Here is a 72089-nt window from a genome sequence, read left to right as displayed (position 1 = left end):
GATTACTGTCAAACAAACAAAAAGAAACATATTCTGTCATTAACTCTATAAAATTAGTACTGCAATCAACACATAAGTAAAAAAACTCCACAATACCGAAGCGAGCTAGCACTGTATATGTTCTGTGGTCACCGGAGATGTGAAATAATCGTGAAGTTTATCATGCATAACAAAAACTCTTGTATACCAGTTACAGCAAATTCTGGTAGTTATAGTTCCCTGGTATCGTGCCAATTTCGTGAGAGCAAAATTACTGAAAGACACGTGAATCACATAAAGAGAACCTTGAGCTAGACAGTGTGGAGTTTGTCAGCACAGCAAGCGTACGAAGATCCATGCAGCTTATCCAAGAGAAGATATCCACACTTCCAACGTGGTGCGGCACATCCTGCATTGGAAGGAAATAGAGCTTCGACAGACAGCGAGACAGGCACGAGGAAACGCGGCAGCAGGGAGCAGACAGTCTACCGCGGGGTGGCGCGAGGTGTTCAAGGGGATCCAGTTGCGGCCGGGGCCGGCGGGGTGGCAGAAGTGGGTGGCCGGCAGGAACTTGAGGCCCCAGAGCACGAGGATGGTGGCAAGAGCCAGCATATGCAGCCCCGAGCAGGCCCGCGGCGCCGGCTCGACGTCGCAGGGGATGACGCGCTGCCCGCCCGGAGGCTTCTGCGGTCCCTCGCCCATGTCGCTGGCGGCTGGCGGCTGGCGGCTGGCGGCGTTGGAGGGTACAGAGGAGGGAGGCGGGCGAGATGGTGGGAATGGTTTTGGAACTCCGAAGTTGTCGTCGTCGTGCATTCTCTTGGCGCAAGGCCGGCCTGGATGTTTTTCTTTTTTCCTCCATGTTTTGGATTTTGTGGTGATCGGGCGGTTCGATTTATGTGGTTGTGCACTTGTGCTATTTAGTACTCCATCCGTTCTAAAAAAAAGGCTTCTCAACATTTTTTTAATACGAATGTATCTTTAACTAAAATATACTATCTATATACATCCAAAACTAGATAAAGTTGAGAAGTTTTTTTTGTAACAGGAGGAGTACAAAGGAAAAAAAAAGGCTGGCTTTTCACCCTGAGAATGCACGCCCCGTGTTGGGAACAAGGTGGGTCTCCCACTAGCCACTTTTGACCAAGTAGTTTGAACTGTGTTTTTCCTAGATCACATTTTACCTTGCTTTTCACCCTCCTCCGGTTCCTCCTCTCTAGTGGTCTGAGGTGGAGCTCGCTAGGTTTTGATATGGCCATATGGGTGGAGAAACAACACGGAAAATAGAAGATGGTGTTGGTCGCGTGGTTGGAAAATGTGCTACCACGACAAGTGAATTAAGGGAATCTTGAGCGGCCCAAATGTCGTTTTGGTCCGTTTAGAGCGGGCCACGGAAACGGAAATGCCTGCCCAGCCTATTTTATCCATTTGGGTAGAGGTAGCCTAGCGGCCTGACAAATATTTATTCTAATAATATTTTTACTAGCAGAATGCACGCACGTTGTTGCGTCCCTCTCGGGCATTTTCATTCTGCAGATGTGTAGTATACATAATACATTAATACACATGAAAATTCAGTCAAATAAGCAACACAATATTTGGAAAATTAAGTGTTATCCATTTGCTCTACCAGCTTCAGATGGGTTTGTAAATCAGAAATGCATATGTCACATACACGAGACATCCAATGCATGTTTGTGTCATTAGATTCGTGTTGTTTCATGCTTTTAGATCCATGCTCTATGTTTTATTACGTTTCATCAACTTTTGAAAATCTAAAATATAATGATATGCAACAAAAACTATTGATTTTTCTATGCATGGAACAAACATCACTCTCGTTTGTAAAACTACAAAATAGGAAACATATATAGTACAATTGTGAAGCATGACACAATCTATATCAGCAGTCCGGGAATCAGCAGTACTACATATACTTGCATGTCAAAAAAAAAGGCAGTATATGACTTGTCTACATGTTTAGTCCAGCCATTGTAGTTTCTCAGGCAACGCACTGGTTCCTAAAGTTAAATTGTAGAGTAAAAAACCACCTGTTTTCTAACCATGTATTCAACGGCTGGTTCAGCAGCTGCAAGGAAAGAACACGAATAGTATCAGATTGGGCTAAGGCTGGCTATAGTGCTAGTATCATAGCTAGTATCATACACATTGGTCCCACAAAAATGCTGATGTGGCAGCTAATTAAGAAGGAGAGAGGAGATTAGAGTAACATAGACGAATACTGTATCATAACGCATGTCATGAGAAAAGTTATTACCAAATAAATCTTATGCACACATTTGCATTGAGATTCTAAAAAGTAATAAATATACCATAACTATGATACTAGTTCATGATACTAACCACTATAGAGATAGTACCATACACAAATATATATGCATGATACTTACCACTATGACCAGCCTAAGAACCCAGCCACCAGTCGCTTGGCGGCTTTTCTGATTGTGACGGCTTACTGATTTACTCCACCAATGTTCTTGCATTAGCAGTGAACCGAAGTCTGCCAGTATCTGATAACATAATGATGATAGTAAAATAATGTGTCACTCAGTCCCCGTCCACCTCCTAGGCTTTGTTTGGTACTAGAGTTTTAGTGGGGATAATCCGCTCCAAACTTTAAATCCCCACTTATCCCCAATGCATGTTTGGTGCTAGAGTATGAGAGAGTTTAATCCCCACTTATTCCCACTTATTCCCACGTATCCCCACTTTTCCCCCAAATTTTAGTGTAATTTTTTCAATCTCCAATACTCTACCCCTACCTAGTGGATTGGGATGGGGTTTTGTGGGGATTGGATGACAACAGTGATTCACCAAATACTCTAGAATATTATCCCCACTAATTTTCACTGAAACACTAGTACCAAATAAGGGCTGAGAAAGCAGTTCTGGCTGTCTCTGTCCCGCCGTCCTTCTCAAGAATAAGCACCAGCCGATCTTCCCCGGCCTCGTCCTCCAGTACATGCTCCGGCTCCCTATGCGCTGATGCCTACGCACGTGGAGAGCCAGGCCATGGGCTACTCCGGGAGACTCACCATCGATGGATCCGCCATGGAAATCGGGCCAAGAGCGATTTGCCCCTTCCGTCGGTAGTAAATAGGGGAGAGGAAACAAGGGATCAATTTCCGGAAACCGATGGAGGAAACCTTTTGCTTCGAGTGAAAAGAACCTCGGGTCGACTGTGCAATAGCTAACTAGCTAATTTAGAGTCTGGCTACGAGTTAGGTTTAGGGCTCCTGGCGACTAGCGGGCGATTGCGCGCCGCCACCCCTATCCAACTCGGGAGTACTATGAGTCTTCGAGGTCTACGAGTCTCTGAGGTTAGGGAGCAGTCCCGATCGGTCGAGGGCAGGAGTCCGGGTGGAATACGGCCTGATCTGCTCGTGGACGGCTTTGGAAAGGAAGAGGACAAGGGTATAAGGGGCAACCGGGAGGTCCCTGGGAGTCACGCCATCCCAAATTCAAGTAAGATCTTCGATAACCCAATCTTCGCGTACGACCCTGGTTTAGATCGCTCTTCTGCGCGCGATCGTTCGATGGATCTTGCCGGCAATGGGGGTGATCAAGGGGGAGCCGGTGAGGCACCTACCCACCCGAAGTTGCTAACAAGAACTGCGTTCGCATCTGCGCCAGGCCAGGGGAGTATTCCGTCGATGGGGGTTGATCCGCCAGAGCTTGGTAACTGGCAATCTGCGGCGGCTGAAGGTTTAGATGATCTTGATGGGATTCTGGAGGGTGAAGTGAACATGGAGGATGATGAGGTTCTGGAATTGGAGGAGGATGATGAAGAACTACCGCCGGAGGTACAACAGCGGTGGAGATTGTTGGGTAGGTATGTCAGCCAGAGGCGACCGGATATTGACGACATGACTACCCACTTCAACATAAGAGTTTGGCGTCTGCGCACGGGTGTAAACTTTGCACCTTTAGGGAAGAACTGGTTCAAGATTACTTTCTACTCGGAAGGAGATTATGATTTCGTTGCTCGTGGGGGTCCATGGATTTACAGAGGATACCCATTATTGGTGACCAAGATCCAAGGGGACTTGAGACCGTCGGAGACAGTGTTGAACACAGTACCACTCTGGGTGCAGGTTTATGACCTGCCATGGAGACGTCAAAAGAAGAGCACGGCTATGCTAATAGGGAATAAGCTTGGGAAATATCTAGACGTGGACTTGGATGCAGAGGGTAATAGTCCACATGATTTCCTGCGTGTGCGAGCTGAGATCCCTGTGGACCGTCGGCTCCGCCCAAGTATTCCTATCCAGGTTAAAGGACAAGGTGAAGTAGCAACTTATCTGCTTAGGTATGAGAGAGTGCCCTACTTCTGCTTCTGGTGCGGTCACATAGGGCATGATGACACGGAATGTGAGAAGAAGCGGATAGGAGTGCCGTCCTTGGAGTATGATTCGCGCCTGCGTTGCTCGCCGGTCCGCAAATTTGAGAAGCGTCAGGCTTATGGACCTCCACAACAGCACAACTCTGTTAGGAAGAACCTCAACTTAAACTTTTCAGCAAGTGATGAAAATTCTGCTACCCTGGGAATGCCGACGGATAGAAGGAGGAACGATGAGAGTAGTACGCCACATGGGTGATCATATACCGGCAGCAGTAGATGTGTGGGATGGCTTTGAGGAAGGGGAAAAGGAGGGATCTGAGGAGGTTGACAAGGAATTGGCTGGGAAGATAAACCATATGACACTCCCGTTAGTCTGTGTGGGTGAAGCTTCGAGCAGGCAGAAAATTCAGAAAAAGCCTGCAAGCAAACCGGGGCGTGGCCGTGGCAGTTCGCTAGGACTGAAGCATCAACCTGTGATACGGAGCGTAATGCCTCTAGCTATGTACCCATCATTTCCTAGTGCTAGTTATCTTGCAGGTCTGGGCAGTGAAGAGATGATACCGCCACTGAGAGGGTTAAACTCCTTCACCTTTTCAGCAGAAGACACAGCCATGTCAGACGCTGACTCTATCCTGGGAAAACGTGGGCCGGACCAGCAGAACACCGTGGATGATGAGCAAGCTAAAAATGTTGGTTCAGAAAGAGAAATTACAGTGGAAGGAAAGCAGAAAAAGGGGAAACATGAATCAATGGAGAGTAGGAATGTAGCATTGGAGGCAACCAGCCTTGGGGCCGCTGGTCAACTGACGGGCACGCATGGCGCGGCCCGTCAGGGACAATGAATTGCTTCAGTTTGAACTGTCGGGGAGCGGGGAACAAACCGACAGTTCGTGACATTGTTGGCCTGTGTAGGTCAGCAGATGCAAAAATTGTTTTCCTCAGTGAGACGCGGCAGAAAGCAGAGAAAATGAAAAGATTAAGAGGGCGATTAGGTCTTAAGGGTTTCGTGGGTTGTGACAGCATTGGCAGGAGTGGCGGTTTAGCTCTCTTTTGGCATGAGCAGATGGTGGTAGATATCCAGGAGGTTACGGACAGATATATAGATGCATACGTCCAGTTTTCTGCTCAAGAACCTTGTTGGCGCCTTACTTGTATCTATGGGGAACCAAGAGTAGAAAATAGACAGCTGATGTGGGACAAGCTGCGTGCTCTCAAACCTCAATCAAATCTGCCTTGGTGTGTGTTTGGCGACTTTAATGAGGCGATGTGGGGCTTTGAGCATTTCTCTGCCTCTCCTCGGCCAGAGAGTCAAATGAGGAATTTCAGAGAGGCGCTGGAGCTCTGTGAGTTAATTGATCTTGGGTTTTCTGGACCGGCGTACACATATGATAACAAACGAAGTGGGAGAGCCAATGTCCAGGTTAGGCTTGACCGTGCTGTAGCTTGCAACTCCTGGAGGAATATCTTCGCTGAAGCACGATTTGTACATAAAGTGACGCCATGTTCAGATCATTGCGCAATCATTATTGAATGTGTGAAGGAAGAAAACCAGGGGCGGAAACCAGCGCGTAAATATTATGAGGTGATGTGGGAGAGGGATCCCAGCCTCCCTGAACGAGTTGCAACGGCCTGGGAGGATGCAGGGACAAAACGCACACTTAGCGATATTAGTAAGGGCCTTGGGCATGTCATGGGCAGATTGCAGGAGTGGAGTCGGACCAAGTTTGGAGCCGTCAATCGCGAGCTTGAGCATAATCGAAATAAACTTGCTGAATTGATGAGTATGAATGCTGATCGGATGGAAATTAGAGCAGTGACTGACAAGATGAACGAGCTGTTGTACAGGGAGGAGATGATGTGGATGCAGAGATCAAGGATTGATTGGCTGAAAGAAGGCGACCGTAATACTCGTTTCTTCCATAATAAGGCAGTGTGGAGGGCGCGGAAGAATAAGATAAAAAAGCTGCGTGATGGAAATGATGAGTGGCAAAGGGAACCAAAAATGATGGGTCAGATGGCCACGGCCTACTTTAAATCTTTGTTTGAGAAGGATACAACCTTGAACCATGAACCAGTCCTGAGCCTTTTTGAGGAGAAAATAACACCGGAGATGAATGCAGCACTATGTGCAGCCTTCACAGATAAAGAAATAGCTGACGCCCTGTTTCAGATTGGACCGCTCAAATCACCAGGACCTGATGGCTTCCCAGCACGTTTCTTTCAGCGTAATTGGGGTGTGCTAAAGGAGGAGGTCATTGCAGGAGTTAAGGAATTCTTCAGTACAGGTATCATGCCAGAAGGTATAAATGAAACCACTATTGTCCTTATTCCTAAAGTTGATGAACCAGAAACACTTGCGCAGTTCAGGCCTATTAGCTTATGTAATGTGATATATAAGGTTATTTCTAAGTGTCTCGTGAATAGATTGAGACCTACCCTGGACGATACTATATCGGAGGCTCAAAGTGCTTTTGTCCCAGGCCGTCTAATCACGGATAATGCTATAGTGGCCTTTGAATGCTTCCACCATATCCAACAGGAAAAGGATCCAGAAAAGAGCTATTGTGCTTACAAATTGGACCTATCAAAGGTGTATGATCGTGTGGATTGGGAGTTCTTGGAGCAGATGATGCTCAAGATGGGTTTCTCTCACCAATGGGTGCAATGGATAATGTGTTGTGTCACCTCGGTGAGATATTCCGTTAAATTAAATGGAACCCTCCTTGAATCGTTTGCACCGTCGCGTGGGCTTCGGCAAGGTGATCCCTTATCCCCATTTTTATTCCTCTTTGTGGCGGATGGTCTCTCGGCTTTATTAAGGAAGGAAGTGCTTGCAAATCAAATTGAGCCAGTCAAGGTTTGTCGGCGAGCTCCAGGAGTTTCTCATCTTCTCTTTGCAGATGATACCCTTTTGTTCTTTAAGGCCAGCCAGCAGCAAGCGCAGCATATCAGTGATGTAATTGACACATATGCAACAGCAACAGGGCAGCTAATTAATCGAGATAAGTGCTCTATTTTGTTTGGTCCCAACTGTCCAGAGGCTACAGGTACTCTAGTCAAGCAAATTCTGCAGGTTCGGCCGGACGTTTTTGAGGACAAATATCTAGGACTGCCAACTCCCCAAGGAAGAATGCATAAGGGGCGATTTCAGAATCTGCAAGAGAGACTGCTGAAACGTATGCTAGCTTGGGATGGACTGCACTCACAAGCAGCAAAGGAGACACTGATTAAATCAGTAGCACAATCCATTCCAACATATATTATGGGAATTTTTAAACTTCCAATGGCTGTCTGTGATGATCTGACGCGTATGGTGCGGAACTATTGGTGGGGTGCTAATCAGGGGAAACGGAAAACTCATTGGATCTCATGGGACAGAATTACTATGCCAAAATCTCATGGTGGCCTTGGCTTCAGAAACATTCGGATCTTTAACCAAGCCCTCCTAGCACGGCAGGCGTGGCGGCTCCTAACCAAACCTGATACTCTGTGTGCTCGCCTATTGAAATCCAAATATTATCCTAATGGTGTCTTGCAGGACACGGTTTTTTCGTCTAATGCTTCACCGGCCTGGCAAGGTGTGCAACATGGTTTGGAGTTACTGAAGAAGGGACTTATATGGCGAATTGGCAATGGCGAAAGCATCCGTATCTGGCGAGATCCATGGATACCAAGGCCCCACTCCTTTAGGCCTATATCGGATCGGAAGGAATGCGGGCTACGCCGGGTTTCAGCTCTTATTGATGATCATGGTGCTTGGAATATGCGAGTTGCTGCAGCGTCATTTCATGCAAGCCGACGTGGAGGAAATAATCAAGATCAAGTTGGGGTCTCGACGAGCCGAGGACGTGCTCGCATGGGCTCCAACACCTACAGGTGTCTTTTCCGTCAAGAGTGCGTGCGGCTCGGCGAGGGAGGAGCTGAGCAGGCCTTCTATAGGCTCCACGAGCAGGGCACCGAATGGCCGCAGGGCCATTTGGGCAGTTCTTTGGGGGTGCCCTGCCCCCCCTAAGGTACGCTCTTTCGCATGGAGACTGGCCACAAATTCCCTAGCTACTCAAGATAATAAGCATAAGAGGAAGATGGAAGTAACTAATATATGCATTATTTGTGGGGTGGAACGAGAGGACACTTTCCACACTTTTTGCAGATGCACAATGGCGAGAAGCTTGTGGCAAGCTATGGAGGAGGTCTGGCCGCTTCCAGACCTGCGAGGATTGGAGTCGGATGATGCTGAGTGGCTACTTCATCTCCTCGACGGAAAGGAAGATATGGCTAGGGCCATGATCCTCATGACATTCTGGCGTATATGGCACTGCCGGAATGAGGTGATCCATCACAAACCGGCGCCACCTGTGGAGAGCTCTCGGGGTTTCTTATGCAGTTACATGCAATCTCTCATCATGATAAAGCAATTTCCGCACGCTGATCCAGCTAAAGGGAAGACAGCAGTTATCTGGGAGACGATCCCAAAAAAGAAGAACACGAAACAAGGGGAGCCAAGATCATGGAGGAAGCCACTAGAGGGCTCTGTGAAGCTGAATGTAGACGGCTCGTTCTGCAAGGAGATGGGTGTGGGAGGTGCAGGAGTAGTGTTGCGGGATGACAGGGGAGCGATCATCGTTTCAAAATCCCTCTCCCTACAGCCCTGTCTCAGCCCGCTTGAAGCTGAGCTCGAAGCTTGCCGCGAAGGTGTTATTTTGGCCCTGGATTGGTCCTCTCTTCCATGTATGATAGAGATGGACTGTGCCGAAGCTGTGAACATGATTCGTTCGGGGGAACTCAATCGATCCCCTTTCACAGGTTTAATCCAGGAGATCAAACGCCTAATGGCAACGAGAAGCAACCTGGTGATTGGAACTATTAGCCGGGAGCAAAATTCTGTAAGCCATATGCTGGCAAACTTGGGTAGAACTAGTGCTAGAACTCAAACTTGGGCAGGGTCAGGCCCAGATGACGTTACGGCTCTCTGCCGCAGCGAGTGTAATTCTCTTGCTTGATTAATACAGTATCCATGCCCTTTTGGGTGTGGGTGATTTCGCAAAAAAAAAAAAAACAAGGGATCAGGGCATCCGTTGCATCCAAATAGTTGTAGGCCGTATCCAATTAGTCCCATGTATTAACCATCGACAATCATGCAAATAAAAGCAGGGGGATTAGTACGCAGCGGAAGTAGCTACGCCAGGGCCAGGGTGATGTCGACTTATCCAGCCACAGCAACTGGGCACCACTCTGCCCCTAGCGGCGCCGCCGGAGGATTTGGGGGCCGACACACGGCCGCTGGAGCTAGGCGGGAGTATCAGACATGGATAAACCGAGGGAGTGCGGATTGATTATCTGTTTCATGAGGGGTCAAACTGCAAAGAACATGGCAACGTACAACACACCATACCGATTCCAATTTAATAGTTAAGAAAGATAAGATTGATAGTAAATAAATCATAAAGTGCAAAGATAGGAAAAATATCTAAAAATCAAAACCCTACGCTAACTAGGGTTGCCGCCCCCACTGATCCCTACTTGTCGTTGTCCATGATGAAAACAAACACTGTAGGCGCCCATGGTCATGACTAGTAAAAAGGCGACATGCGTGAGCGGAGTCGTCGGTGCTAGTGGGGGCTTGTTGATGGCACCAACGTTGTTGCAGGTGATGCTGATGCCATGGGAAGAGAAGATAGCGCGTGGGGATGGTTGGGTCACCGGAAGGGTGACTGACCTACTCTGCGCTAGCGCGGAATCGCGAAGCAGGATGGCGAGGCCATTCTAGTGGGCAAGCTCCTCCGGCTCTTTGTGAGATGGCGATCTCCATCTCCACCTCCCCGATAATGTTCGACGGCTGGACCTCTAGGATGATGAGCGGCACATCACCATCGCCATTGATATCGTCATCGCTGCCCTCATCGTTGTTGTCGCCGCCTCCCTCGTCATCGAAGGGGCCACGGCCAAAATCATGGGTGAAGAAACCAACATCGCTGAGGTAACCAACACGCCAGCGTGGTTTGAATTCCTAGGACCAGAGCTGTCCCAGTTCGTCGAGTTCATCGCGTAGGCCGGATCATCCTTCAGATTTAGCTGTAGGATGGAACGGCGGAGGCAGATCTCGTCACGCAACGCACACCCTTTCCGTGCGACGGGAGGGACCGGCACCCTCGTGGAGTTAAGGAGCTAGCCCGACGGCAGGTTCACGTCCGACCACGAGAGTGTCCACCCCACGTCGAACATCTCACATGCCTAGTCCACCTACTCGTACGAGCGGTCACACTGCATCTTCAAATCGCTTGAAGACCCACCTCGTGGTCGTTCTTCAAGCTCGAAAGGGCCACCCTTTTCCCATGGGGGGTAGCAGCATTGGTGGCACTGGAGATGGCGTAGGCTAGGACGTTGGAGCGTGGGAGACAGTAGTAGAAAAGAGGCCTTTCATCCCAAGTTCCCAACCCATTAGTTCCAAACATTTTAGCCCGGGACTAATGGGGTCTTTGGTCCCAGTTCTGCTGGGGAACCGTGACTAAAGCTTCGGGCCCAACGGCCTCCATCGACAGCTGTTGTACGGCTGGATCTTTAGTCCCGGTTGGTCTGGCCTCATGTGTTTAAGTAATAAAAATATATAGATTTTTTTAATTTAATTGTTGTAAATAAAAATACATTTATTGTTGTAAAAATATATTGTTGTAAATTTATCTATTGTTGTAAATAGATTTATTTTATTCTATTGTTGTAAATAGATTTTTTATTGTTGTAAATAGATTTTTTATTCTGTTGTTGTAAATTTATCTATTGTTTTATTCTATTGTTGTAAATATATATTTTTTATTTAATATTTGGTGATTTATCTATTGTTATTAATTTGTTATGTAAATTTGTTAATTGTTAATTATTGTTGTAAATATATTTGGTGATTTATCTATTTAATTAATAAAAACTATGATCCAGAACATATGGTGGCCTTCCACTAACTTTTTTACATGTATTCAGGAGTGACATATGGCGGACGATAGAGACCCGATTTTGGATAACTATGATCCGGAAGCTGAAGCACATATAAACGGCATCATAAACGGTGATATTCCCTATGTGCCACCAGAAGATGAAGAAGACGATGTTTCTTCATATCTAAACCTTGACGGTGAAGGTGAAGGTGAAGGTCAAGGCATGGACATTGAAACGTTTGCCGGAGGGAAAACAAACAACGATCTCGAATTGCAAACAACCACCTCCGGCGAGGTATATATATACATTGAGCCTATGGTTGTACAAATTTAGTGATTTGAATAAATATGTATTAACACGACTCTCTTTCTTTTTTTAGCTCTCTGGATCGTCGAGAAAATCGACTGCAAAGCCGCGTGGCAAAACTCAAACGATGAAACCTAGAGAAACATTGACCATCGATGTTGTCGATGAAAATGGCAGGCCGTTGGAGCCCAAAAAGCACTTGACAAAGTTTATCAACCAATGCGGAGTGGTTGCTAGAGACAACATCTCACTCACCCTCTAGGAATGGAATGAGCCAAAGAAGGCACGTGTTGGTTTTACTTTTGTCGACAAGAGAATGAAAAAGGATTGTTGGAGAAAACTTATGGAACATTTCGTTCTACCTCCGGAATACAACAAACACGATGAAGAGGGTAACACGATTTCGGGTGGATGTGAGAGGAGAAGGCTAGTCAAAGAGTTCGCTCTTAAGAAGATGGGCGAAGCATTCCAGAACTTCAAGAAAAATTTAGCCCGAGACTATGTATCGAAGAAGAAGACTCCGGATTTCAAAGGACAGTATGCGGAAGTGAAGGCGAAAAAAGAGCCTGAGCCCAGGCCGGTATATACTGAGAAGCAAAAGAAGTGGGCTAAGGAGTTTTTGACGACACCGTCCCAAATCCAGCAGAATCTGCCAGACGACTATGGACGTGAATTTCTTAGGCAAGAATCATTATTGCTGAAGGAAAAAAGCCTTGACGAAGGAAAAAAGACTTGCCGGAGAAGAAACCAACAAGTAAAAAAACGCGGGAAACAAGTTTTTGTTGGAGATATGCCCAAGAGGCAATAATAAAGTGGTTATTATAATATCTTTGTGTTTATGATAAATGTTTGCATACCATGCTATAATTGTATTAACCGAAACATTGATACATGTGTGTTATGTAAACAACAAGAAGTCCCTAGTAAGCCTCTTGTATAACTAGCTTGTTGATTAATGGATGATCATGGTTGAACATTGGATGTTATTAATAACAAGGTTATGTCATTGGTTGAATGATATAATGGACACACACCCAAATGAGCGTAGCATAAGATCAATTCATTAAGTTCAATTTGCTATAAGCTTTCGATACATAGTTGCCTTAGTCCTTCGACCATGAGATCATGTAAATCACTTACACCGGAAGGGTACTTTGATTACATCAAACACCATTGCGTAAATGGGTGGTTATAAAGATGGGATTAAGTATTTGGAAAGTGTGAGTTGAGGCATATGGATCAATAGTGGGATTTGTCCATCCCGATGACGGATAGATATACTCTGGGCCCTCTCGGTGGAATGTCGTCTGATTACCTTGCAAGCATATGATTGGATCATAAGAGATGACATACCACGGTACGAGTAAAGAGTACTTGTCAGTAACGAGGTTGAACCAAGGTATGGAGATACCGATGATCGAACCTCGGACAAGTAAAATATCGTGTGACAAAGGGAATTGGCATTGTATGTAAATGGTTCAATTGATCACTTAAGTCATCGTTGAATATTTGGGAGCCATTATGGATCTCCAGATCCCGCGATTGGTTATTACTCGGAGAGGAGTCTCGACCATGTCTGCATAGTTCGCGAACCGTAGGGTGACGCGCTTAAGGTTCGATGTCGCATAAGTAGATTCGGAATATGAGATGGAGTCTGTAGTTTTTGTTCGGAGTCTCGGATGGGATCCAGAACATCACGAGGAGGTCCGGAATGGTCCGGAGAATAAGATTCATATAAGGGAAGTCATTTTCCGGGGTTCGGGAAAAAGTCCGGTGTTTTGACCGGAACTTCTAGAATGTTCTAGAAGGGTCACCAGTGGGCCCACCACCCCGGGAGAGGCCACATAGGCGCCACATGGCATGGTGGGTCCTGCCCACTATGACATGTGGGCCCAGTCCGGCCCACCCCTAGAGATAGAATCTATCTCTAATTTAAATGGTTTAAATTTAGAGATAGAATCTATCTCAAGATTAAAGTGTTTAAATGAAGAGATAAAGGGGAAGACTTGGGGGGGGGGAAGACTTCCCCCCCCCCTCATGCGCCGGCCAAGGAAAGAGGTGGGACCAGGGGAAACCCTAGGCCGACCCCTCCCCCTATATAAAGAGGGGAGGGGGTGGCCGGCCACTACACCCCTCATCCAACCCTAGCCGCCCCCCTCTCTTCCTCCTCCATACACTGTGCAGGCTTAGGCGAAGCCCTGCAGCAATTCTTCTCCACCACCACCACCACGCCGTCGTGCTGCTGGGATTCCGTGGAGATCTACCACACCTCCGCTGCCCGCCTGGAACGGGGAGAGGAAGGGGCTTCATCGACACCGTACGCGCGACCGAGTACGGAAGTGCCGCCGGATTGCGGCACCGGGGACCGATGACGCGTAAAGCACACGCCCGTTGGGAACCCCAAGTGGAAGGTGTGATGCGTACAGCGAGCAAGTTTCCCTCGGTAAGAAACCAAGGTTTATCGAACCGAGTAGGAGCCAAGAAGCACGTTGAAGGTTGATGGCGGCGGGATGTAGTGCGGCGCAACACCGAGGATTCCGGCGCCAACGTGGAACCTCGCACAACACAACCAAAGTACTTTGCCCCAACGAAACAGAGTGAGGTTGTCAATCTCACCGGCTTGCTCGTAACAAAGGATTAACCGTATTGTGTGGAAGATGATTGTTTGCGAGAGAAAACGAGTAAAACAAGTATTGCAAGCAGATTTGTATTTCAAGTATTAAAGAATGGACCGGGGTCCACAGTTCACTAGAGGTGTCTCTCCCATAAGATAAAAGCATGTTGGGTGAACAAATTACAGTCGGGCAATTGACAAATAGAGAGGGCATAACAATGCACATACATGTCATGATAAGTACAGTGAGATTTAATTGGGCATTACGACAAAGTACATAGACCGCCATCCAACTGCATCTATGCCTAAAAAGTCCACCTTCAGAGTTATCATCCGAACCCCTTCCAAGTATTAAGTTGCAAAGCAACGGACAATTGCATTAAGTATGGTGCGTAATGTAATCAACAACTACATCCTCGGACATAGCGCCAATGTTTTATCCCTAGTGGCAACAAGCACAACACAACCTTAGAACTTTCGTCACTGTCCCATGTGTCAATGCAGGCATGAACCCACTATCGAGCATAAATACTCCCTCTTGGAGTTAAAAGCAAAAACTTGGCCAGAGCCTCTACTAATAACGGAGAGCATGCAAGATCATAAACAACACATATGTAATAACTTGATAATTAACATAACATGGTATTCTCTATCCATCGAATCCCGACAAACACAACATATAGTATTACAGATAGATGATCTTGATCATGTTAGGCAGCTCACAAGATCCAACAATGAAGCACAATGAGGAGAAGACAACCATCTAGCTACTGCTATGGACCCATAGTCCAGGGGTGAACTACTCACTCATCACTCCGGAGGCGACCATGGCGGTGTAGAGTCCTCCGGGAGATGAATCCCCTCTCCGGCAGGGTGCCGGAGGAGATCTCCGTAATCCCCGAGATGGGATCGGCGGCGGCGGCGTCTCGCAAGGTTTTCCGTGTCGTGGTTTTTCGCCTCGGGGGTTTCGCGACGGAGGCTTTAAGTAGGCGGAAGGGCGAGTCGGGGCCGACGAGGGGCCCACACCACAGGGCGGCGCGGCCCCCTTGGCCGCGCCGCCTTGTGGTTTGGCCACCTCGTGGCCCCACTTCGTATGCTCTTCGGTCTTCTGGAAGGTTCGTGGCGAAATAGCCCCCGGGTCTTCGTTTCGTCCAATTCCGAGAATATTTCGTTACTAGGATTTCGAAACCAAAAACAAGCAGAACAACAGAACTGGCACTTCGGCATCTTGTTAATAGGTTAGTTCCGGAAAATGCACGAATATGACATAAAGTGTGCATAAAACATGTAGGTATCATCAATAATATGGCATAGAACATAAGAAATTATCGATACGTCGGAGACGTATCAAGCATCCCCAAGCTTAGTTTCGCTCGTCCCGAGCAGGTAAAACGATAACAAAGATAATTTCTGAAGTGACATGCCATCATAACCTTGATCATACTATTTGTAAACATATGTAGTGGATGCAGCGATCAAAACAATGGTAATGACATGAGTAAACAAGTGAATCATAAAGCAAAGACTTTTCATGAATAGTACTTCAAGACAAGCATTAATAAGTCTTGCATAAGAGTTAACTCATAAAGCAATAAATCAAAGTAAAGGCATTGAAGCAACACAAAGGAAGATTAAGTTTCAGCGGTTGCTTTCAACTTGTAACATGTATATCTCATGGATAATTTTCAACATAGAGTAATATAACAAGTGCAATATGCAAGTATGTAGGAATCAATGCACGAGTTCACACAAGTGTTTGCTTCCCGAGGTGGAGAGAGATAGGTGAACTGACTCAACATAAAAGTAAAAGAATGGTCCTTCAAAGAGGAAAGCATCGATTGCTATATTTGTGCTAGAGCTTTTATTTTGAAAACATGAAACAATTTTGTCAACGGTAGTAATAAAGCATATGAGTTATGAAAGTTATATCTTACAAGTTGCAAGCCTCATGCATAGTATACTAATAGTGCCCGCACCTTGTCCTAATTAGCTTGGACTACCGGATCTTTGCAATGCACATGTTTTAACCAAGTGTCACAATGGGGTACCTCCATGCCGCCCGTACAAAGGTCTAAGGAGAAAGCTCGCATTTTGGATTTCTCGCTTTTGATTATTCTCAACTTAGACATCCATACCGGGACAACATGGACAACGAGATAATGGACTCCTCTTTAATGCATAAGCATGTGACAACAATTATTATTCTCATATGAGATTGAGGATATATGTCCAAAACTGAAACTTCCACCATGAATCATGGCTTTAGTTAGCGGCCCAATGTTCTTCTCTAACAATATGCATGCTCCAACCATTAAGGTGGTAGATCTCTCTTACTTCGGACAAGACGGACATGCATAGCAACTCACATGATATTCAACAAAGAATAGTTGATGGCGTCCCCAGAAGCATGGTTATCGTACAACAAGCAACTTAATAAGAGATAAAGTGCATAAGTACATATTCAATACCACAATAGTTTTTAAGCTATTTGTCCCATGAGCTATATATTGCAAAGGTGAATGATGGAATTTTAAAGGTAGCACTCAAGCAATTTACTTTGGAATGGCGGATAAATACCATGTAGTAGGTAGGTATGGTGGACACAAATGGCATAGTGGTTGGCTCAAGTATTTTGGATGCATGAGAAGTATTCCCTCTCGATACAAGGTTTAGGCTAGCAAGGTTATTTGAAACAAACACAAGGATGAACGGTGCAGCAAAACTCACATAAAAGACATATTGTAAACATTATAAGACTCTACACCGTCTTCCTTGTTGTTCAAAACTCAATACTAGATATTATCTAGACTCTAGAGAAACCAAATATGCAAACCAAATTAGCAAGCTCTAAGTATTTCTTCATTAATGGGTGCAAAGTATATGATGCAAGAGCTTAAACATGAGCACAACAATTGCCAAGTATCAATTTATCCAGGACATTTTAGAATTACTACATGTAGCATTTTCCAATTCCAACCATATAATAATTTAACGAAGAAGAAACTTCGCCATGAATACTATGAGTAGAGCCTAAGGACATACTTGTCCATATGCTACAGCGAAGCGTGTCTCTCTCCCACAAAGTGAATGCTAGGATCCATTTTATTCAAACAAAACAAAAAACAAAAACAAACCGACGCTCCAAGCAAAGTGCATAAGATGTGACGGAATAAAAATATAGTTTCAGGGGAGGAACTCGATAATGTTGTCGATGAAGAAGGGGATGCCTTGGGCATCCCCAAGCTTAGACGCTTGAGTCTTCTTATAATATGCAGGGGTGAACCACCGGGGCATCCCCAAGCTTAGAGCTTTCATTCTCCTTGATCATATTGCATCATACTCCTCTCTTGATCCTTGAAAACTTCCTCCACACCAAACTCGAAACAACTCATTAGAGGGTTAGTGCATGATAAACATTAACATGTTCAGAGGTGACACAATCATTCTTAACACTTCTGGACATTGCATAAAGCTACTGGACATTAGTGGATCAAAGAAATTCATCCAACATAGCAAAAGAGGCAATGCGAAATAAAAGACAGAATCTGTCAAAACAGAACAGTCCGTAAAGATGGATTTTATTAGGCCACCAGACTTGCTCAAATGAAAATGCTCAAATTGAATGAAAGTTGCGTACATATCTGAGGATCATGCACGTAAATTGGCTTAATTTTCTGAGCTACCTACAGGGAGGTAGACCCAGATTCGTGACAGCAAAGAAATCTGTAACTCGCGCAGTAATCCAAATCTAGTACTTACTTTACTATCAAAGACTTTACTTGGCACAACAAAACTCAAAACTAAGATAAGGAGAGGTTGCTACAGTAGTAAACAACTTCCAAGACTCAAATATAAAACAAAAATACTGTAGTAAAAACATGGGTTGTCTCCCATAAGCGCTTTTCTTTAACGCCTTTCGGCTAGGCGCGTAAAGTGTATCTCAAGTAACATCAAGAGACGAAGCATCAACATCATAATTTGTTCTAATAATAGAATCATAAGGTAACTTCATTCTCTTTCTAGGGAAGTGTTCCATACCTTTCTTGAGAGGAAATTGATATTTAATATTACCTTCCTTCATATCAATAGTAGCACCAACGGTTCGAAGAAAAGGTCTTCCCAATATAATGGGGCAAGATGCATTGCATTCAATATCCAAGATAACAAAATCAACGGGGACAAGGTTATTGTTAACCATAATATGAACATTATCAACTCTCCCCAAAGGTTTCTTTTTAGCATTATCAGCGAGATTAACATCCAAATAACAATTTTTCAATGGTGGCAAGTCAAGCATATCATAGACTTTCTTAGGCATAACGAAATACTTGCACCAAGATCACATAAAGCATTACAATCAAAATCTTTGACTCTCATTTTAATGATGGGCTCCCAACCATCCTCTAGCTTTCTAGGAATAGAATTTTCAAGTTTTAGTTTCTCTTCTCTAGCTTTTATGAGAGCATTTGTAATATGTTTTGTGAAAGCCAAGTTTATAGCACTAGCATTAGGACTTTTAGCAAGTTTTTGTAAGAACTTTATAACTTCAGAGATGTGTCAATCATCAAAATCTAAATCATTACAATCTAAAGCAATGGGATTATCATCCCCAAGGTTGGAAAAAATTCAGCAGTTTTATCACAAGCAGTTTTAGCAGTTTCAGGTAATTTTGCGCGCTTTGCACTAGGAGTAGAAGCATTGCCAACACCAATTATTTTATTATTGATAGTAGGAGGTGCAGCAACATGTGAAGAATTAGCATTGCTAGTGGTGGTAATAGTCCAAACTTTAGCTACATTTTCCTTTTCAGCTAGTTTTTCATTTTCTTCTCTATCCCACCTAGCACGTAGCTTCAGCCATTAATCTTATATTCTCATTAATTCTAACTTGGATGGCATTTGCTGTAGTAACAATTTTATTTTCAATATCCCTATTAGACATAACTTTCGATTTCAAAAGATCAACATCGGAGGCAAGACTATCAACTCTAGAAACAAGAATATCAATTTTATTGAGCTTTTCCTCAACAGATTTGTTAAAAGCAGTTTGTGTACTAATAAATTCTTTAAGCATGGCTTCAAGTCCAGGGGGTGTATTCCTATTATTGTTGTAAGAATTTCCATAAGAATTAGCATAACCGTTACCATTATTATAAGGATATGGCCTATAGTTATTACTAGAATTATTCCGATAAGCATTGTTGTTGAAATTATTATTTTTAATGAAGTTTACATCAACATGTTCTTCTTGGGCAACCAATGAAGCTAATGGAACATTATTAGGATCAACATTAGTCCTATCATTCGCAAGCATAGACATAATAGCATCAACCTTATCATTCAAGGAAGAGGATTCTTCAACGGAATTTACCTTCTTACCTTGTGGAGCTCTTTCCGTGTGCCATTCGGAGTAATTAACCATCATATTATCAAGAAGCTTTGTTGCTTCACCAAGAGTGATGGACATAAAGGTACCTCCAGCAGCTGAATCCAATAAATTCCGCGAAGAAAAATTTAGTCCCGCATAGAAGGTTTGGATGATCATCCAAGTAGTCGATCCATGGGTTGGGCAATTTTTAACCAGAGATTTCATTCTTTCCCAAGCTTGAGCAACATGTTCATTATCCAATTGTTTAAAATTCATTATGCTACTCCTCAAAGATATAATTTTAGCAGGGGATAATATCTACCAATAAAAGCATCCTTGAATTTAGTCCAGGAATCAATACTATTCTTAGGCGAGAGATAGCAACCAATCTTTAGCTCTTCCTCTTAATGAGAAAGGAAACAATTTTAATTTTATAATGTCACCATCTACATCTTTATACTTTTGCATTTCACATAGTTCAACAAAATTATTGAGATGGGCAACGAGCATCATCGGAACTAACACCGAAAAATTGCTCTCGCATAACAAGATTCGAGTAAAGCGAGGTTTGATTTCAAAGAATTCTCGCTGTAGTAGCAGGTGGAGCAATAGGTGTGCATAAGAAATCATTATTATTTGTGCTAGTGAAGTCACACAACTTAGTATTTTCAGGGTTGGCCATTTTAGCAGTAGTAAATAAAGCAAACTAGATAAAGTAAATGCAAGTAAACTAATTTTTTTGTGTTTTTGATATAGCAAACAAGACAAGTAAATAAAGTAAAGCTAGCAACTAATTTTTTTGTGTTTTGATATAAGTGCAGCAAACAAAGTAGTAAATAAAATAAAGCAAGACAAAAACAAAGTAAAGAGATTGAGAAGTGGAGACTCCCCTTGCGGCGTGTCTTGATCTCCCCGGCAACGGCGCCGTAAATTTAGCTTGATGACGCGTAAAGCACACGCCCGTTGGGAACCCCAAGTGGAAGGTGTGATGCGTACAGCAGCAAGTTTCCCTCAGTAAGAAACCAAGGTTTATCGAACCAGTAGGAGCCAAGAAGCACGTTGAAGGTTGATGGCAACACCAGGGATTCCGGCGCCAACGTGGAACCTGCACAACACAACCAAAGTACTTTGCCCCAACGAAACAGTGAGGTTGTCAATCTCACCGGCTTGCTGTAACAAAGGATTAACCGTATTGTGTGGAAGATGATTGTTTGCGAGAGAAAACAAGTAAAACAAGTATTGCAGCAGATTTGTATTTCGGTATTAAAGAATGGACCGGGGTCCACAGTTCACTAGAGGTGTCTCTCCCATAAGATAAAAGCATGTTGGGTGAACAAATTACAGTCGGGCAATTGACAAATAGAGAGGGCATAACAATGCACATACATGTCATGATAAGTACAAGTGAGATTTAATTGGGCATTACGACAAAGTACATAGACCGCCATCCAACCGCATCTATGCCTAAAAAGTCCACCTTCGAGTTATCATCCGAACCCCTTCCAGTATTAAGTTGCAAAGCAACGGACAATTGCATTAAGTATGGTGCGTAATGTAATCAACAACTACATCCTCGGACATAGCGCCAATGTTTTATCCCTAGTGGCAACAAGCACAACACAACCTTAGAACTTTCTCGTCACTCGTCCCAGGTGTCAATGCGAGCATGAACCCACTATCGAGCATAAATACTCCCTCTTGGAGTTAAAAGCAAAAACTTGGCCAGAGCCTCTACTAATAACGGAGAGCATGCAAGATCATAAACAACACATATGTAATAACTTGATAATTAACATAACATGGTATTCTCTATCCATCGGATCCCGACAAACACAACATATAGTATTACAGATAGATGATCTTGATCATGTTAGGCAGCTCACAAGATCCAACAATGAAGCACAATGAGGAGAAGACAACCATCTAGCTACTGCTATGGACCCATAGTCCAGGGGTGAACTACTCACTCATCACTCCGGAGGCGACCATGGCGGTGTAGAGTCCTCCGGGAGATGAATCCCCTCTCCGGCAGGGTGCCGGAGGAGATCTCCAGAATCCCCCGAGATGGGATCGGCGGCGGCGGCGTCTCAGTAAGGTTTTCCGTATCGTGGTTTTTCGCCTCGGGGGTTTCGCGACGGAGGCTTTAAGTAGGCGGAAGGGCGAGTCGGGGGCCGACGAGGGGCCCACACCACGGGCGGCGCGGGCCCCCTTGGCCGCGCCGCCTTGTGGTTTGGCCACCTCGTGGCCCCACTTCGTATGCTCTTCGGTCTTCCGGAAGGTTCGTGGCGAAATAGGCCCCCGGGTCTTCGTTTCGTCCAATTCCGAGAATATTTCGTTACTAGGATTTCGAAACCAAAAACAACGAAAAACAAAGAATCGGCACTTCGGCATCTTGTTAATAGGTTAGTTCCGTAAAATGCACGAATATGACATAAAGTGTGCATAAAACATGTAGGTATCATCAATAATATGGCATAGAACATAAGAAATTATCGATACGTCGGAGACGTATCAGGGACGATCGTCTACACCAACAACGAGATTAATCTCGTAAGCTTTGGAATCTTCGAGGATTAGTCTCATCTCCATCTCGTTGCTTCGATCTTGTAGATTAGATCTTGGGTGTTTCATAGATTAGATCTTGGATTTATTCGTCTTTGCGGTAGGAAATTTTTTATTTTCTATGCAACAAACCCCATCAGTTTTCTAGCTCGGGGCACACAAAAAAACAATCGATCTCCCCGCTCATAGTGGAAGCCGCTCCTTCCGTTACGACGTCCTTCAGAGCCGATATGGATAAGGACATGGAACTATTGAACCCCGCTATCCTAGGAGCTGCTAGAGCACAACAAATGACTGTAACAGCGGCCAAAGAAAGAGCGGCCAAGTTCGGTATGACTCTTCGTGCATTGTTAGGTCTTGAGGATGCGCCAATAAGTGAGGTAGAATTTACATATGTGCCGAAGGGGCCTCTCGTCGAGCCTGCGCAGGAAGCAAGTCTACCAACACAAATGCGAAATCTGCTACTCTGGTACAAGAATAATTTCATAAAAAAATAAGGCCGACAAAGAATATATTTATGCGGAAGTTAGTGTTGGAGATATGCCCAAGAGGCAATAATAAAAGTGGTTATTATATATCTTTATGTTTATGATAAATGTTTATATACCATGCTATAATTGTATTAACCGAAACATTGATACATGTGTGTTATGTAAACAAACAAATGAGTCCCTAGTAAGCCTCTTAACTAGCTTGTTGATTAATAGATGATTAGTTTCATAATCATGAACATTGGATGTTATTAATGACAAGGTTATATCATTATATGAATGATGTAATGGACACACCCAATTAAGCATAGCATAAGATCACGTCATTAAGTTATTTGCTATAAGCTTTCGATACATAGTTACCTAGTCCTTATTACCATGAGATCATGTAAATCACTTATGCTGGAAAGGTACTTTGATTACATCAAACACCACTGCGTAAATGGGTGGTTATAAAGGTGGGATTAAGTATCCGGAAAGTATGAGTTGAGGCATATGGATCAACAGTGGGATTTGTCCATCCCAATGACGGATAGATATACTCTGGGCCCTCTCGGTGGAATATCGTCTAATGTCTTGCAAGCATATGAATAAGTTCATAAGAGACCACATACCACGGTATGAGTAAAGAGTACTTGTCAGGAGACGAGGTTGAACAAGGTATAGAGTGATACCGATGATCAAACCTCGGACAAGTAAAATATCGCGTGACAAAGGGAATTGGTATCATATGTGAATGGTTCATTCGATCACTAAGTCATCGTTGAATATGTGGGAGCCATTATGGATCTCCAGATCCCGCTATTGGTTATTGGTAGGAGAGATATCTCAACCATGTCTACATAGTTCGCGAACCGTAGGGTGACACACTTAAGGTTTGATGTTGTAATAGTAGAACTTGAATATGGAACGGAGTTCGAAGTATTGTTCGAAGTCTCGGATGGGATCCCGGACATCACGAGGAGTTCGGAATGGTCCGGAGAATAAGATTCATATATAGGAAGTCATTTTATATGTTTGAAAATGATCCGGTGCATTTATGGAAGGTTCTAGAAGGTTCTAGAAAAGTCCGGAAGAAATCACTAAGGAAGGAGGAGTCCCGGAGGGACTCCACCTCCCCATGGCCGGCCAACCCTAGAGGGGGAGTCCAAGGTGGACTCCACCAAGGGGGCCGGCCACCCCCTTCATGGAAGGGTGGGAATCCCACTTGGGTGGGAGTCCCACCTTGGGTAGGTTTCCCTACTACATGGAAGGTTTTGGGTTCGGGTCTTATTCGAAGACTTGTAGTCCAACACTTGGGGTTCCACCTATATAATGAGGGGCATAGGGGAGGGGGCCGGCCACCACAAGCCACCAAGCTGGCCGCACCCCATAGAGGCCGGCCACCCCTCTCCCAAACCCTAGCCGCCCCCCCTCTCCTCCACCTCTCCCGCACGCTTAGCGAAGCTCCGCCGGAGTTCTCCATCGCCACCACCACCACGCCGTCGTGCTGCCGGAGTCAAGGAGGAGCTACTACTTCCGCTGCCCGCTGGAACGGGGAGAAGGACGTCGTCTTCATCAACACCGAACGTGTGACCGAGTACGGAGGTGCTGCCCGATCGTGGCACCGTGATCAAGATCTTCTACGCGCTTTTGCAAGCGGCAAGTGATCGTCCACCGCAGCAACAAGAGCCTCATCTTGTAGGCTTTGGAAATCTTCAAGAGTGAGTCTCGATGATCTCCTCGTTGCTCTCGTCTTCTAGATTGCATCTTGGCTTGGATTGCGTTCTCGCGGTAGGAAATTTTTTGTTTTCTATGCTACGTTATCCTACAGTTAGAGAGGAGCATCACTTCAAACATCACTTTGTACAACTTCATATGAGTGAATTGTTCAAGTTGTTCGATCTGCGTAAGCTCGACAAATCTCTCGTGAGTTGATACGTTATGTAAGTGATTTATTTCTATAATTAAATCTCTACCTCATCTCGTTCATTGCCTGCACTATATTATCCTAACTATATTCTTGTATACGCTATTATGCAGAATGAAGCTTGGGGAATGCAAAAAAAAGAACATCTATGATGTTGAGTTTATTGACCCACATATCATTAATGGACATGTGTTACAAAATCATCCCCAAGACATGGAGAGTGACCTGTACATGTTTCTTAAAAAGCAGGAACTCAAAAGTAACATTCTATTTCCTTACCATTTTGGGTGAGTGTTTCTGTCTTGTACACTTTTTTTTTTGTTTACTCCATGTTATGTCTAAGCGGTGAGTTATGCACGACTGTGCATGTAACATGTCCGCAGGTTCCACTGGATTCTGCTAATAATTCAATTTGACAACTCCAGAGTTGAAGTCATGGACTCTCTGAATATGGACCCAAAGCATTGGACCAACATAAGAGCAATGCTGCAAAAGTAGTTATTTTCAATCATTTGCGCACTATATCGGCCTCTTTCGTTCATTTTTTGATATCAAGTAACTAATAACTCCCTTGTTTATTTTCTTTGACATGCAGGGTTTGGAAACGGTTCATAAAGAATGTAACCGGTGAATTCAAAGAGGTGCTAACATTTAGAAGGTTCGCTCATGTTCCAACTCAGCCAAAGGGGACCAATCTATGTGGATACTATATTTGTGAGTTCATCTGGACACACACCTCTGAGCGGAGGGCTGAGGATATCAACTTGCGGAGGAGTGACTTGCGGGAGAAGCTTAATCCAGAAGCTCGCTTCCGACCAATTCAAGAGAAATTAGCAGGATTTCTGATGAGGGACGTCCTACATCCTAATGGACAACACTATTACGAGAACGAAGAACTTCTAATGCCGTAAATTTAATTAAAAAATTGTATATGGAAACTTGTATGAAGTTGTATATGGTCACCCGAGATTGAATATTATATATTCCTCTTGAATTCTTCTTGTTTGAAATTTTAAACTTGTTTGAAATTGTATATTCATATGCATCAACGTGTAACGTGTATATACTAGCGTAGAATATGTGTACTGAAACTTCTTTAAAATTAAAATAAAACATAAAATAAAATATAAAAGAAATAGAAACACAACAAAATAAAACCAAATTTAGGGTTTAAACCCTAAACCTGCAGAGACCTTTAGTCCCGGTTGGTCACACCAACCAGAACTAAAGGTATTCCATCCCAATGCACGTCTGCAGCCCACGTGGATGGACCTTTAGTCCTGGTTCGTAAAAAACCGGGACCAAAGAGGGGCTTTAGTTGCGCTTATTTAATCCCGGTTTCAAATTCGGAACTAAAGCCCGTTATGAACCGGGACCAAAACTCCTTTTTCTACTAGTGAGAGGAGGGCAATGGCATGGGGACGAATGGCCACGACCTGCGCACCTTAAAAGGACAGGTAAGCTGCTCGCCTTCATTGCCATGGCACTCCCCAGCACTGGCGCGCCCGAGAGTATTGATGCGCAAAAGGCGAAGCAGGCACGGTCACTGGCAGACGGGCCCTTTTTTTTAGATAAAAGGCACTCAAGTGCCCAACTTTGAATTAACAAAGCCACCAACGGCGAGAACGATACAAAGTGCTGAACCCAGCTTACAAAACGACACCACACACCCACACGAACTACCGAAGAAGCTACACCCGGAAGCGTGAACAACGAGCTCGGCCAAAGCGCCTACGAAACTCGGAGAAGAGGTGGAGTCTACAGTGTCGGGCCGGAGCTCACTCGAGAGCGAGCCATTTTCACGCGCGCCTCAACAGAACTCCTCCGTCGCAGAAACGCCACCGGAAGCCGACCACCACCGGGGACCAACCCACGTTGCTCACAAACCGCACCGCAGCGTCAAGGAAGCTCGACAAGGGAAGGGGCGCGGAGCAAGCCTTGCCGAAGATCGCCGAAGAATCACCTCCGTCACAACCATCAGTGAGCCTCGCGTTGTGGGTTCCAAGACAGTGTCTTCAAGAAGAGCACGACACCGGAGTGCCGCCACCGCCCGATCCGAGGATCTTGGGTTTTCACCCGGCAGTAGAGGATCGGAGATTGGCCTCACGGCGCCTTCAACAAGGGAACGCCGCCCGCGGACGCCGCCGCCGTGGCCCGAGGGCAAAGGTTTCCCTTTGGCCACCTCACCACCAACTACACCCCACATCGCTCGACTCGCCGACCACCACGCCGCCCTCACGGCCGTGGTAACCAGCCGGCACCGAGTCATTGGCTCGCCCGCCAACCAACATGACTCCCACCAACCAGGGCCGCCGCCCCGGCGTCCCAGCTCAGAGCTCAACGGAGAAACGGAAGAGAACGAGAAGACCTTCATAGCGAGACCACCGGCCCCCCTGCCTGGAAGCATCGAACCTGACTGGAGAGAGCCCTTCCCGAGGATCGGTAGACCAACAGCCCCCGTGGCTGCCGGCAGCACCAGCTCGCGGGACGAAAGACGATGGCTTTGCATGGCACCAGGCCCCTGCCGGTCCGTGGGGAAGCCAACACGCCTCTCGAGCACCCTCACCATCACCGGCAGGCCACCGCCGCCGGCCGGGCTTGCTACCAAGGCAGCACACCGCACCCGACCACCGCACACACCCACCGAAACGGAGATCCCGACCAAATCGGGGCTGGATCTCGGGCTCGAAGGGGCCCGGGCCCCGCCCGGCCCGTGAGACGCCGGATCCCGGCCGAGGGCGGCACACGGGGTCACCGCCGGCCAAGGGGTCGACCGGCACGCCGTCGGGGCGACCACGTTCGTCCTCCCGAGCCCGCCGAGAGAGGAGCTCGCGCCGCCCGAAACCTGCAGCCGCCGGAGCCGCCGGGGCCGCTCCGCGAGGCGACCGCCGCCACGAGCACGCCAGGGATGCGCCGTCTCCACGCCGACGCCGAGGGTCCGCGCCGCCGCGCCCGACGCCTAGCGCGGCGCCCTCACCGGCCGTGGGTGGCCCGCGCCGCCACCACCGCGCGAGGGGGAAGGGGGCCCCGCCGCCGCCGGCGCCGCACGGGCTTTGCCCGGCGACGCCCTCTGGCGGCGGCGAGATGGAGGGGGAGGGGAGGGGGGCTTGGAGAGGGGCGCCGCCACGGGCTCCCGGCCGCTCGCGGGAGCGGCGCGAGAGCGCTAGGTCTCCCTACTCAGCCAGTCGTGGAAAAGAATTGCAGACGGGCCCTATGGAGAACGGCGCAGACACGTACACTGAGTGTGCCGTGTTCGCGCCGACACATTCCAGGCGCAAATTTAAGCCTCGAATGCATCGTTGTGGACTGGCCAATTAGTTTGTGTGAGGCCGCTGGCCAGGGGCAGGCCTCTTTTTTATCCACGCTGATGCAAACGGTATTTTTTTATCCGTTTGGGACTAAGCTACCCTACACCCCAGTTCAGATTTGGTTTTTCGTAAGCGGAAGCATCTAAAAATGTTACCGGAATTTATGTGAAAGGAGGAGCCAATACAATGGTTGGTATTAGAAATTCAAGTCTCCAACGAACTGTACACAATAAATGACATAGCTGACTGTACCAACTTTGGGGACATGGATAAAGTTTAACCTCTTATATACATTTTTCATATTGTTCTCTACAATGTACCGGTTCTTATATGTTTGGGGTTCTTGGATGCTCCGTGGTTTTTGACCCGAACCGTAGGAGCCCTTTTTATTTATTTATATAGGAGGGGGGAAAACTGTACAAGCTGAAACCTTCTCCGTTTTCTTCTCAAGAACCATAATTGAACGCGTGATCCAGTGTTGCTCTAGCGCGCATTGGGCAGAAAATGGTAGGATGTTGGGAATGGTAGGCTACGGGAGAACTAGCAACAGTATACTCTATGGGTGTGGTTTGCCGTTTGTGCAAATTGGTTCGTCTCCATGTAATCACACTCGTACCAATATCTACACAAGTAGCAGGAAATTAATGATCTGCAGACATGCGAGTAGGCAGAGAAACTAACATCATGAAGTGGCCTTTGAGGCACAGTGTTCCGTCTCTTCACCATTCTGGCTGGAGGCCGAGTTAGTAGAAGCTTGCGGCTTTGCGTACGTGCTGAAGTATGGGGTGCCTCCTCACCGGGTTGCTTTTTTGTTGGGTGAGGATGGTTGTGGTGGCCGTGTTTTGTCTTTCTTTTAATTTTCAACCTCGCCATTTCGGGGTGTAGTTCTCATTGTATTTATGTTTGCAAACTTCTTTCCCAATGAAAATGTAGGCTCCTTGAAGTGTAGAGAAAAAGACTAATCAAGAACATAAAATAGGTGCAATTCATCAAGATTTGGCACCAGGGGTGGCTTGTTTCGCCGCCAGGATGATCTACTGCACCAACCTGACACATAATCAACAAGGTTAGCATTTAAATTCGTACATGCCACGAAGGAACTTCCAATCAGTTGTGATAATGATGTGTATAAATTTCAACCTTGTAATTCTTTCCAAAAGCTCTAAAATGAAATGTTTATATGAGAATTTGTGTACTGCCATGAACTGGTTTCATAGTAATGAAATTAGGAGCGGAGAGCTCATCAATCCTAAATGGGGTCGTTTTACAAATGGTATACTTGCAGCCACGAGCCTTTCTGTGCGAAAAGTAGCATGCCTTCGAAGTTAATGTCCTGTGTTTTTTCTCACTATTAGTTGTAGAAGAAAACAGAAAACATGGATTCCGAGTTAAGAGTATCTCCACTATGGAAAAATAGTATAAATGCGGCTAGACCTTTCTCTCAGCATCCCAGATGGGCCGAATAGCTAGCTGTGCTAACCTAGGTAGGAAGTTGACATGTATGCATAATATTTAATTTGTTTTCCTCCTTGATCATAGGACCGAGCTTTACGATTGTTGCAAGGCTCTTAAAACGTTGCAATATACAGAACCAAGAATAAGATAGAAATGCACGCACAAAACAGAGTATTGTTAAACACTGGAATTTAAGAACCTTGTTCGGTCATCAGAAATAGAAAAAAACATGAAACCTAATAAATATGGTCAAAGTAAATTCAAGAAACACAAAAATAAGGTATAACTGGGATACCATGAAACGAAAGATCCCAGTCCTATACTTTTTGCCACATGGATCATAAAATTCTGGAGTTTTTATTTTCTATGTGACATCAAAATAATTATTTTGTTTCGTTTGAATGGAGATATTAATATCACATTTATGTATTTTTGTCCAGTTTTCCAAAGAGGCCGTACTAGTTACAACGTTATTGAGTGCACCAACATCATTGCCTCTCTCCCAAGGTTCTACTACCCACCTTTCGGAATCTGGGATGCCAACATAAAATTTATAAAAGATAGTTAACATCAAGATTTCAACAGACTTGGTGTAAGTTCTTTGTAACGTAGTGCTCTTGGTATACGTTGCACATTGCATTGTGCACATGCTATCTGACCAACTATATCTTCTCACTTATTATGTTTCCTGTTTATGAGTTTCTCACGCTCTTTTTCCCAAATTCTTGTGACGCTAGTAGAAAAGTGAAGATAGTGCGGAAATTCAATTCGGCTCCTTGACATGATATGTCGTTGAAGAGACTACAAAGACAATCAAAAAGTAAGAGAGACTCTAGATGACTTCTCCAGAACCTTGTTAGTCCTTTTCTATTTCTATAGACATGGGATTGTGATAGTGAAATCTTACAGGTTGTGATGTCTTGCGGTTGGCTCAGCCACCGTCTTTAACTAGACAGCCCCGTATACCTCTGTATCTAGAACAGCCCTGTATACCTCTTTATCTAGATAAAGTTGTGAAGCTTTACCTCTTTATCTAGATAAAGTTGTGAAGCTTTCTTAGGAACGGAGAGTTGTGAAGCTTTCTTAGGAACGGAGAGAGTATGCTTTTTTTGGGTGAAGGAAGCATATGCACCCAGGGCCGAATTGAATTTTGGCTGTGTTTCACCGCTAGATAGTCAAAACTTTCTCCTTCCTGAATCCAGTTGAACCTTTCTTGGAAGCACAGCACGATTTCTTCCATTCAGACAGGGACCTCCAGTATTTCCAAGAATTCGGAATCTTCCCTCAGAAATTTCAGGAATTGTATTTGCAGAGAGATGGCTATAACAGAATACGTAGCGCTCCTAGTTTACATGATGAAATAATAGAGCTAGCCTCATTAATATTGGTACTGGAATAGGTTCAAGAAAACTAAAAATAAAATTAGTCCTAGGTTACAGTCCATAAATAGCACTTAATTGAGAAGCTACCTCTGCATTTTTTCTTTTACAACATAATAACTTAAAAAGGTGTAACACCCAGAACCCAAACAAAGATAGTACCGACTACATGGTTAATACTGGGAGCTTTGAGTAGGACGCCACATAATGATAGTGCTTGTCAGACAACTTGTCGCAGCGGTGGTCTTCTGGTTGAATCTCAGTAAGTTCACCGGTGCTTATACTGTACCAACGAAGCTTGTCCGCTCGTTTGTCGAACATGACAAGACCATCTCTCTCCAGGTCAAGAGCCATGACATCATAGTCACAATTCCAGCAGTATGTGTCATACCGACGAAGGTTGTCCCTTCCGAATGCATGGCTCATATTAAGGCGGTACTTGAGGCTCCACTCATAAGGCTCATCAACATCAAGACTCCAAACAAGAACCGTACGAGCATCCTCCTCTGGCAATGCGTAGTGCAAGGCCCCCGAGTATTGGCCCAAGCAACCTTTGCCAACCCTATCCAAAAAACCAACATCTTCATGCGGCAGCTCAATAATCCGAAGAGTGGGCGGAATGCCACAACTAGTTCCCTCCAATCTCTTCAGTACTAGAATCTCACGCAATTCTCTCCGCACATACAATGCTCCATCAATAAACAGGTGTGGTTGAGAAACTACTGTTCTCCCAGAGAGCCATGATGTATCATCCAGAAACCAAGTGGAAAGATCAGACGAGTACACCTGAAGTTTGACAGGGCCAAATCCCAAATAGCGGGTACTCAGCCGCTGAAAGTTGAAGACGTAGAACTTTGCCGGCCATGATGGGCTGAAAGCCAAAATACTCATATTGTAAAAAGGGTCATAATGGCTACGAGGAGTATCAGAGAGCACCCTCCACTCTCGTGTTGCCGGATTGCACACGATGAAGCGGCAAATACCTACAGGAGTATAGCTGCTCTTGTACTTACAAAGGACTAGGCCATTGCAAGAATCCATCAGCTCTAATTGCTCATACTGTGGTAGGAAACTAAGAGCTTCATCAAATTCCTTATCATTGTGGGGCAGGCTAGCAAGCATGATAGCAGAGTTATCACGGCGTTGGTACAGAAGACCTGTCGGAATTTTCAGAAGCTTCTTGCTGTAGTGCGGATCAGAGGAGAAGGCGAGCCAATCCTTGGAGACACATTTGAAGCGGCAAAAAGACTTGAACGGCAGCCGGGAGAGGATCTCCACTACTAGATCATCAGGTAGCTTAGGAGCAGGAGAACCATTCTCAGGGTCGACGTCTTTATGGTAGTTTACTGAAAGGCAAAACTGATAATGTCAGAATAGACATGGAAGCAATTTTATAATAATCGAGACAAAAGACGTTGTAACAGAATTAAATCATCTGAAACTATGATTTACTCGGTACAAAATACTTGCTACACGACTTGCTCATTTAAATCCATTTCAAGTTCAGATTCACTGGGATAAGGTAATCATACAACATTAGTATACAGCAACAGAAATAACTAAATGATGGATACAGCCAATTTGTCTTAAAAGTTTGATTCTGTACTATAAGCAAAATTGAACAAGTGTCTAGATTTGCAGGATTAGACCAATAATTTGGTCCCAACAGAAAACTCTCTATAAAAGGATCCTTGCGCATAAATTTATCTTCACACCTAGCAGATTTCCAGCCATTTGGTGTTATTGAAGTTTTCCATGCATTTAATAATCAATCTGTTGTGACTTAATTGTTTCAAGAGCTCTACAGCTGTGTGTAAACTGTAAACACGAATATCACATAGAAGCAAGGAAATCATTGACTGGTTAATGGTGTGTAGCTAATTAATCAGTACCTCCCACAAACCATGGGCTAATTGCACACACTTGGGAAGTCATGGATTGATTAACAGCATGTAGAGTTGGATCATCTTCGACACCCTCACTCTGAGAAACCAACGTTACTTCAGCAGAAGCTGCATGGGCCAGCTGAACTACATCTTCCATGAACTCGGGAGATTCAGTCTGAATGGCCGCTTCTGAAGCAGGGGGGGGTGAGCGATCCAGGGATAGGTGGTCAATATATGATTTCAGGGTTGCCGCAGCTTGGCTCTCATTGCATGACGCAGACGGTGGGTGATGTTGTTGTCCTAAATGTGGTTTAGCTGTGTAAAAGTTATCGTCTTCTGGAAAACCGAAAGTGCATTCTGCCCCAGCTACTTCCTTAGATGCGTGACAATTCTGATCAACAACCTCTGGAGCTAGAGTTGTCACGCTATTATTGGCGACCTGTGAGGATGGAATAGGTTGGTTATCCATGACAAAGCCTCCTACAGTTGAGGTTGATTTGGCAAGTGAAGTGTTGGCAGGATTGATATCTTCCTTTTCTGAATCAGATGGCAATGAGGAGGTTTGAGAAGTTGCATGCTCTGCTAACAGGACTGACATCTCAGCCATTTTCTTCTTATCGAGTTCCGCTAGCTTGGCTTTTAGACGGTTCTCGTAGTATTTGATGATCTTCCCTCGCTGAACGTTGTAGCCATTCTCTAGGGATTGCAGCTTCATTAACAGGGTCTGCATAAAAATGGTAGAATTAATTTTCCAGGGAGGAAATTACGAATTGTGTTTATGTCGGAAATAAGAAAACACGAATTCATCATTGGTAACTTAAGAAGTTTTACCTCCTGGTCTTGAAGGCTAGAGATTTGCCCTAATGATGTTGAAGCACACTGGGTGATATCCACCTTTGTTGCATTGTCCTGTTCATGTTCCCCAGACAGGCTATGATTTGTTTCCCCATCGGTCATGATGTCATCCTGAATACTGCCTTGTTGCTGAAAAGGTATATGATCGCAGGGTGTATTAGCCGCAAGATATAGTGCAGCTTAGGTTAGGAATAATGTCCGGAAAACTGAAATTGAACAGTAGTACAGATGAATGAAAGAGAATAAGTTCCGTACCAGGAGCCTCGAAGTACTAACGGTTTCTGTCCTTTTCGTTGAACCGGCATTAAACCTGGGGGGCGTTCGCCGTGAGGTATTCTTCTGTTCAACATCTTCGTCCATGCTGGGATAGGCCAGATATTGAGAAGGGAAATCCAAACAATTAAAAAAACCATGAATTAAGAAAAAAGTAATTAATAAGACAAAGAATTGTACAAGAAAGAAAAATCATGCGACCTAGATATAGAAGTTTCAAGTACTCCCCCAATAAAGAATGCAGAAATTAATACATAAACTAAATCCGAACAACTCGAACCTATCTGAAAGGGAGCAATCAAATTAGGTACTTCAGTATGCAGTTTGAAACAAAATTCAGCTTCGGTTTGATATCCATCAATAGGTTCATGTCATCAGGCAATTGTAATGTATATGTTTGGCAGATAAGAGAGGGAAATGTAGAAATTTTAGGATTTCTTTGGTCCTTTGTTACTGAAAGTAGGCACTTCTGTTACTAAACTTTAGGTAGAAGATCATGAATAAAGTTGATCTACTTACATTGGCAGTGCGCCAGTGACACAGAGCTATCAATATTTGTTTCCCAACTTGTTGTCACATGAAACGGCTAACCTAGTGCGAAGAGAACAGAGATTTAACGGAAATTAAAGAAAGGGTACAATCTGTTTACGGAATATGAGTAGAGAAATCCCAACATTTCTAATCCGAGCATTAATAATCCAGGAGCGGATGAAATAAGAAACTTTAATGTTCTCCAAACAGCCAAATCTGGCAGCTCCCAGACGAGTATGCAGATGCTGCTATCCACGAGTTCCAGGACAATCAACTAAAATAGATAAGCCTAACCGTAGTGCGAATCCGCCCAAATCAGAAAACCTAGAAACAGTCTAACCTTGTCCGAGCTACCGGAGAGTGCGGCTCTCCGGCCACTGGTGAGGCGTCAGAGAGGCGCGGCGGCGGTCCAGCAGGGCGCAAGGAGAAAAGAGATGGCCGGTCGCCTCTCGGAGCTGAAAGAGAGAGCGGCGTCGGCGGTCGAGTGGGAGGATTAAGAGAAGAGAAGGAGAGTGTATGCAACCGGGAGTGGCGGTCCTTCTCTACGGATTAGAGCATCTCCAGCTGTTGCCAGGCCGAAATTTGACCCTATTTAGCGCTGGATGATGTAAAATTTCGTGTGAGAGACTTATATTTCCAGCGGCGAGTCTAAGGTGAATATAAAATTTGAATAAATATAGGCGAATTCAGACGAAATACGTTCAAGCATAGGAGAAATTTAGAGATATTTAACATATATAGGCGAGTTCGTACATATATATGCTGAATCCATAATATATTTGAATTCAACCAAGGGGAAACATAAACTAAAATTTAAAAACGGCATTCTACATGCCGAAACCTTGACGTCGACCCCGACGAGGATGTGTCAGCGCGACACGGAAGGCACCGCCGCTTACGGCGGCATCCCCAGGACGGGGGGAGTTGCTGCCCTTGATGTGCGCGAGCACACTGTCGAGCGTGCGGCCCGGCGCGCTCCCCCAGCGGCGGCGGCCGGCGGCGTTGTTACGCGCTGGGGGAGGGGGAGGACCGTCGTACGCTACGAGTTCCCGTTCGTGACGGCGACGGAAGAACTCGTTCCAGGCGTCGTAGTTGTCGGGGAGGTACCGCTCCTCCGCGCGCTGCTCATCGCTGAGGGTGACTCGCACAGCGTCGATCGCCCCGTCGAGCATGTCGCCTCCCACCGGAAGCGGCGGGATCGGGACGCCACCCGCGCTCAGGCGCCATCCTCCGGGCGCGCGGAAGTCCGGCGGTGTCGGGTAGCCCGCCATGTGCAGAAGTCCCGCCTCCCAGTGGTGTAGGGAACACCGGCCGAAGCCGTTGCTCGCCGCGCCTTCGCTGTGGCCCGCCATTGCTCGCTGGAGGAGGATTGGGGAGAGAACACTAGGCTAGGGAGAGAAGGGAGACGGCGGTGGTGAATGCGGCCAGACGCAGTAGTTCCGCGATAAATAGAGGGAGCCGCGCGTGAATTCGAGGCGACGGAAGTTACGCGTCCGGCGAAGATTGACCGGTGGCAGGCTTTTGCAGACGATTGCCCTTTCTCGCCGACAAGTCGGGGCCACCAGCCGCGCAGGAAGTTTTCTCGACGTTTCCCGCGCTTTCGTTTCGTTGGGACTCCCGAGCGTTTCCCGGGGGGTCGGGATGACCTGGGCTCGCCGGATTTATGAAATCCCAAATCCGGATGAAAACGAGGATCCGGGACCACGACTGGACCGTTCTCGTCCATCCGGATGAAAAAAAAATAGAGCATAGGGGCCTTCCCCTAGAGACGGCTGGAGATGCTCTTAGACATAACTGAAACTCTACGGATTAAGCTCATCATCAAGCAGACTACTCTGAAAATTTCAGTCGACTACTTTAGCTATCGGCTGCTTATCTTCAGGATTAGGTCAATGTCTGAGTAGAGACATCCTTAATAATATCGTGCGTGTATCCTTACACGTTTCTCTTATGTAAAATGCACTTAATATGAATATACTCTATACTGTTAAAAAAACACAATTGAAAGAGAAATTTTGCTACTCCATCCGCTTTAGCTAGGTTGACGGTTGTGAATTTAACCTACACCCTCCATTAATAAATAAATATTAAAGACTTGTTTAAATCTGAATGTATTTGTACACTAAAAAAATGTTAAGATACATTCAAATTTAGATAAATTTAAAGCATCATTTTATGGAAAGAGGTAGTATATAACATAAAAAATATATCACTATAATATCTGAAGTTTCACATGGTATATTTTACTTCCTCTGTCCCACGGAACATTTAGATTTAGCCTAAATTTAAATGTATCTAGATAAAATATTATCTAGCTATCTTCATAATTTAGACATAATTAGGACACTTTTTATAGGATGGAGGGAGTAATATATACGTCATGTTGAGATTGTCAAATTGATGATTTAGTGATATGTGCATCACTTGTATACCCGACCGGAGGGAGCTTTATGGACGGAGGCCACGTGCCCCTTGTTTAATGCACCATTGTCGACACACTATTGGCCTATGTGTCGATTTCTAACATCCTTAGATGTCACCGCATTAGAGGGCCACGTGTGTGTTTTTGAGTGGCCCATGCGACGACTTACGATAGGTCCATGAAGAGGCTGCTTATTGGTCCATGTATCGCCCTTTTAGAGGTGGTGCCTTAGCATGGCCGCGAAGTTTTGGAAAACATCACTAGAAGGATGACGTCGGTGATGGTGAAAGTGACGTTTGCAGACGCCATTAACTGTTGCCGTGATGCCATCCGCCATATGGTGCAGCCCCGTGATGTTTTCCATGACGAAAAAACGTCACGGGTGGCCGGGCTGGCCCAATTCGATGCGACAAAAATCCGAAACATCGTGAACGTTTGCGAAGTTTTCCCATGGAACAAAATGTCATAGGTTGGTCAGTGAAGATTGGTCTATGACGTTTTTTTCATTGTAAAAAACATCAGAACGGTTATCTATGATGTTTCTGGTGTGGCCTATGACATATGGAAAATAGCATATATGCCACCACTATTCTTGTGGTGATTCTATTCTTCTCTATCCAAATCTATCTACATCAAATCCTAGAGAAGGGATAGGTATATACCTATCACAGAAATATTATCAACCCTTGAGTTAAAACCCTAAATATAATCTCTCTCACTTTGGAGTGGTGAGGTAATCCAATATTAAATGGAATAAGACCATATTCCACAATTGAAGAAGTAAAGAAGAAGCCAATCCAAATTAAGCTAACCAAGTGGAGTGTAAGCCTATATACCTGAAGAGACCTTGTGAGTACCTCATAAACCCTATAGTAATCATGTCTATGTAAGAGAGAACAAGTTAAGTGTTACACCCTAGTTGCTAGAGCAAGCACTTGATCTTGGAGGTGAGAACCAAATCTTATTAGTTATGCCTTTAAGAAGAAAACCATGATCACCATCATTCGATGTTGATCATAGCACCTTGAGAATTACTAATTAGCTAGGTGGTAGTTAAATCCTAAGGAATTAGGAGCCATCAATAGTGCTTGAAGATAAAAATGGATGTCTATAGTGACATATTAAGATCTTTAGTACCCAGTTTATAAGAACTAGAGAAGAGAAGCTAATAAGAAGTAAGTAGATCATGTCTAGTACATGATTATGTTGTTGGGTGTGGGTATAGAAATAAGTTAACAAGAAATATTGATATGATAAGCAGATATCATCCTTCACATGAAATGGTAAGAAAAATAGAAAGCAACCTTAATCCATCATTTTAGTTCCAACTTGTGCATCACTTGAACTCTAATATTAAACCATATCATTCAATCCAAGATATTTGATTAAATAACTATTCTTGGGGTTCAACCCAAGTTTATGAGACAAGAAGATAAACCCTAGTGCTAAACCCTACACTTAAATCCCTATGGTATGATCAACTACTTATCTTTAGAATTAAAGACAATTCCTCAACCAAGTGACCAACTCAACTAAAACCCTAGAACCATATCTCAATCCTAATGTGTGTATCACTTGGGTGACCACAAGGAAACTCTAAGACCATGCCTTAAACTTAAGTAGCGGTGAGATGATTAGTTAATAAAAAACCTCATATTAAACCCTACATTTCAATCTAAATGTCTTGACCAATTGATCACAATAGAATTAAAGTAAAGACTATGCATCAAGTGTTACACATCCCAAATCTCAACCTTGGACAAATAAAATCTTTCTTCTAACAAAGAAATATGAACAATATATAGGTGTTCAAAGCCAAGCCTCCACACACTTCACTAATGACATTGGAATGACCCTATATAATCTTAAAATCCATAGAAAAAGGTAGACACATGGGATGGTGACCGTGAGATCGCATTTCTAAATAAGAAGCCAAGGACTATGCCCATGAGATCACACCAGTAAATTACTTTTTAATACCACTAATACAAAACAAAGTTCCTAAAGAACATTAGGAGGTTATTCAAACCATAACAAATAATTTATTGGATGTCATATAACATAATGTATTGGATGTCATATTTGGTAACTTTCAATAAGAGACAGACCCTCACACTCACTTAAACCAGATTTGAATCCAACTAGAATTCAAAACAGAAAAAGAGAAAAGGAAAAGAAAGAAAGAGAGAGAGAGAGAGAGAGAGAGAGAGAGAGAGAGAGGGAGAGAGAGAGAGACGCAACCGAAGCAGGCCAACCAACTAAACCAGTCCATTAGCATAGCCCATGAACCAGGTCACCGCGTAGCCCAGTTGAGCCAGCCCGGCATACCAGTTTGCTTAAGAATCACACGAAAAAGGAGATCATCGTCTACTCTGTTTCTTGAAGCATCTCGGTGGTAGCACCTCTATCACCAGCCACACCGAGATGCGCGTCATCGCTCTGAGACATCTATAAGGATTGCCACATCACCTCCAAGAAACCCTAACCCTCCATTCTCCCGTTCCTCTTCTTCCTCGCGCGTGTGCTCTGGAACCCTAGCTCTCAGCTACTAGCTCACCCCCACCAATTCCGACCACACCGAGCACCGTTGTGAACTCCTGGAGCTCTGCCTCGTCTCCATTAACCTCCTCGTTGACTCCCGGAGTTCCTCGAATTGGGTCGTCATTCCACCACCAGTCTCCGACGATCATCATCGATTGTGACCACCCCAGACCTCGCTGACAAGCCCTACACGCTCCTTGTGACTCCTTGTTCTCCTAGTGTGCTCGCTTTGCTCTATCGTGCCCCATAGCATTGCCACACCGTGTACCTGTGAGTACCGCCGCTCTGCCTCGTCGCCGACCAAACTCCAATGAAAATTAGGAAGCGGCACCGCCCCTTTTGGTCCACCGGGCGAGCCGGGGAACAACGGCAGCGTTGTCCACATCCCTCCGGCCATCACATCATTTCCATGTCATCAATTTTGACTCGTTCCATGCCCATGTGGCACTTCACGTGGCCACTGGACCCACCCGTCTATGGCCAGGGTTAGGTCTAACCCTGGTGCAAATAATATTTCTATTTTAAATTCAAATTCTAGAAAACTTTATAAACCTCAGAAATTCATATCAAATTCAATTTAAGTTAGAAAGATACAAATGAGTTATCAAAATATTTAGAAGAACAAGAGAAATGAGTGGGCTGAGATAATTTGGACGCACGAAATTGAAGTGCACGGCTGAGAAGGAAGAAGAAAAAATTTGCCCCTGATTGCAATTACCCTCTGGCATGTAATGATAAACTGTTCTCTTAGTAGTTAAGGCTAGATCATTGATTCACAAAGCATCGTTAGTGATTGTGCTTTTTCGGATCTGGTAATGGTGGAGGCTCGACGTCTCCTCAAACGTGTGCTTAGGTGGCGTTGGAGTTTGGTGGAGGCCGCTAGTTTCAAGTGCAGAAACCCCTAGAAATAGTTCTGTATTTTTCTATTTTTAAGGTTCTATCTGTAAAGTTTTCAGAAAATTTATTTTCTCCTGGTCTGTTTTTCAGTTTTCACATTTGTTGGTTTATGTAACTTCATTTTCTATTAATGGAACCAAAAAAGTACGTGAGTCGTGCGCAGTTGATTTCATTATTGGGATTTCTATTTTCCTACCTCTGACTCCTTAGTTGTGCTCAGTTTTCCCCAGCCCCTTAGTTTTTCCTCAGTTTTCCCCAAGACCTTGTCTGAAACCCGCAGAAGGAGCTCGGACGGAGGATTCCCGTTTAGTTGACGTTGGTTGATGCTTGGCAAGTGGGGCCGCTTGTTGGTGCCCCGCAGTGGACACGTCTTCACTTATCCAGATCATCGTGGGACCCACAACTCTGTCCTCGTTAGTGCGTCGGACCCACGGCCTACCTGGGTGACCGTTGCAAAATGGGAGCCCGAGCCAGCCCCGCGCCCGTGCCCGTGCTATTGCTTCCCCTTTCTTTCCCCGCGCCCCATTGTTCTTCTTCTCCGCCAGCGGCAGCCCTTCTCCGGCATGCGGGTGATGTCTAGTTTCTCTTCGACCTCCCGTTCTTCATGGCCGCAGTATGGACCCGTGCCTTTGACAAGATGCCACTGTTCGCCCACGCCGGGAGCCTCTGAAGCGGTTGATGCCGTAAGACGGACGCAGAACGCGCAGCCGTGGACGTGAATTCCTTGCATGCGAGAGCTTGCCATATAGAGAGGGGGATAAGGTTAGATCTCGCTCCAATTTCTCTGTTTTCTCTCAATTTTCTTGTTATTCCCTCGAATTTGGGATTTAGGGTTCACGTTGTTGTTTTCAGATCCTGAAGAAATGCAGGCATTTCGAGTGGATCGATGTGTACGTTCAGAGGCTTCAATTGCTGGAATCAATTGGCGCTATTGGGGAGCGCAATTGTAATATCCCAGTATTTGGGGTTACAAAAATAGAGGAAACAGATGTGTGCATTGCATTCATGCATAGAAAATTCGGGGAATTTTCGCGCTTTAAAGTAAAATAGTCACAGTAACTGAAGTTTCACTTGATCTTGGTGGAATTGAAGTAGCTCATCAAGTCAAGCGCTATAAACCTCAATGTGACTTTGTTAAAACCTTGTTTTTGGTAGAGATGATTTGATCTAAGGGGTTAGATCAATTAGAACTAAAATTAACACAACCACACTTTACTCAATTATCAATTGCTTGATCTTATAAAAGAATATAATATGGTATTCTTTGCTATATCATATGAACAACTATTCAACCATAACTCAAGTAGCAATAAAATGGAGAAAACATTCTTGACTCATCTTCTCCATGTCTTAAACTAATCCTTGATCCTACCATGAACCTCATGGTATTCATTATACTCCATTCTTGAAAACATGACAAGGAAATCAACTCTAGAAATATATATATCCTTCTCTATTCCAAATAGTTTTACATCAAACCTAAAGAGGTGAGAGTACTATTTTATTTAGGGAATCAATGACAAACCTTGAGGCAAATCCTGAATATAAATATCCATATGATCACAACATTATCTTCAAGAGGAACCCTAGAGTATTATTCAAGCCTTCCCAAATGAGAGAGACCATTTATTCTAAACCTAGCTTTACCTATTAATGAACAAAGGACAACCTTTGAACTAAAGTATTAGGTTGTAAACCATTTCCCTTGGAGTGGTGAGATAACCTAATATCACATGGAATAATACCATATCCATGAATTGATAAAGTAAGGAAGAGATTAACTCAATCAAGATAGCCAAGTGGAGTTATAGACTTAATACCTATTGAGATATTGTGAGTACACCATAAACCCTAGAATAACCATTCCTTTATAAGAGAGCCCAAGCTATGGTGTTACACTCAAGTAGTTGCGGCAACACCTGAATATGAGGGAGAGAACTATCCATATACCAGATGAGTATATCAACATTGCTTAAGTGAAACCCTAACATAATATCTCAGGTATTCTTGTCGTCGTGGTGAACGAGCAGATGCCATAGGATGGCTTAAGTTGGGGCCGAATGGACGTATGAGGATTCGGGGGAGGGTTTGCGATTAGATGGGAAGAACTTCCGGATGCTTTCCTCAAGAACACAACCAAAGGCCGGTATGCAAGAAGAGAGACAAGAGGAAGAACTCTTTACTAGATCGCTAGCTTCATTGATCTCAACATGGTTACAAGTTTCTCAGTACACGCGATCTCTCTATCGTCTCGCTACGTGCCCGTGATAGAAGGGCTGCCCCCTCTCCTTATATAGGGGAGAGGGTGGCTTACACTGGAAGAAACCCTAATGGCATCTTTGACTAGACAAACTACTTTACAAAGCTACTTTAATCATAGATGACACCGGAGTCCTCTTTAATCGAGGCGCCGACGTCCTCCGGCTTCTTTGACCGTCACCCTTCTCTTTATCGTCAGCCCTTCGTCAAAAGTCACTTTGCTTAGCTCATCTTGTCTTCTAGCTCTGGAGAGAATCTTTGACCAGATCCTGCCGACAGGCTCTCCTTTCCGGTATCTTCTTTACCGGATTCCGGTATACCCCTCTTGGGGATACCGGCTTAGCTCCACTTAGCTAAACTCTTAACCTCAGGCTCCGGTATAAACATTAAACCGGTATCTTGATGGCACAGGCCATCCGGTTTGGCATGCCTTTGGCATACCGGGGGTTATTCCCCCAACATTAGTCCCCGAAGCTGGTATAGCCTGGAGGATTCTATCCTACGGTGCCATGCCAGGTTCTCATTTTCCTCGGATACCGGTTTAAGTACTCATGTCATGAGCCTAGTTCCGGCACCTTTACCCTTGTTCTTTTTCTTCTCTTTGCAAAGCTCGTTCCGGCATCTCTATTGTCCGGTTTCATGTGTCTTTATTGCTTCCTCGGCGAAGTCGAGAATATCTCGGGCCCCGCGCCTGACGAGACATGCGCACTGTGACTGACGCGCCAGTGTCAGGGGTCACTTCCCTTCGACTCCCGCGCGCTCATTTAATGCACCGCAGCTGATCCCACTACCTCTTCGCGATCCCGTGTGCGCCTCCGTGTGGCTCCGCGTTTCTTCGCGTGTACTCCCTCGCCACGTGGCGGCCCAAGGCGCGAACCGTCGTGGGCCGCGAGGCGAACCGCCGCGGCCCAGCGGTTCCCTGCCCACTTTCTTTCTCTTATATAAACGCAACCGCCCGTTCCTCTTCATCTTCTTCGCATTCTCCTCCTTCGCGCATAGAGCTCCAAGCCTTTGCGCCACCGCCGTTCTCCGTTCGCCGTCGCTCGTTCAAGCTTCGGCGCCCGGCGAGCTCACGCCGCGCCCCCGTTGGACTTCGCCGTGCGGAGATCTTCGGCAGCAACTCTGTCGTGTCCGCTGCATTCGCGTTTCTTCGCGAGCTTTTCCGCCTCGCCGCCGACGGTGCTCTCCGGCGGCCGCAGGTCCGCTCCGCCGCCAGCCAACGACTCCTTCAGCGACTCCGCCGCTTAAGGTAGGTACCAATCTTGCTTCACTTGTCCTCTGGTTGCTTTCCAGATCTTGGGTGTTTGGTGTTCTTATTTCCTCTTTTTCCTTGGTTTTCTTCTTACTCGTAGATCTTCACGCGGGGTCCAAGTCTGGGATTCTTGTTTTTTCGCTTCTCTTCGCAATGTCTGGCGAGGAGTCCACCTCTGCATCTTCTTCTCCCCTTTCTCTCAAGCGCCGTAGACCCTCTCCCGGCGAATCCACGGCCTCTGATCCGATGGAAACCGATTCCGGCAATCGGCAAGAATCCGGTAGCCACCAAGAGTCCGGTGGCCCCTAGAATCCGGTAGCTTTAGCCAAGCTTCCGGTAGCGCAACCTCCAGCAGCTCCAGCCAATCTTCCGGCGAGGAGCCTTCCCCAATCACCCGCGGAGCCTGGATGGGTTCCGAGTGTCACTCGAGTTCGAAATTGATTGGTTATACCGGTCTCGACGGATTCCGGAAGGAGTTTCTTGCCGGATTCCGGATGACGAAATCGAACCGGATCCGGAAGATGACGAATACGTTGTCTTTCTAGCTCACTTTGAGCGTGGCTTCGGCCTTCCTGCGCTCTCCCTTTTTCCGCTCCTTCTTAGATTTTTACAAACTCCAACCTCACCACCTTCCCGGCAACGCCATTTTCTACCTCTCTTGCTACGCCACCTTCATGGAGGCCTACATCGGCATCCGTCCCACTCGTGAGACGTTTGCTCGCTTCTTTGCTCTTCGGATTAACTCCGTTCAGGGCAAGGATATTCCTAAACCCAAGCCTCCCGTTCAGTGCGGGTCTTGCATTATCGGCTCCCGTCAAGGGAGCCCCTTTTTTAAGTTTTCCGGCCTCGAATCTTGCCGGTTGTGGCAAGGGACTTTCTTCTACGTGAAGAACACCGGCCGCGCCGATCTCATCGATCTTCCTCCCTTCGAAGCGGGGCCTCCCAGCAGGACCAACTGGGGCTACAACCCGAAGTCTGATCATGCCGAAACCAGCCGGGTGGTACGCTTCTTGGCTTCTTTGAAGAAGGAGACCAACATCTGCTCGGATGACATCATCCGTACTTTTATTTCGCGCCGGGTGCTTCCTCTGCAACGCCGCGCGCATAGGATGAGCGAGATGTATGGCCCAGGAGATCCTACCAAGATCACAGGCCGTCCTCTCAGCAAGAGGGATGTTGTTCGCAAGGCTAGCAGCATTTGCCAAGCTGCTATGCCATCTCGATTGGGCATGGGGCCTTCTTCCCCTCAGCACTGATAATCCTCCGACCCAAGAAGTAAGGGATTATGCGACTGGGGTTGTTCTTGGCCGGTAGCTTTTTGCTTTTGCTAACTTTCTTTTTCCATGTTTCAGGCCAAGGACCGCTTCCCCCTTATTGAAGCAGAGCGGCGAGGACCTTGCCGGAAACGCGCCTTCGACTCCTTCGACCCGGATCCTTACGTCTTCTGGAAAGACTTGAAGATGGGCAAGACCCCGGCAGCGCGCCTTGGCCGGTCTCCGCCGGAGCCAACCGGGTCCGCTGACGACTTGGTCACGCTTGAGGTATTTTCTTTTCCGGTTTCTTTTACCTTTCCGCTATCGCTTTCCTGCGAACTGCTTCTTAGCCAAATCTTGTTCATAGATCCATGAGCGCGTGCCGCCCTCGCGCGCCGAGGCCGGCTCCGAGTTTGTGGACAAGCTCATGGCCCAGGGCCAAAAGAAGAAGCAGCCGGCATCTGATGCCGGCGGCAGCCAGGCCCCTCCCTCCAAGCGCTTCCGGACGGAGCCCCTGGGGGAAAAGCAGGTGGGCATGCGTCGCTACGCGCGCAAAGCGATGCCAACCTCTTCCGGGTAAGTTACTTATTTTCCGGTTGGCCTTTTCTTCGTCAAGTTCTTTTTCCGGTTTCCCTTTTCCAACCGTTTTTCTTTCTTTTCTCAGCCCTGCGCTCAAGCTTGGCCCAAGGCCATCGGGCTTTTCCATAGGACTTCAACCCCTCCTCCTCGCTCAAGCCCGGCACCACCTGGTGCCGGCAACATCTCTGCCTCCCTTTCGGGGGGCACAACAAGTTCGGGGCGTGCGGCCCCTTCACCGTCAGATCACCGCACGGAGGAGGATTCTTCCTTCCCTCCAGAAACCCAAGACACCGGCGCCAGCAACATCGGCGCCGGCGAAGAAGAAACCGCCGGGCGGGCGGAGCCTCGAGCTCCTCCCGTCCTTGAAAAAACAACAACTTCCGCGCCGGAATCTTCCGCGCCGGAAGGTTCTAAAATGGGTGATGCACCCAGCGCTCCTCCGTCTCCACGCACCATCCTCATGCCTCCGCCAGACGCTTCTCGCGCCAAGCCCCTTGGGGCCGCTTCTACGGCGCCGCCGTCCAAGGCCTCCAAGCTGATCAAGGGGAAGGCGACGGCCTCTTCCGGCGGCCAGCAGCCCTTGGCGCTGCACGTCGCCAAGGCCGCCAAAGATGCCGCCACGAAAGCCACCGGCCTCCTTGGCCGCATCACGGAGTTCAAGCGCCAAGGCCGAGACCTGGGGCATCTTCTGCCCTATGCCCAGAAGTGGAACGCCGCGGACATAACCCCGGCGACCCGCGGCTTGGGCAAGGACCGGCTGCCGGCTCCTGATCCGGCTGGGGACCGGTCGTCTGAGGAGCACTTCATGCGGCTCCGCAATGCCGTGAAAGAGCTTGATAGCGCGTGGTACGATGCCACGACCAACTTGATGGTATGTTTTTCTAATTTGTTTCAATCTTTATCGGTTTCTTCGTTTCCGGCTTTGTTTATCTTTTCTTTGACTTCATGCCGGTTTCTCCTTTGTCTACCTTCCAAGTCCCCGAGTTTTGTGGTGAGAGCGCAGCTCTTAGCGCAAAACTTTTCTTAAAATCTTAGCGTGAAACCGGCACTCGCCGATCCCCGAGTTTCGGGTCAAATACTTTCTTCTTAGCTTAGAAATAACCTTGAAAATTTAGCGCAAAACCGCACGCGCCGATCCCGAGTTTCGGGTTAAGAACCTTGTTCTTAGCGCAGAACTTTAGCTTAAAAACTTAGCGCAAAACCGGCACTGCCAGTCCCCGAGTTTCGGGTTAAGAACCTTGTTCTTAGCGCAAAACTTTAGCTTAAAAACTTAGCGCAAAACCGGCACTGCCAGTCCCCGAGTTTCGGGTTAAGAACCTTGTTCTTAGCGCAAAACTTTAGCTTAAAAACTTAGCGCAAAACCGGCACTGCCAGTCCCCGAGTTTCGGGTTAAGAACCTTGTTCTTAGCGCAAAACTTTAGCTTAAAAACTTAGCGCAAAACCGGCACCGCCGATCCCGAGTTTCGGGTTAAGAACCTTGTTCTTAGCGCAAAACTTTAGCTTAAAAACTTAGCGCAAAACCGGCACCGCCGATCCCGAGTTTCGGGTTAAGAACCTTGTTCTTAGCGCAAAACTTAGCTAAACTTAGCGTGAAACTTTACTAACCTCTTTTTTCTTGAACAGCTCACGGCTGACGCTCGGAAGGCCCTCTTCGAGGAGCTCTTATGGGAGCATCTGGAGCTCGCTGAGGCACATAACAAGTGCCAATGTACATCTTTGTTTTGCCGGCGTCTTTCTTACCGGAAACCTTTCCTTCTCTAACATTCTTAATTTCTGCTTGACAGTGATCCCGGAAGCTTCCATCGATGCTCTCAAGGAGCAGCTGGCCACCGCCCAACGTATAGCTTCTTTCCTTTCTCCTGTTAACTTGATTCTCTTCTCATGTTTATTAGCATGACCTTGTTAACATCTTCTGTTCCGAATTGCAGTGGAGAAGGATCAGCTCGTCCGGCAGCACAAGGAGGAGCTGGACACCCTCAAGGCCAGCCACCGGGAGCTCAAAGCCCAGCTCATCCAACTGGGGCTTGATCATGCCAAGGCCTTCAAAGTCGCTGCAGCTGACGCTGCGGCCAAGATGGAGGAGGCACTAGAGGACGCCAGCAACGCCAACATGGTGCTGCTGGCTGAGCTGGAGGAGGCTGCCAAGTCCCGGAAGGCTGCCGAGGAGAAGGCCGCGCGGCTGGAGGAGGAGCATAAGGAATGCGATCAGCTAATCCTCGCGTACCGACGCCCTCGCCCATCGTAAGTTCTTTTATTTTACACTTTGACCTACTCGTATATAAGCCTTTTTTCCTCCGATCTCGTTTTCTTCCGGTTATCTTTCCTTCCGGTCTTTTTTCTTTCCGGTCTCTTTTCCTTGACCTTTTTCTTTCTTTACACAGGCCTCTTTCCGGACTCCCAGGGGTACGCTGTCAAGAAGGTGGACGTGCGCCGCAAGGACCAAGGCCGAGCGGATCTTACCGTGCCATGGACGCCCAACGACCATCTGGTCGCGCTTAACGCGCGGGTGTCCCACATGCGCGCCATAGACCGCAACCTATCGGACATCCCTGATGTGGCTACCCAGCTCTTCAGGACCTTATGGCCTGGCGAAGAGGTGCCGGACACCTTCTCCCTCATCAGCGATCGTCTTAAGGGCGCCGGCAGGAGGATCCGCGAGTGGCAGTGCTCTGCTGCCCGCGCTGGCGCGGACTCCGCCCTCCGCGTTGCCTGCTCCTGGTACCCGGAGCTCAATCTGGATGCCCTCACCGGCGTGCGTGAAGACGCAGAAACCGATCTGGACCCGATCCTCTCCGCTAAGCGGCAGGATCGCGCGTACCGCATCGCGGAGTATGCCGACATGCGCACCTTCATCCCTCCCCCCTCCGGCGTCGAGGACTATCTCGACGAGGAGGAGGATGAAGCCGAAGACGAGGTCTCGGACGATGCCGATGCCGGCGACTGCTCCTCCCGAAGCCCCCGCTGCGTGATTACTCTCTTTGAAGTGTTTGCCCGCTATCCGTTTGTTGGTCCCGCTTATCTTTGAAACAATGTTCGTTAAATTCTGCCCGGAATGCCGGGGTCTATGATGTAAAACTTTAAACCTGCTTTTGGTTGTGGTACAACATTTTCCGCCGGTGAGTTATGCCGGTAGCTAATTATCTTAAGTTCGTTTTAGCACATTTGCTTTTGGTTTTGCTTTTATCTTGTACTCGCAAAGATTTCTCAATTGTCTCCGCATCCAATTTGATGCATACTTGGTTCTTTTGCCTTGGCTCGCCTGCCTTCTCTCGGGCGTTCTTTGGCATATGAGCACAAGGTTCTTTCACCAAACAAGCATCTTCTTGAACTTAGAAATAACTTTGAAATTTTGCAAAAAACCGGTTTAACCGGGGTTAGTTAAATTTTCCGGATTGTTCTTTCCTCGCTCTCCCTTTTCGCAGCTTCATGTGCTTATCTCCTACCGGTTTATCTTGCTTGCCATGAAGCCGGTTTGCGGACAACAGCAGAGTCGAAGACTCCGGTAGGATTTAGCACACTACTAAACCGGAAAGAAAAAACGTTCAATAAGCAACCGGTGAACCGAAAAAATAGACAAGTTACATGCAACTTAAGTTGGGGTAGTCCCCGAGACTCATTTGAGGTTCCGACATCTTTTATTCATAGCATATAAGGTACAAAAAGGAACTTCTTACACCACCACTTCAAGAGTAGAAAGGACGCAACATGAGCTATGTTCCATGGACGCTTGCTCTCCTCTCCGGACTTGTCCGCCTTTCCTTTTTTCCACTCCTCGTGCATCAATCAGGTAGTATGCATCATTGTGAAGCACCTTGCTTACAATGAAGGGACCTTCCCAAGGTGGCAAGAGCTTATGCCGGCCTTCGGCTGCGCTGCACTAGGCGAAGCACAAGATCTCCTTCCCGGAAAACTCTTGGATTGACTTTCCGGTCATGATAGCGTCTTAGGTTTTGCCGATAAATGGCTGTTCTTGCCAACGCTAGCTCTCTTGCTTCTTCTAGCAAGTCCACATCATTTTCTCTGGCCTCTTTGACCTCTTGCTCAGTATAGAGCTGTACCCTTGGTGAATCATGGATGATGTCGGTTGGTATCACCGCTTCTGCTCCATAAACCATGAAGAAGGGAGTGTATCCGGTAGACCGGTTTGGGGTTGTTCTTATGCTCCACAACACTGATGGTATCTCATCAAGCCAACACCCCGGTGCTCTTTCCACTGCGTCAATGAGTCTGGGTTTGATACCGGAGAGTACCAAAGCATTCATTCTTTCCACTTGGCCGTTGCCTTGTGGGTGTGCCACCGAGCACAAATCCAACCGGATATTCTTATCCTCACGGAACCTTTTGAACTCCCCTTGAGCAAAGTTGGTTCCATTGTCGGTGATGATGCTCGTGCGGGTATCCATACCGCAAGATGATATCCTTCAAGAATTTCACAGCTCGTATGCCCATCACACTTTGCGATAGGTTTTACTTCTAGCCATTTGGTGAACTTATCCACCATGACCAAGATGTGAGTCATGCTTGCTCCTTGCGGTCTTGAATGGGCCAACCATGTCCAGGCACCAAACGGCAAATGGCCATGTCAGCGGTATTGTCTTTAAACCGGACGCTGGGGTATGATTTTGCTTGGCGTACCTCTGGCACCCGTTGCATTTTCTTACCAAATCTTCAGCGTTCTCCAAAGCAGTGGGCCAATAGAACCCATGCCGGAATACTTTTGCTACTAGCGCCCTTGACGAAGCATGATGCCCACATTCTCCTTGGTGAATTTCCTCAAGCATTTCTTTCCCTTCCTCCGGTTCCACACATCTTTGAAGGACACCGGTAACGCTTCTCTTGTACACCTCACCATTGATGAATGTGTATGCTTTGGACCTTCTTTGGATTCTCCTTGATTCATTTTCGTCAGCCGGCAAGGTGCCGTTGATCAGGAATTCCTTAATAGGTTTAACCCATGATGGTATCTCTCGAACCAAAAACACCGGTGCATCTATCTCCATGCTATCCACCAAGCATCGTTTCTTCCGATATAGGCACGGCAGCTCCCGAGCTTGCCGGAACAGGTCCCCGGGTTCGCCGGAGCAGTCCCCGGTTCCCTCCATCGATATCCATTGGCACAATGTGTGATTCCGGAACAAAAATTGATTCCGACTCGGGACTTGGCTTGATTGATGGTACTCTCAGTGTGCGCCGAGCTATCCCGGGAGGAATTTCTTGTCGGGATGAGCCTATCTTGGACAAAGCATCCGCAGCTTCATTTTCTCGCACGCGGTACATGGTGAAACTCACAACCTTCGAAGAATCCGGCAATCTTTTGCACGTGAAACCGGTACGAGGCCATGTTGGCATCTTTTGCATCCCAATCTCTGGAACACTGCTGTACCACAAGATCTGAATCTCCGTAGCAAATGATCCGGTGCGCACCGATTTCTTTTGCGACCTTAAGCCCATGGATGAAGGCTTCATACTCAGCGACATTGTTTGATGCCCTGAAATGCACTTGTAAAACATACCGGAGATGATCTCCCCTTGGTGAGGTTAGCACCACACCGGCACCTAGGCCCTCCTTGAGCTTGGATCCATCGAAGTGCATCTTCCAGTATTCCAGTCTTTGATCCGGGGGCTTGTATTGCATTTCCGCCCAATCGACCAAAAAATCAGCTAAAGCTTGCGACTTAATGGCGTCTCTTCTTTCGTACTCCGGAACATACGGTGATATCCGTATTGCCCATTTAGCAATCCTGCCGCTGGCGTCTTTGTTGCACATGATATCGGAGATGGGTGCCTCACTCACCACCTTCATAGGATGTTCCTCGAAGTAGTGCTTGAGCTTGGTGGCGGCCATAAACACGCCATAGGTCATTTTCTGGAAGTGCGGGTAGTTCTGCTTTGAGAGGGAGAGCACCTCGCTCAGGTAGTATACCGGCCTCTGGACGGTTTTTCCTTCCTCTTCTCTTTCTACTACCACAACAACACTCACGACCCGGTTGGTTGCTGCTATGTATAGCAACATTGGTTCTCTTTCCAACGGTGAAGCCAGTATTGGCGCGGTAGCTAACATCGTTTTCAGCTCTTTGAATGCTGCGTCTGCTTGAGGGGTCCAGACAAACTTATCGGATTTTCTCATTAAGGCGTACAGCGGCAAGGCCTTTTCTCCTAACCTGCTTATGAACCGGCTTAGCGATGCTAAGCTTCCGGTAAACTTTTGTATGTCCTTCAGATCCTGTGGTACCGTCATTCTCTCAATTGCCCGGATCTTTACCGGATTGACCTCAATGCCTCGGCTCGAGACAAGGAAACCCAGCAGCTTGCCGGCAGGAACACCGAAGGTACATTTTGCCGGATTGAGTTTCATCCGGAACCTCCTTAGGTTATCAAACGTTTGCCGGATATCATCGATTAGGGTATCTTTTACCTTAGTTTTTATCACGATGTCATCCACATACACCTGCACATTCTTTCCGATTTGATCAAACAAGCATTTTTGCATACAGCGCTGGTACGTTGCACCGGCGTTGCGCAAACCAAAAGGCATAGTGATATAGCAGTAAGCCCCGTGCGGGGTAATGAACGCAGTTTTTATTTGATCTTCCTTTTTCAGGGGAATTTGGTGGAAACCGGAATAGGCATCCAGGAAAGACAACAACTCACACCCAGCAGTGGAATCAATCACTTGATCGATCCGTGGTAAAGGAAAAGGATCTCTTGGGCAAGCCTTGTTCAGGTTGGTGTAGTCGATGCACATACGCCACACCTTCGGAGCTTTTGCCTCCAGGTTCTCATCTTTTTTCTTTTCAACCATTACCGGATTGGCCAGCCACTCTGTGTGCGTGACCTCCACAATGAATTTGGCAACAAGCAGTTTGGTTACCTCTTCTCCTATGATCTTTCTTCTATCTTCAGCGAACCGGCGCAAAGGTTGTCGCACCGGCTTGGCATCTTTCCGAACGTTCAAGGAGTGCTCAGCCAGCTCCCTCGGAACACCTACCAAGTCTTCAGTTGACCAGGCAAAGATATTCCGATTCTCACGGAGGAAGCTGACGAGCGCGCTTTCCTATGCTTGGTCAAGGCCGGCACCGATACGAACGGTGCGCTCTGGGTAGGCCGGATCCAGCACAATATCCTTTGTCTCATTTGTTGGCTTGAATGCCGGAGCACTCAGACTTGCACTCATTGCCGCTAAGCTCAACTGTGAGGACTGAGCCAACGCAACAGCTGTTTGCATCCTTTTCTTTTCCTCCGCGATTACCAGCGATTCCGCTAGGTTCGATCCGGCAGACGCCGTTTCCAGCGAGACCTTGTAGTTTCCCACCACAGTTAGTGGTCCACGAGGTCCCGGCATCTTCATCTTGAGATACGCCGTGTGGGTTGAGGCCATGAAGGCCGCCAGCGCCGGTCTCCCCAGCAAAGCATGGTACGGACTATCTAAGTCCACCACCTCAAACTCCAGATTTTCCACCCGGCAATTGTCACGTCCTCCAAATGCCACGTCCACCCGGACCTTTCCTATCGGGGCACAGGACAAGCCAGGAACAATCCCGTGGAACGTTGTGCGCGTTGGCTGAAGCATGTTTTCTGTTATGCCCAGCGTATGCATGGTATGCTTGTACATGATGTTGATGCTACTGCCATTGTCTATCAGCACTTTGCTGAACTTCACTCGAGTTTGTGGCCCTTTCATGATTGGGTCCACAACAAGAGCATATCCACCCGGACTCGGCATGATCTTGGGGTGATCCTTGATCGACCAAGCAATTTCTGGTTGGACCACTCGCATGTATTTGGGCACTGCTGGCATCACGGCATTTACTTCCATGGAGCGATGATGTAGACTTTGCCTGTCTGTTGGCTCAGTGACAAAAACAACACAGCATACATGTGGGTCTTCATAAACATTCCGGCCTAAAGGTGGCGGTGGAGGTAGTTGGTTATCATCTTGCTCCACCCGGTTAACCTCGTCGGTACCGCTGCCGGTTTGGCTGCACTGGTAAAGCGTTCGGCCCGGTAAGCGGTGGTGGAGGCGGTAGCTGCTGCTGCCGCGGCATGTCCGGCGGTGGCATCATTGCATTGCCTCCTCGCCCTTGGGCATCTTTTACCGCCCCCTTTTCCATCAAGTACTTGGTCCAGGTACAATCCTTCGTCAGATGGTTCGACGGGTGTGCCGGATTCGGTGTGTGCCATCGGCATGGTTGGTCCATGGCAGCTTCCATGGTGTACTTTGCGGGTTCTCGCCGGCTTTCTTTTGGACCCGGGGTTTCTTTTCCACCCATCGTTTCTTTGGACCCGCCCATGGCTGCGATCCGGTTCTCTCGCCTCCGGCTGCCGCCGGCATCGAGTTTTCCCGCACAGCAGAGCAACTTGCCGCGGACCGTACCTCCGATCCGGAAAATCTTCCCTCCTCTTGTTGTTCCGGTTGTCCCGGTGTTGCTCTTGGCGTAGCTGTTCCGGTTCAGGTTGCATTGCCGGCTGCGTTGGGTCTCCCAACGCATAGTTATCCGCCACACGTATCATCTCTGCCAACGTTGTCGGCATGTTCCGCCGCAGCCTTTGCCACAACGGCGAACCTCTTTTGCACCCACCGCTGAACCAAGCAATGGCCTGCGCCTCGATTACTCCTTCGCAAGAGTTCCTTATGGTGTTCCACCGGGCCGGATAACCCCGGTCTGTTTCATTCGGGCGCCGTGCACACGGAGCAAGTTGTCGCGGCCTGTTTGGCCTCTGATAGGTGCTGCTGAAATTGCTCACAAAAGCCTCCTCAAAATCCAGCCAGCCATTTATGCTCCCCGCCGGCAGGTTGTTTAGCCAGATTCTCGCAGGGCCTACCAGGTAGGACGGTATGATTCTTACCGCCCAACGCCGGTTCACTCCACCACCAGCCACGTACACCGCTGTGACATAGTCTGCCAGCCAATCTTCCGGCTTGGTTGTGCCATCGTACGTTCTTGTGTCCCGAGGCAGCTGAAAATTGCGCACGGGTGGTTTTTCTCTCATGATCCTTGGGCCAAAGCACTTTGGACCTGGAGGACCTTCCTCCTCGATCATTTCTGACAAGTACACTCTGTCCAGACGGTGCCTCGCGTCCCGTTCCGGTAAGTATCTTTCTCCCAAGCGTTCCCCCAACGGGTTCCGGTATGCTGCCGGTCTTGTAGAATCGGCTTCATCGTAACGTTCTGGTGCCGCGGCCCTTGCCTGCCGGTACCTTGGTGGAGGCATCTCTTCCTCTTCATCGTACGCTGCCCTTGCAGCCGGATAGTTTTGCCCGGTTTCGTGTCTACCGGCATGATTGTTTCCGGCATAACCTTCCTTGGCGTAGCCCCGCTCTGCCCCTTGGCTTTTTCTACCGGCATCGTGTTGCTCGGCTTTCTGCTTACCGGCAAGGACCGGATCATACACAGTCATCTGCCGTGCGTTCATTTCTTTTTCTCTTCTTCTGTCCGGATGGGGGGACGAGGCCTGCCCATGGGACTTGCTTCCGGCATTCTTTGTTGAACGCGCGGATTTCGAGGCTATAGCCTTGTTCAGCTTAACCAGCTGCTCAGCGTTCGCTGCTCTACGGCATCTAGCAGCTCTCGACACGCTCTTGTTGTTTTGCCGCAGCCTCTCCAAGTAAGCGAGTCACACGGATCTACGAGCAGCCTTAGCAGCTTTTATGGTTTTATCCGGACTACTCGTACTTAGGTTTTTCCACGATGCTAACGAATGCTCGAGGTACTCTTGCCGGTAAGAATCTCTTTGCGCAAATCCTGATCTAGATTGCGAGCTTTAAGCCGGTTTTCCGGTATCCTAGCGGCATGAGCGCTGACAGAAGCAAAGCCATGGGCAGCGTTATACTCACGTACGGTTAGGTTCAGCTCGCGCTGTGCCCTGACGACGTCTTTGCCGCTCTCGAGTATCTTCTGGCGCTGTGCCTCCAGCTCCGCCTGAGCCGCCGCCGGATCGACGTTCTGCGCGATGGGGGTGGCGAGGACGTTCATCGCCGCCTGGAGCGGTGTTGCCGGTGGCGCGGATGATGCTCCTGCTGCGCCTGCATTGCGCTCCAGCGGTGGCTTAGCCGCACGGGTCGACACCGCGCGACCAGCATCTTCCCCTGCGACCTCCTTTCCTGCACCAGCCACACCGGTCATCATTACCTCGACGCTGCCGGCGGTGCGACCAGCACAGAGCCATCTTGGCGGGTCCGGTGCTACCAGCACCGGCGAGAGGCACTGGCGGACGGGGACGGTGCCGAAGTAGATGCGGTGGCTGCCGAACTCGATGACGCGGCCGTTCTTGGGGAAGATGCCGCCGTTGGCGAAGCAGCCCGCGTTGTCGTTGATGAAACCGATGGAGTAGAAGCTCTGCACAAGCGCGGACACCGTCCGTTCGCCGGCGAACTCGAGGAGGCCCGCCCGAATGTGTACTCCAGCATGCGCCACTTCATGCCCCACGGTGGGCGCCAACCGTCGTCGTGGTGAACGAGCGAGATGCCATAGGATGGCTTAAGTTGGGGCCGAATGGACGTATGAGGATTGGGGGAGGGTTTGCGATTAGATGGGAAGAACTTCCGGATGCTTTCCTCAAGAACACAACCAAAGGCCGGTATGCAAGAAGAGAGACAAGAGGAAGAACTCTTTACTAGATCGCTAGCTTCATTGACCTCAACATGGTTACAAGTTTCTCAGTACACAGATCTCTCTATCGTCTCGCTACGTGCCCGTGAAGAAGGGCTGCCCCCTCTCCTTATATAGGGGAGAGGGTGGCTTACACTGGAAGAAACCCTAATAGCATCTTTGACTAGACAAACTACTTTACAAAGCTACTTTAATCATAGATGACACCGGAGTCCTCTTTAATCAGGGACGCTGACGTCTTCCGGCTTCTTTGACCGTCATCCTTCTCTTTATCGTCGACCCTTCGTCAAAAGTCACTTTGCTTAGCTCATCTTGTCTTCTAGCTCGGAGAGAATCTTTGACCGAGTCCCGCCGACAGGCTCTCCTTTCCGGTATCTTCTTTACCGGATTCCGGTATACCCCTCTTGGGGATACCGGCTTAGCTCCACTTAGCTAAACTCTTAACCTCAGGCTCCGGTATAAACATTAAACCGGTATCTTGATGGCACAGGCCATCCGGTTTGGCATGCCTTTGGCATACCGGGGGTTATTCCCCCAACAATTCTCCTGGGATATAAATTGTTGAAGCAACCATAGTAGTTCCATCTAAGAAAGTGTTATCACCAGATTTTAACCGGATCAAGAGATGGGCCGTAATTGAGATGGGCTTGGAGGATATACACGTGGAGTGTCTCTGAATCGACCTCGTGCGAGAATTTGGGCTATATTGCATGTGTATCTGTACAGTATGATAGATCGCATCTTAGTTTAGAATTAAGAGATAGAGTTTAGCTCGTACACGGTTAGGTGTATTCTAAAGATAGAAAGTCCCCGGACTATAAATATGTATCTAGGGTTATTGAGAAAGGAGGACGATCACGTTCACAACAAACACAATCTAGGCGCATCGCCACCCCTTGTTTCGAGGGTTTCTTCCGGGTAAGCATCATGCTGCCTAGATCGCATCTTGCGATCTAGGCAGTATAGGTTTATTCGTTATCTGGTGTTGCTCGTACCGAAGCCTTGTTGATGGCGAGTAACACTACTTATCGTAGATGTTTTGGGGCTTGCATCGTTGTTCTTCTGATATGCTTGCTTAGCTATGCTGCCCCTCGATATCTAGCCGCCCTTACACCTATCTTAGGTGTAAGGGCGGCATCTTGCTTCGTCTTTATTTAGTAGATTTGATCTGTTATAGTTGCTCCTTGTTTTTCAAGGATTAGTTTGATATCCGTATGGTTAGGCCTTGCAAACGGGTTGAACGATCCAGTAGTGCGTAAGGTATGGTTTGCCGATCCTAGAAGGGATGTTCCGGGAATCGACTCCGTGTTGGTTTTTAGGCCTCTTTTAGGGTTAGTTTTCCATCATCTTTCGTATCTGCTAGGCTCAACTACGTGTAGGATGTTCCGGTTATACGGTGAAAACCCTAAACTGTCGTAGATCGATTTAGCTTGATGTTAATGAAGCGGGATACCCATGTTATTGCAAGATCTAATATGAACCATGGGTCAATCGGCTCTTTGAGCCGATGAGCGAGGTAACTCGAGAGCCGATCGAGGCTCATTTAATGTTTACGTGTCTACCATGCGGGAAACTAATCGAAGCGATCCAAAACCTTCCCGACCGGGTATAGGTCGGGTGGCACGCCCTTGCGACCGTCGGGACGTGTGCCGAGCATTGCGGGCCGTCGCCCGAGGGACCAGGGCCCACCAAGCGATCTCGGGAGCCTCCCGGCTCTTCGTGTTGCTCGTCGCTGCTCGCCGGTGGGTTTTGGCAGGCAACAGAAAGTAAAATAGAAGTGTTATATCCTGGTTGATCAAGACAATGCCTGATCATAGAAATGAGAAACCATTCCATGAGAGATAATTTAGGAAGCCAAAACTTGATCAATATAAATTGAGTGATGATCATAAACCCTAAGAACTTGAGGTAAAGATATCAAGAACAAGTGGATCATGTTTAACCATGATCATGCTCTTGAGTTAAGTGAGGATAAGTTAAATCCTAATAGGATTAGTAGATGTTATTCACCACATGAAATCATAGGGAGGTAACTAGTAAGCAACCTTAGGCTTGTATCCCAATCTTAACTTGTGAACCACTTGGTGATCATAAGTAGAATTCTACCACATATACAATCCACTTATTCTTCACCTAAGAAACCTAAGAAAACCTTAGAGTCAAACTCTATACTTTATATGGTGAGCAACCATTCATCATTCTAACCAAAGTTAACTATAAAAAACACCATAGCTACTTTAGTTACTTAAATAATAGATTAAGGATATATAATAAGTCCATTGGTATCAAATATAATCAATTCTCAGATCCTTAATAACTAAATGAGAATAATAACAATGAAGCAAGTAACCATCTTATTTTAGTTAGGGGGGAATTAAACCCTAGCAAGTGCAATATGATGACATCTCAATTCTATAAACTAGAATTATATCTCAACCCTAGTTTATACATCACTATGGTAATCATAATATAAACCCAGACCATAATTGAGATTCAAACCATGTGTCCTTAGGTAAATAGCATTTGAACCCTAGCTAATGGTTCATTAATCAAATGCTATGTTTCTATTATAAAACAAAAGAGCCACCTAATGCTAAGTCCTATAATTAAACCCATGTGGGGTTAACAACCATTTAACTTTGTAACCAAGATAAACCATGATGGAAACAATATCTACTTAGATACTTTCAAAGATAATGATAGTGTTAACCTTAAAAGGGGTTATAATAGTAGTTATAAAACCCTAATAAGTTGGTGCTCACATAAAATCATATGTAAGTCATCCACTTCTCAAATGGAAATCAAGTCTTAATAATAACCTCTAAAATACTTTGAGTTGAAATTATCAACTCTAATAAATCATAACAGAATTGATTCACAAGAAAAAGGAAATTAAAAATGAGAATATAAACTCATACCTATTTGCTATTTTGAATAAACCCACAAGAATGAAATATAATCAAATATAAAATATTTGTTTAGAATAAAGAATAGTGTAATAGTCATGGCACTATATCTTAATTCAGTTAACATAACAAGAAACCTGCAAATAAAATTTGAATTCAAATCAGATTCAAATAGAAAATAAAAAACAGAAAATAGAAAAAACAGAAAAGAGGAGAAAAAGCATACCTGGACCTTACCTGGTCATGGCAGCCCACCAACAGCCCAGCAAGAGCTAGCCCAGCACGGCCTAGCCTGGCCCGAGATACCCCTTTCGTCTAAATACCAGAGAGGAGGTCATCCTCATCCTCTCCTCACGCATGGAGGGCAGCACGACGACGTGCTCGCCTTCTCCTCGTCGCTGGCAGCACCTCCTCGTCCGAGCGCATGACGAGGCACACTCTCGAACCCTATAAGTACCCTGGACGACGACCTATCTCCTTTTCCCTCTCTCCTCTGCTCAATTTTCCCCAAACCGAAACCCTACCCAAGCCGGTCATCGACCATCGCCGCCGTTCGGAGCATTCCCTGGAACCGCCGTTGGTTCCAACGTCACCGCCACCCTCGACATGCCCAGCCTACGGGAGGAATCGAGCTGAGAAGCCCCGGAGTGTCGCCGTCGAGCTCGTTCTCTCCGTCGGCCGGAGCAGTCGATTCCGGCGATCTAGAGCTCCTCCGACCATGCCGTCGCCTCCACTCTGCTCGCGGTGAGCCACTGAGTCTCCCGAGCACCTTAGCTCCCCCTAGTTTCCTTTGCATCATCGTTGCACCGTTTGCCTGTGAGCGCCGCCGTCGGGCATCACCACCGCCGCCGCTCCGGCAACCATTAGGGGGCGGCGCCACCACCAGTCCGTTTGTCTTGACGCCCTCGATCGATTGAGCCTAAGCACAGCCTCGCGCGAACCCGGACTCGCCGGCGACGACCACCACTGCCGCCGATGATGCACATGGTTGCCACATCGGCACCATGTGGCAGCCAGCGTGGCTTAGCCCCACCAGTCAGTGACTGTGTGGGTAGAGTCACCGGGTGCACTTAGTTATTTTGTTTAAATTTAATTCCAGAAAATTGCTGCAACTTCAAATAAATCTAGAAAAATCATAATAGCTCAGAAAAATAAATATAAGATATCAAAATTCTTATAAAGATAAACTCTATCCAATAAAAATATAAAATGAAATTTTTATTTTTAATAAAAATTCCAATATTTATTACTTGTTATTTAAGCCTTTAATTTTAATTCTAATTCAATTAAAATTCAATAATTAGTAAAAATTTCCAAAAATTAAATAAAAACCAGTAAATAAATAAAGAAAACATTAAAAACTAATTTTCTTTATTTGTTATTTTGTTAAATCTTTATTAGTGGAAGTTTAAACCCTAAATAACAATTACCTTAATTATTAATTCATTAAAAACAATAAAATGTCAAATCCAACATTTTTTTTATTTCAAAATTATTAATAACTCCAATTTTCTTAATGAAGTTATTAATCCAAGAATTATAGGGTAACTAGAAAACCCTAGTTCCATATGGAAGAAAAACAGGAATTCATCATTTCATGTGTAATCCTAAACCCTAGATTCATTTAGAAACCTAGCTTTATTATTACATGAGAACCTTAACTTGCCTCTAACCTAAACCCTAGGTTAGAAGTTATGATCATGATACTTTCCTTTCAAACATAGAACCATAATAGCAACTAAATAATTGCCATGACCACATAAAATGTAAGAACCCTATCACTAGATAATTGCTATGCTATGTTCTCATCTAAATAAAACTTGTTGATCTAGTAGGATCAACCAAGTGTAAACCCTAGATCCTATTACCAAAGCCATCATCCTTATTCATTCCTATTTAGCATCACACCAATGTGATGAACCTCATGAACAATTATACCAAATCTTGAGCATTACCTAACCATATTCCACTAAACCCTACTAGTGTTGGATACTTATCCACCATCCTATTTAGGAGCCAATTATTCCTTACTTAATAGAACCAACAGTAAAACCTAGACGACCTCAACCCTAATTGATATACTTCTTATTATTTAAGAAGTATGTTCTTCAAAAGTTATTCTTTTGAAGTAAATAAAGAATCATCATCAACCCTGCTTATAAGGACCTATAAACCCTAGCTAGCTATCACCAACAAGATGAACCAATCTTGATAGCAACATTGTATGAATAATTGCTTAGGATGCCTAGGCTTAATTCAACCTTACAAGCCCTTGGCGTTGATGAATCCAACTAGGTTATGATCCATCTAATACTTACTACAGAAACTAGATGAACCCATAGTCAACCATAGAACCCCACCAATCTAGTTATCATACTTGTTCTTTATTCAAGAACATGTTCTTCAAAAGTTATTCTTTTTAAATATATAATAAGTAATCATCAACCATGCAATATTAGACTTAAAAATTGACAACTGCTCTTTACTTATTATACAACTACTATTCCTGGGTGTGTATGATTATTACTATGCATTTTACCACCTGCTTATGATTCTAAAACAACACAACCCTGAATAAGAACCTTGTTTGTGAATCACTCTAAAAGTGCAACACACCCTGTACCAATCATTATAACTCACTGATCCTAAATCATCGGGGTTAGGTCACGCTTAGAACGATTGCATCTCATACTTATGCATTATTGCATCCTTGCCAATCTTTTAAACATCGTCCTTACCGGACGATGATGCTATTTCAGAATTTGGAGTTATTACGTATCAAAGACTTTGACTGCATAATCTTGCAGTCAAGAAATGCAAGTTCATCGCTTGCTCATGTCATTTGAGTATTTTTACCAAATTACTTGCAAAGTACTATACTTATCACTCTTGCATAAAAATCAAAAATACTATTTTCATAACTATGAATATGACTATGTGGTGGGCAATGGAACCATGGTATGTGTTGATATGGTGGAGGTTCCATTGCAAGGGTTTATATCCATCTAGGATTAAACAACAAATGTCGTCCAGTGATTCTTGTGTCGTAATACCCGTGTTAACCATAAGATCTGGAGTGGGACGGACTAGTCAATCGTATTTCCACCTCTTGTACATCAACGGACGCGCTTTACCGTAGTACACTTGTAATCCAAAGGGGCAAGCGGTGAGGCTGGGGAGTCCTAAGTCCCCACGGCATAGTCCGTAGTACACTTGTCGCCCGAGGAGCAAGCGGTGAGGCTGGGGAGTCCTAAGTCCCCACGGTATTGCGGTCTATGATGGGTTGCAGCTACCGGCGAAGGAGTTTGGTTCGATCCCAAACTGTTGTCGTGGTCGGGGTCCACCCTAAAATGGGAATAATGGGACCGGCGAGGACCCAGGGTCGGGGTTTGCAACAAAGGGTGGGTGTGCGAGGTAGCGGAGGAATATGATTGGCTATGACCTTATACCGGGCCTCACACCAAAGGAAGTGTGGACGAGAACTAGACTCGGTTGGCACCAAGGTTAAGATCTCTTATGGGTAAAGCAACACACCTCTGCAGAGTGTAATGAATCGTGACCGGTCACTCCTCGTTCCGGGTTTTGGAGCTGCGAACGCTGCCGGAAAGGAACTCCATGAAGTTCTAGTAAACCGGTGAAGGCCGACGGACATAGTTCTTCCGAATAAAAGCAACCTTTTGAAGAAATGATTATGAAAACCTGCATTGGTATTGGACTTTACGGTCTAATGCCGTAGCTAGTGCATTAAACACCTCTTTCCTATAATGAACTTGTTGAGTACGCTCGTACTCATCCCACTCTTAAATCCCCTGCTTAGATATGGAAGCATCGAAGGAGGATCTACAATGCAACTCGAAGACCGAGGAGTCAACAACTACTTCACGGGACATGATCTGTCAGAAAAGTCAGATACCACATACAACAAGGAGAAAACCTAGATTAACAATAGAAAGGAACTAGCTTCCTAAACCTAGCTCCTATTTAGCTAGAATCTATTCATAGCCTCTGTAGCTAGTTAAATACTCTACAAATAGAGTTCGTGTTAGGACTAGACTACGAGTCGTTCTTCTGGAGTTTATTTGCAGTTTTACCTCATTGTATAGTAGGAGGCTGTGATGATCTTATGTAACTGAGTCTATGTGTAATTCTATAGACATGCCTTGGACCCGCATATGTTTCTGTTGTACCACTCTGAGCGATATAATACTAGTGGAACAGTGTTTCATTGGTGTTATATCAGACTTGCATACTACACCATGCAGTGGTATGCCGGGTCACCACAGCAATTTGGGAGGGGGGGCTTGCTGTAGAGAATGCGGCGGAGAGAGGAGCCGTACCGATTATGCCTAATGCTCCCAATGCAGGACTGGTGGAAGTGAAGGGAGAACTGAAGAAAATGAACAAGCAGTTAAGGAAGCTGATCGAGTTGAAGAAGCAAGCTAATCTGATGGTCTGGTTGTTTTTTCGTTGTATAATTGCGATCGGATTCTTATCATTGCTCACCAGGCGCTAGAAGTTGTTACAAGGGATACCTTGTTACAAATCCATTATTCAGTTACATGTACTTGTAGTTGTTTTCATAGTTAGTGTGTGCATTCACTGAAATTACCAACTATATTGGAATGCTAAAGGAAGTTGATAATTGTTAGAGGGGTGACAAATAATCCCAATGATTTATTCACCGAAATCCCCCAAATATGCCAAAACTATATCTCCTAAAAGAAAAGGAAAGCGAAAGATAGTTGATAATTGTTAGAGGGGTGACAATAATGCATTCACCGAAATCCGCAAATATGTATGCCTCATGTTTATACTAAAATTATACCACTTTTGGGCTGTTTCAAATTACCAAAACTATATTCCAAAACTATATCCCCTAAAAGAAAAGAAAAGCGAAAGATAGTTGATAATTGTTAGAGGGGTGACAATAATGCATTCACCGAAATCCGCAAATATGTATGCCTCATGTTTATACCAAAATTATACCACTTTTGGGCCGTTTCAAATTACCAAAACTATATGCCAAAACTATATCCCCTAAAAGAAAAGGAAAGCGAAAGATAGTTGATAATTGTTAGAGGGGTGACAATAATGCATTCACCGAAATCCGCAAATATGTATGTCTCATGTTTGTACCAAAATTATACCACTTTTGGGCCGTTTCAAATTATCGAAACTATATCCCAAACTATATCCCCTAAAAGAAAAGGAAAGCGAAAGATAATTGATAATTGTTAGAGGGGTGACAATAATGCATCCACCGACAGAGAGAGAGAGAGAGAGAGGTGGCCACGAAGAGAGAGAGAGGTGTGGCCACGAAGAGACGGGGAGGGGTATACTGCCCGGGGTATACTGCCCGTTAGATCAGTTGATCAACGGTTCGTGGAGTCGATCCGTGTGACAACGGCTCAACCAATCAGGATAAGTTTGGGCTTCTGAGAGAATTTGTGACAGAACTTGAGGGCAAAACTGAGTAGTACTAACAATCCAAGGGCACATAAATCGTAAATAGACTAAGGGATTCAAACAAAAAGAATTACAAAATGAAAAGTGCGTGTTTTGTACAATATAATTCATATTGGGCTACATCAAATTATTTGCAATTCAAATATACATCAGTGTGACAATTATGTCATTATTTAGACAAACTATGTTTTTGGGGAAGATGTTTTGCAAAGGGGTTTGAGTGGAAAACCATGCATCTTCATAGCTACACTAGTGATTCTGAGAAGTGGCAATTTGGGGTAAAACTTGATTTGTATATGTTTGTTAAGGTTTTCTAGGTGGCGAGTTTGCGTAGGAAGACTCCATGAGTAGGTGCCACTATGTTTTTATTTTTTGGATTTTTTTGCGCATGAAATGACTCAATTAGATATGTTAATCTCATTTGTTGACTCTCTGTTGACCAGCTACTTGAGGGTAAAACTGAGTATATTGCACTTGCCAGTCTAAGTACTCGAGGGGAAAACTGAGTATAGATAAAAAATTGTATAAGCCCCGAGGTTATAACTGAGTACACCAAACGTCCCAGGGTTAGACTCGTGTCGCGGTGCACGCTGCATCCGTGCATAGCGGACGCGTGTTGCGGTACACGCCACCTTCGTCTTTATAGAGCCCCTCTTTCTCTCCCTCGACGCACGTTCTCACTGCAACCGCCTCTCCTGTCCCATCATCTTCTCCACAACCGAAGAAAAAACCCCGAAGTAAACTGCCGCCGATGGACAAGAATGAGATGCCCATTGCCGACGCATCGGCCACCGGCGCATCGGCCGCTGCCCCCGTCCAGGCCCCTGTCGCTGCTTCCAACGTAGCAGCCGGCGCATGGGCCGCTGCCCCCGTCCAGGCCCTTTCGCTGCTTCCAACGTAGCAGCCGGCGCATCAGCCACCGGCGCATCGGCCGCCGCCACCGTCCAGGCCCCCGTCGCTTGGGACCCGTACGAACCAGTGCCGTACGTCGCGCTGGAGAACCCCTATGACACCAGCATCGTCGATGACGAGTCGGAGGTAACCCTTTGCTCCCTTGTTCTTATCCCATTTCAATCCTTTTGTGTTAGATCTAGCGTTATTAGGGTTCGTCTGTTCCTAGTTCAATCCATTTGTGTTAGATCTTGCGTTATTAGGGTGCGTGTGTTCCTAGTTCAATCCTTTTGTGTTAGATCTTGCGTTATTAGTGCTTGTGATTTGCTTTTGTTTAAGATTTGTGCCGATGATGATGAATATTTGGGCACAAATTGATTCGAGGTTTGGTCGGTAAACAATTGGTGCGTACAAATTTGTTGTGCATGATCTTTGGTTTATCGACTCAAATCCCGGATATAAGTGTGTCCAATGTAATTGAGGCTACCTCTTTTTTCGAGCCCATATTATCATGCATGATCTTTGTTCACTCTCTGTTCCATCATCGTTGCAATTGACTCCGTGTTTTTTGCACGATCTTTGGTGCTACGTGACAGGTGCAGAGCAGCGACGTCGACAGCGACGACGAGTCCTTCCGCACCAAGACTCGTCACGTCCTTAGGAGGCTGCAGTCCGGCCATTACGATGGCCCCTTTGCTCGAGGTGCCCCTTCTGCAACAGGAAGCTCCGCGCCACCGACTTCAACTGCGTTGTGAACCATGCTGAATCCATTGGCAGATGCGGCGCTAGAGTTGGAACGACGGTGAACGTGCATGCGTTCATGGCCAAACACGAAGCACTTGAGATTCACCTGCGCAGCCTCCAGGCGAGTCACAGGCGCAACCTAGAGGCGTTGAACATACCTACTGCACTCTCTGTATGTGACTGCTCTATCTGTAGAGCAGCTTAAATTCATGTAAAATATAGCTTATGTTGTAGGGTTCTATCGGTACTACTTGTTGGATCCGTCGTGAATATATCTATGCTATGTTGGTCTGTTTGTATGCAGCTTATCCTATATTTTTTTTGGATTTGTGCCCTAGATTTCCTACCTGATTGAGTAAAAACGAAGGCATAAAGAAATGAATGGCGTTAAAAAACAGAAGGAGAAGCTGCTCTAGGTTTGCTACCAATTTGGACTATCAAATATGAATGAGATCGAGCGAGAGAGAGGATAAAGGTACATTGAAAACTGCTAATCTGGGCGAAAGAGACAGAAACCACTCGTGCCCACGTCCCGGACCCACACGGCTCCACACGCTACGGCTCCACACGCTACGGCCCCACACGCTATGGCCACACAAACATGATCTCGTCCTGTCCCACGCGGTTCCTTCCTACCAGCCCCACACGACGCGACCCCACAAACGACACGACCCCACTCGTCAGCACGGAACGACCAACTTAACGGATTCCTTCCGTCCGAGCTCCTTCTGCGGGTTTTAGACAAAATCTTAGGAAAAACTGAGGAAAAACTAAAAACTGTGGAAAACTGAGCACAACTAAAGAGCCGAGGAAGGGCACGAAAATAGAAAGCCCCTTCATTATTAGTGGTCGCTCGTCCTCGTGCTGCCGAACGAACCCACCAGTAGGCAAGAGTCCACCAGGCTGTCGTTCCAGGTCGGGTTCGGTCCCGTCTCCACTACCGCGCGTCCGGTCCGTCCCCACTCACTCCCACTCCCCACTCCCCTCTTTAACCCCCGCACCGCCGCGCCGTGCCGCCGACACCCCACCGCCACCTCGCCCCGCCCCGCATCTCGGCCCAACCAGCCACCTCCTCGCGCTGCGATGGCCGGCGGGTCCCTGTCGTCTTCTTCGTGGGCCCCGAGCCCCGCGGCGGTGATGGCGCTGGTGGCGCTGCTCGGGCTCGGCCTCGCCGGCTACATCGTCGGCCCGCCGCTCTACTGGCACGTCGCCGAGGCGCTCGGCCGCTCCACGGGGGCCTGCCCCGCCTGCCTCTGCGACTGCGACGCGCTCCCGCTGCTCTCGCTGCCAGAAGGTACTCTGCTGTCGGTGCCCCCCAACCTACCCAGATCCCCTTAACCCACCGTTGGGCATGGCCCTTCTTTGCCGCGCTTTCTCGCCGTGCAATTTTTCTCTGCACAGAGCGCAACTCATGTGTAGCTGCGGGGCACTGCGTTCTGCTGTGGACGAGGCACGATAAGACTACTGTGGATAGGCTAAGAACTTAGCACGATATGCAGAGTACGAAATCTGTAGATTCTTGTGGGCTGCTCTAACCTGTGATTTGGATGTCCTAGCAAACATGCATAGATTAGCTTCCTCGATTTGTTCAACGCATACATGCATCTTAATTTCCATGGCTGGACCTGTCCTGACGGAATGATTATGAGAGTAAGAGTACCTGAAATTTGGGGGGTAACCAAGATTTTTCGGTTTATTCAGACGCCGAGCATAGATAGGTTCAGGTTGTACCGTTGTGTCGGGACTATGTATGGTAACACAACAAGATAGAGTTGAAACTTGCAAGTGTAGCTCACATGATACAAAAATGTTGATGCCTATCTTGCATTGGTGCTATTACATATGAGCATTGCAATTTTTATGTTGAAGTTCTACCTACGATGGCTTCCTTTGCTCCTGCATTTGTAATTTGACGCATTAATGCAACTCTCACTCTCTCAGATTGACTATAGGAGATGAAATGTTCATGATAGATGAAAGCATCTGTTGATATTTGCATTAGTCATGACTGTCACATGTCCTGAATTTACTCACAGATGTCTAGTTGCTATTCATGGAAATCATTTGTTATACTAGTAACCTCTGTTTTTTCCTCCCCATTTACAGTAAGCGCAGGCTTTGATGTCATTGTAATTTTGAAGTATCTTATCCAGTTGAACATGGAAAATTATTATGTTTACCTCTCATTTACTCCTCTGTCCCATAATATACTCCTCTGTTTTATCTGCACAAATTGCATAGTACCCCTTTCATGTCATACTTGTTTTATCTGCACAAATTGCATACTACTCCTCAGCCCCGTAATATAAGATGTTATTAGGACAATATATTATTGGACAGAGTATATTGGCCTAATAACATCTTATTATTATGGGGCAGTCGGGCAGAGGGAGTATCTTAGAAGCATTGTCTTGTCAGTAAACGTAGGCAGTTTCCTACGTATATCCGTATCATAAGCAATTGAACATGAAAAATGAAGCATCCACCGGCCTATATTCCATGCAATATTTTGCAATCGTAAGGTGATTCTTTAACTGTTTACGGTTGATTCTGATGCTTTCAGACTGCGCCAAACAATTCAAAGGGGTTAGTGGTCGCGCTTCTTCTGAAGAAACAGAGAAGAGCTTCACAGAGCAACTGATAGAAGAACTGAAGCAGAGAGAGGAGGAAGCAACTGAAGCTCAGCAAGAAGCTGATGTGAAATTGCTTGAGGCCAAAAAACTAGCTTCTCAGTATCAAAAGGAGGCTGACAAATGCAGCTCAGGAATGAATACATGTGAAGAAGCTAGGGAAAAGTCAGCAGACTCACTGCTCGGTCAAAAGAAATTGACTGCTCTGTGGGAGGAAAGGGCTCGGGAGCTAGGATGGAAACCTGGGAATGTCAAAACACACCAGAATCTGTAATGAGTACACTGGCGTATGATCATGGATACAGCATGCCAAGCAACAGAGATCTCATGAGAAAGACCCTTGTACAACACTCGGTGATGGAGGAAACAAAAGGGTTCCATTTCTGGTGACCTCTAACTGTGCGCCACCATGACATTCCTTGTCGATAGTTAAATTATATTGGGTTTGTAGTATATACATCTAGACCATTTTGTGGCCATTAATGTTAAAATGGCCATAGAAGGACATTCATCATCTGTAAATCCTAAAGGGATTGTCACTTTCTTTGTTGTTGTCTATAAAATGATGGTAATTAAGAAGGAATTTCCATTAAGTTGTACCAACTTGTTGACTGGATAGTTGTTTGCTGAGTTGTGACATTCTCTTTTCCCAGATTCTCTCAATAGTATTACTTGAAAAAAGAAGGTAGTGCAGTCGAGATTTACTTGAGATGATATTTTAGTGAAGTGGTTACCGAAGACACCGTCAGAGAAGGGGGTGATACTCCCGATCGCAGACTACTCCAAACTCTGGTCATTATGTTTTGGTGACAATCAACATAGATGTGATAACAAATTCCCTTCCTCGAAGCATGATGGTGAGGAAAGAAAAGGGTTACACTTATAGTCTCTATCACACTTTACGCTGTCATGAACTTCATTGTCCATATTTATTTATTTATTTTTATCAAGTTCGTAGTATACTTCCATAGCTTGATGTAACCATTATGCTAAAATGGTCACAAATCAGTTTATGCTTTCAAAATCTCATGTTTTGCTAATCTAAATGGAATCCATACATCCAATATTTCTTCAAAAATATGCATACGTACCTGTATGAGAATTTAAAAATTATACAAATATGCCCACAATAAATGAAATAACTGCTGCCAGCTGTTGGAACATGGGAAGAATTTCAACCTTTAAATAGACTTTTTATATGCTCTCCACGATGGCACACTTCTTATATAAGCAATTGTTTTGGTGCTATGTCTTCCTCCTGAATTGTAATTGTACACTAACAATATTGCTCTAGGTTGTTGATTGGAAATTGTACGAAGTCTTAGGAATGGTAGGCAATGGGAGCACTCGCAAAAGTTTCACCCGAAGCATTTGTTTGCACAAAGTTCTATGCATGGCACAATGATATCTCCATCTAGTCTCGCTACTCGTAACATCCAGGGACAGGAAAAAACATACTGTATGAAACATGCAAAAGAGTAGAACGGCTCCACCGTCATTCCTAGTTCGCCCCGTTAGATAGGGTTGTTCACCGATCTGCTGCACCATGACACCTGCTCAGCAACACTACTATATTAGTGTTCAAGCAAGCACGTGGTACAAGTAACGTCCAAAAAATCTTGCTCGTGATGTGTGGGTATAAAGATTACAATTCATGTTCTTGTTTCCAAAAGCGGCCGTTAAACCCTTCTATATATGTTCAATAACTGTGAATTTAACTTCCTGATCATCTTACGGGGGAGGCGACGTTTCTGGCATGACACGAAGATCCTCAGAAAGGACAAACGTGTTGGAGGTGCTCGTGTTAGCTGGCCCATGAGCTTCGGGTTCCACCTCTCCTTCGTCAGCTCTGTCAATATAGCAGCAAGATAAATATAAGGAAACCAAAAGAAAAAAAGAGGAAGAGACAAGAAAGAACAACTTACGAGTTAACGGTGCCGGTCATGGCGTAGGGGTCGAACATTTATTGGTCTTCGGGAGAAGATTCTTCGGCGGCGGTTCCAGCGGGTTTAGATTCACCGGAATCTTCTTCGTCATCGTCTCTTCTCCTCTTGCGTTTTTTCGGAGAAGCAGCATGAGGAGGAGAAACAGATTGAGTGGACTCCGAGCCCTGCTCTGATTCTAAGTCTTTGTCAGAGGAACCCGCAGTTCTTTGAGATTCTGCGGGTTCACTCTCAAGAATGGAGGATTCTTGCGAGTCGTCGGTGACAACTGCTCGCTCATCCACTTCCCCACCTTCCGGAAGTGGGGGAAGAGAAGAAAGAGATTGATGGTTCTACAGATAAAAAAAGAATAAGAATAAGAGGGGAAATCACCAAAAAATGAAGAATAATTGCAGTCGAAAAATAGAAGTACAACTCGAAAAGATAGTACTCACTTCGGGAAGGGCGTGGGTACCACTGAAGGGTTCCACGCGACGGGAAGAAGGAACTTCATGATTTTTGCTCAAGGAGGTGAAGCGGCGGACAAATTTCTCCAAATCTGTCAAGGAAAGATCCTCGGAAACCTTGGCAGCGTCTTCATTACCCGAGTACCTCCAAAGGGGATTTTTGCGAGCTTGTAGAGGCTGCACTCGAATCCGCAGGAAATGTGTGATGATTTGCACACCTGACAGTTCTGCCCCATCGGTGTTCTGAAGCTCTTGGATGCGAGCAATAAGAGCGTTAGTGGCTGTCTTTTCCTCATCTGTGGCCTCTGCATCCTAGGATCTGCGCCTTTGAGGTTCTTCGGCATCATCGAAAGGGGCAAAGCCGTATTGTTGACCAGCTGAAGAAACATCCTTCACGTAAAGCCACTTTTTCCGCCTACCTTGGACGGAGTCGGCGAACTTCACTTCAAAATAGCCGGCATCCAGACTAACGCAGATGCACACACCACCTACATTGTAGATGGTGTTCCTCGAGTTGTTGCGGCGAAGGTATAAGATGCGCTTCCAGAGGCTCCGATGAGGTTGGATCCCCAAGAAGCACTCATAGAGAGTGATGAAGATGGAGATATGAAGGAGAGAATTGGGGTCAGCTGGTGCAGCTAGATCCCGTAGATAAAGAGGAGGCCTCGAAGAAATTCATCGACAAGAAGGGAGAGGCCGCGAATGAGGAAGTCAACGAAGATTACCTGGAAATCGGATGGAGGATGGGGAGAAATCTCGTCTCCTGGCATCCTCATAGCTTCATTGTTGAGCAGGCCCATCTTCTTCAGCATCTTCTTATCTTGCGCGGAGAGTTTTGACCTCTCCCATATGGTGATCTTCTTTCTCTCCGTGCGCTCTTCGGTGCCTGGGCGCGGTTCTTACACTGCTTGGAGCGCTGACCCATGGTGGAATTGCGCCCAAAGTAATAGAGAGGCAACAGAGGGTGCGCGCGTGAGGTGCTCGAGGAGGAGGAAGAACATAAAGAGGGAGAAATTGTGCGGCGCGGCGAAGGGGGAAAAGTGATGAC

General features: G+C 46.2%; 3 protein-coding genes across 3 annotated transcripts in view; 1 reads left to right on the top strand and 2 right to left on the bottom strand.

Annotated features, from left to right (window-relative positions):
• LOC124697556 overlaps positions 1-792 on the bottom strand; it is a 2500-nt gene extending 1708 nt beyond the window's left edge. Inside the window, exons 1-3 of the mRNA XM_047230131.1 lie at positions 469-792; positions 285-388; positions 1-5 (exon numbers count right to left, since the gene is read on the bottom strand). The exon at positions 1-5 is cut by the window's left edge and continues 106 nt beyond it. Of these exons, the coding sequence (XP_047086087.1) occupies positions 1-5; positions 285-388; positions 469-792 (433 nt within the window). The remainder of the gene's footprint in view (positions 6-284; positions 389-468) is intronic.
• Positions 793-30596: 29804 nt separating this feature from the next.
• Positions 30597-35374, bottom strand: LOC124697555. Its single transcript, XM_047230130.1, has 4 exons — positions 35246-35374; positions 33375-33527; positions 32550-33267; positions 30597-32003 (listed from the first exon to the last, which is right to left on the bottom strand). The coding sequence occupies exons 1-4, from the start codon at positions 35372-35374 to the stop codon at positions 30823-30825; spliced, it is 2181 nt and encodes a 726-aa protein (XP_047086086.1). The 3' UTR covers positions 30597-30822.
• A 31731-nt stretch (positions 35375-67105) lies between these two features.
• Positions 67106-69255, top strand: LOC124700711. Its single transcript, XM_047232800.1, has 2 exons — positions 67106-67316; positions 68586-69255. The coding sequence occupies exons 1-2, from the start codon at positions 67106-67108 to the stop codon at positions 68924-68926; spliced, it is 552 nt and encodes a 183-aa protein (XP_047088756.1). The 3' UTR covers positions 68927-69255.
• The last annotated feature ends 2834 nt before the right edge of the window (positions 69256-72089 follow it).

The sequence above is a fragment of the Lolium rigidum genome, chromosome 3 (genome assembly GCF_022539505.1).
Source record: "Lolium rigidum isolate FL_2022 chromosome 3, APGP_CSIRO_Lrig_0.1, whole genome shotgun sequence".
NCBI lineage: Eukaryota > Viridiplantae > Streptophyta > Magnoliopsida > Poales > Poaceae > Lolium > Lolium rigidum.
Note: the sequence above shows the minus strand (reverse complement) of the source record. Positions and strands in the feature narration are given on the sequence as shown.

Coding starts and splice junctions, on each gene's coding strand:
- LOC124697555 (XM_047230130.1), bottom strand. CDS start 35,374: ATGCTCGACGGGGCGATCGACGCTGTGCGAGTCACCCTCAGCGATGAG. Junction 33,268..33,374: donor CTAGCCTTCAAGACCAGGAG/GTAAAACTTCTT, acceptor ATTTTTATGCAG/ACCCTGTTAATGAAGCTGCA. Junction 32,004..32,549: donor TAGCCCATGGTTTGTGGGAG/GTACTGATTAAT, acceptor TTTGCCTTTCAG/TAAACTACCATAAAGACGTC.
- LOC124700711 (XM_047232800.1), top strand. CDS start 67,106: ATGGCCGGCGGGTCCCTGTCGTCTTCTTCGTGGGCCCCGAGCCCCGCG. Junction 67,317..68,585: donor GCTGCTCTCGCTGCCAGAAG/GTACTCTGCTGT, acceptor TGATGCTTTCAG/ACTGCGCCAAACAATTCAAA.